Source organism: Helianthus annuus, chromosome 2 (assembly GCF_002127325.2).
Source record: "Helianthus annuus cultivar XRQ/B chromosome 2, HanXRQr2.0-SUNRISE, whole genome shotgun sequence".
Classification (NCBI taxonomy): domain Eukaryota; kingdom Viridiplantae; phylum Streptophyta; class Magnoliopsida; order Asterales; family Asteraceae; genus Helianthus; species Helianthus annuus.
This window is the reverse complement of record NC_035434.2, coordinates 34,806,957-34,879,045: the sequence shown is the minus strand read 5'-3', so window position 1 is coordinate 34,879,045 and position 72,089 is coordinate 34,806,957. Positions and strand designations below refer to the sequence as shown.

General features: G+C 38.3%; 1 long non-coding RNA gene across 5 annotated transcripts; it reads left to right on the top strand.

The window, feature by feature from the left end:
• The first annotated feature begins 29,132 nt into the window (after positions 1 to 29,132).
• Positions 29,133 to 31,931, top strand: LOC110939919. Of its 5 annotated transcripts, XR_004885361.1 has the most exons (5): positions 29,135 to 29,462; positions 29,569 to 29,751; positions 30,254 to 30,345; positions 30,527 to 30,753; positions 31,399 to 31,931. It is a non-coding gene; the product is annotated as an uncharacterized LOC110939919 (long non-coding RNA). The 5 variants fall into 5 exon arrangements; XR_002592612.2 differs by having other exon boundaries at positions 29,135 to 29,751; XR_002592611.2 differs by having other exon boundaries at positions 29,135 to 29,755.
• Positions 31,932 to 72,089: the final 40,158 nt, after the last annotated feature.

The window sequence follows — 72,089 nt, the reverse complement described above, 5'->3', positions numbered from 1 at the left end:
AATCAGTGGCGAAGCTTTGACACAAGTGACGGTTAACCCAACGCTATCCACACCCCCCTTCAGTGCTTAGAATGTTGGTTCAGGCCCCACTCAACACTCTCACGATACACATAAACTTACTTATGTGTAAGTGAAGAAGAAACAAACATGTAGAAGAAAGAATGAAAGGGGTGTTGTAGCTATATTATCGAAAGGAAGTGGTACATTACTAAATAAACTGTCACTATTTATAATAAAACAATAACATCACATGCAAATAACTTCGTCCACATCTCAATAAAATCTCCATGAAATCAGCAACAAATTGGAAACACTCACATCCATGATCTCCAACGTAAACATACATGAAACTCGGTCAAAGTCCTGACCAAATCTTTTCACGTGCAAATTATTGATGAAACGTGACCCATTAAACTTCGACCCGTAATCCGTTAAAACGCGACCCGATAACGCACCGACCCGTGACCCGTAAACAAACCCGAATAATCCAACACAGAAGTCAGAACTCATAGTTGGACATAGAATATTTGTAACTATTTATGTAAGAGTAAACTGTTGTTTTAGTCCGTGTTGGTCCCGTTTGCAGTTTTGATCAAAGTTAGTAACAGTTGTCAAAAACACAATGTAGTTTAAAATTTCTTGCCATTTCAATCCATCTGACAAACTTGTTTGTTTACTCCTTTAACTCAAATGACAATTTAGTCCTTTTCACGTAGGTATAAGATGTTGATTTACCTTTAACTCAAATGACAATCCATCTCGTGAACTAGAGATGACTTACCTTGTATTACAATCAGCATGCTCACAAACATTACTAATAATTTAAAAAGGAATGTCAAATCAAATTATCCTTCAAAGTTCAAAAGGTATTACACTACTAGAAAACTGTTGTTATTCCCGCGTCAATTTCCGTGGGTAATCTGTGGGTAACTGCAATGGTAAAAGGCGACCCCATAAGCCTGTTACCCCAGATAGCGTTGGATAGCGCAAGCCCACCATCGTCCATTTTAAGAAAAACCCGGTGCCCAAAGGCTCACTACAGTAAAACCTTGTTGGAATTAGATTTGAACTTGAGATATATTGTCACACCCCAACCGATGGCGAAATCATCAGGGCATGGCACTGAGCGAAACAGATTGTCCAGAAGTTTCCATAAAAACTATTTATATAATCCAGTTAAAGGTACGTCCCATACCGTATCCCGAATAAATAAATACATTATTAAAGATAGCATCCAAACAAGAAATTCTGTTCCGACAACTCAGATTTAAACATAACAAAACTAAATATTTTTTATTTGCTTCTAAGACCCAGCCTGACAAGATCTACAGACAACTATGCCCTAGTTGCTCGTTTCTGACACACAACTATTTATTGGGGGTCTCTAAAGCTTTATTCTAGCTTCGCTTCCCTAGCAAGCAAATATCTTAAACACCTGTCACACACGTTAAAATAAAGTCAATACATATAATGTAAAGGTGAGCATACAAGTTTGATAATAGCATATAGAGTTCAAATAGTTTACGCATAAGCAGCACGTACACAGAAGAAAACGAAGCATGTTAATTATCAACATGGATCTATCGATACCAATGACTGCGGGTTGACTGTCCGAGACAGTTCGCAATACATGATTACCACCGTAATCCATGCAAGTAATTGTCCTTAACAACCCCCGTGTGAACGGGTGATGAGTCCAAACTATAGTACTACGTCGTTAAGGCAGGTAGACAGCATCCCACGTGTAAACATAACAACAAGCATTTTTTTAGTCACGTAATACATGCAGGACGGTTAGCGCATAAAATATTGAGTAGTGTGTTCGATTGTGATTTGATATATAACGTATGTAACACCCAAAAGTGCTAAAGCAAAAAGGGTTCGAGTATACTCACAGTGATTGATTGAATGGATTGAAGGGAGCGCTTGAAAGTAGGATTAGCCTGAATAGTTCGATAGCATAACGATGAGCGAAACGTAAAATGGAAACAAGTGTAACTGATCCGAACAGCCTGGTCGATCGAACAACAGTTTCGATCGAACGGGTTGTTCGTTCGGTTTGGAAGTCCGTTTGGACAGTCTGTTCGATCGGCCGGCTGGCTCGATCGATTGGACTGTTCGAGTGGAGTGTTTCTTCCTCTAAGTAGGATGTGTTTGTGTATGATGGTTTGAACTTTTGAAGATTTCGTTGTAGTATTTGAGAACACTGAAGTGTTATTACCTTTCAGGTCGATCGATCGAACGGTCTGTTCGATCGACCGGCTTAACCGATCGGTTATATACTTCATTAGTGGGTCCTCAGCTGGATGTCACTCGATCGAGTAGCATGTTCGATCGGGTGGCACCTCTTACTACGAACGAGTTGTAAAATCGATTCACTGTTGAAGCATAGTATCTCATGATCCGATGAGTAATGTTGATAAACAGTTGTTCGATCGAACAATACCTCGTTCAATACCATGCTTCATGAAATTGTCAATGTGGGACCACATGCTAGCCGATCGGCTGGCCTGGTCGATCGGCTGGTATGTCCGATCGGTTGGGCTGTTCCTTCGAACGGCCTAACCGTTCGGCCAGCATCCTGACCTGGTCGGCCTGTTCGTCTAACACTTGGTTGTTTTGGGTTATTGACGTTATCTCGAGATTCCTTGACAACGAGTTTGAACAATGGAACCTTCGTCCTTACCCGTTCATCCCGTTCGGACAGGAATCACCCAAGTCCGGCCGGTGGACGGTTCGGAATGGTGGTTTAATGCTTAACCCGTAATCGGTGAACCTCGTAGATAGAATCCGAATCTTGAACCACGCAACCATTACGATCACTAGTGAGTTGGCTCAAGCTCCGTTTCTACCGGTTTGATGACATTGAGTGTAAAAGAGTTGAAAGAAAGTTGAAATCATTCTTTCAATCATTTACATCGTGTAATTGTTTAGATCTTTGATAGATCTTTACTTATTTATGTGGAAATCGGTTAGATCCGAGCTATTCACGGTGGATTGAGGCCAAGACATGATGTTCTTGAAGAACACCCTGATGACATCATCCTTGAATGCCTAGATCTTGGTGATTTCACGGTTAGAAATCATGATTTGAAAGATAGAAAGGTGAAGGGACATGCATTGATAAAAAACGTACAAGATTTAGAGTGAAAACTTACCGGATTTGAGAGAAATCTGAGAAAAGATGAAGAACGCAAGTCTGGTCGGTCAGAGCTTTCCAAAAGTGGAATGGATGACAATGACATGGCTATTTATAGGCTCCAAAAGAGGAAAGGGCTGGCCGATCGGCCAGGCTTCCCGATCGGACAGCCTGTTCGATCGAACAACATGTTCGATCGGCTGGGCCGTTCGATCGGCTGGTAGCCTGATCGATCTGCAGCCTAGTTCGAGTGTTCGGCGCGACGATTTTTGATATTTCGATCTCGATTGAGGACGATACGGTTACGATAGAGTTTCCTATTCAAATTACTTTTAATCCCAACCACTATATCTAGCATATAATCATCTACATTCAATATTCGACTTCGGTTTCGATTGAGTTTCGAGCTTCGATTCGAGTTTCGATTGATTCGATTGAATACCACACAAAACATAAGGTAAACATGCACAAGTAACACATAAGGCACACGCACACGTGATATAATACCAAATTCGCATAATTCGACTCTCGAGTTCGATTGATGAGTCGATTAGCTTGATTATTGATTGATTAACTTTATCGCATTGTTACTTCCTACTATTCGCAGTCGTAAATCGGTCGCATTGATTAAACATTCGATCATTTATTTAGACAACACTTACTCCACATAATACAAAAATAAGAAAAGACTATTTACAGTCAAAGAAGTCAAAGTTGACTTGGACTTTGACTTTGACATTCGAAAACACGGGGTGTTACAGCCTCCCCTTGTTTAGGAAATTTCGTCCCGAAATTAGGCTCAAAGCTGCACATAACCGTGAGTCATTTTACCAATTTGACGCTTCAGATCTTTATTTAAACAGCTGCGGGTACTTGGCCTTCAAGTCGCTTTCGAGTTCCCAAGTGAACTCCGCGCCTCGTTTGCCTTCCCATCGGACTTTCACGATAGGGATGCGTGAGCGTCTGAGTTGCTTGGTTTGGCGATCCATGATTTCGACAGGCAGGGTTTCGTTGACCTGAAGGTCGTCGAGAGGTACGATTAGATCATGATCAGCTAGGCATTTTCGGAGGTTAGACACATGGAAAGTTGGGTGGACGTTACTGAGTTCCTGCGGTAGTTCGAGTCTGTAGGCGACTTTTCCGATCCTTTCCAGAATCTTAAAAGGTCCAACATATCGTGGCGCTAGTTTCCCTTTCTTGCCGAATCTGACCACACCCTTCCAAGGTGATACCTTTAGGAGTACGTAGTCGCCAACGTCAAATTCAAGGGGCTTGCGTCTTCTATCGGCGTAACTTTTCTGTCTATCCATGGCTTTCGACAAATTGTCTCGAACTTGATGGATTTTGTCAGTCGTTTCTTGTAGTAACTCGGGACCGGTTAATTGTGAGTGACCGATCTCGTGCCATACAATAGGCGATCGACATCTTCTTCCATACAAAGCCTCGAATGGTGCCATTTGAATGCTGGCATGATAGCTGTTATTGTACGAGAATTCGACTAGTTGCAGGTGCTTGCTCCAACTATCACCGAAATCTATGACACACGCACGGAGCATGTCCTCAAGAGTACGGATCGTTCTCTCAGTCTGTCCGTCGGTTTGAGGATGGAATGCGGTACTTAGGTTAAGCGTTGTACCAAGAGCTGCTTGAAACGTTTCCCACAATCTCGAAGTAAACCGAGCGTCGCGGTCTGAAATAATATCACGAGGCGTACCATGATTACAAATGATCTCGTCGGTGTAGATTCGGGCTAGTCGTTCTACCATGTAGTCTTCCCGTATTGGCAGAAAGTGGGCTAATTTGGTCAGACGATCAACTATAACCCAAATACTGTCGTGACCTGATGGCGTGGGCGGAAGTTTGGTTATGAAATCCATAGCTATACTCTCCCACTTCCATATAGGGATTGGAGGTTGTTCGAGTAAGCCAGAGGGTCGCTGATGTTCCGCCTTAACTTTTGCACAAGTCAGGCAACTTCCAACATAAAGAGCGATATCCCGTTTCATACCCGGCCACCAGTACTTATAACGGAGGTCCTGGTACATTTTATTGGCATCGGGTTGAATAGAGTATCGGGATTTGTGGGCTTCGGTCATTATAATCTTTTGCAAATCGGTTCGCTTAGGAATCCAAATTCGATCCAGATAATAGAAAATCCCATTCGCTTTGCTTACAAGCTGAGCTCCATCGTGATAGATTCTCTCCTTCTTCAAGGTGCGTTCATTAAAACAAGCATGTTGGGCTTCGCAGATGAGGGCTTCAAGATTATGCTGGGCTTGGGTATTACGAATACTGAGCATGTAACTCTGTCTGCTGAGTGCGTCGGCAACAACATTTGCTTTGCCTGGGTGGTAACGAATCTCACAGTCGTAATCGTTAAGAAGTTCTACCCATCGGCGTTGACGCATATTAAGTTCCCTCTGATTAAAGATGTGTTGTAAACTCCTGTGATCGGTGAAGATCGTACACTTGGTACCATACAGGTAGTGTCGCTAAATCTTCAATGCAAAGACAACGGCACCTTGCTCGAGGTCATGGGTTGTATAGTTCTTCTCGTGGATCTTGAGCTGACGAGATGCGTAAGCTATAACCTTGTCTCGCTGCATGAGAACACAACCAAGACCAAGGTTGGAAGTATCACAGTAGACAATGAAATCATTGCTTCCGTCGGGCGGCGTGAGAACAGGAGCATTGCAAAGCATACGCTTGAGGGTTTGAAAGGCAGTCTCTTGTGCAGTTCCCCATACAAAAGACTTGTCTTTATGAGTAAGAGCGGTAAGCGGCACAGCGATTTTAGAGAATCCTTCGATGAATCGTCGATAGTAGCCCGCTAGTCCGAGAAAAGAACGAACTTCGGACGGGTTCTTGGGTGTAATCCAGCTCTTAACTGCTTCAATCTTAGCGGGGTCGACATGAATTCCTTGACTATTGACAATGTGTCCCAGAAATTGAACCTCCTCCAGCTAAAATTCACACTTGGAGAACTTAGCATAGAGTTGGTTTCCCTGGAGTAGTTCGAGAACCAAACGTAGATGTTGCGCATGTTCGGCTTTCGATTTGGAATAAATCAAGACATCGTCGATGAACACGATGACGAAGCGGTCTAGAAATGGCTTACACACGCGATTCATCAGATCCATGAAAACCGCGGGTGCGTTGGTTAAACCAAAAGGCATAACAACGAACTCATAGTGGTCGTATCGAGTACGAAATGCAGTTTTAGGGATGCCTTCTTCTTGAATGCGCAACTGATGTGTGACAACCCTCACTAAACCAGGTATCCGTACGATTTAATGAATGATTAATTACTGCTTAATTACTGTGCTTACTTGAAATTTCTGATGAACTGCTACTTGACTGTTGATACTTGTACATATCTGCATCATACTTTACATATCGTCACTACATTATTCACATACTGAACTCTAGTGACAAACATGATGCACAAAAGCACAGTAGCACTATGAACGGATAACCTATTGAACATGCTGATAAAGCCAGCATCAGGCAGATAATGCCTCTAAGGCCTGTATGAGCCAGAAATATTTTACTACACCCATAGTGAGTGTATACAAGGGTTGTAGAACTGCGTCCCTAGGTGATAATTATAGTGACCGGATGTGCCTAAAACGTACTTCGAGTACAAAATTCAGCACTTTAAATAAAAATTCAGCATTAAGCTAACTAGTAAAGTGCCAAAACATGAGAAAATATTACTAGACACTTTCCAAAGTGTCGGGAATGAATTGTGTCACTAAAAGAAATAATAACGACACTTTATATACTTATTTAGCGCTTTAACGGAGTAATATCCAACCGTACAACCGGACTTAACCCGGGACATAAAAATATTGACATCAACATTATTTTTTCTTTTTCTGAGCCAGTTAGGGTCCCTGAATACCCTAACACCCGTTATATATTACAACACACATAACACACTTATTATTATTTTTGTTTTCCTAACTAAACTAACTTATAACCCTAACTAACTAGTTAAACCCAAACCAAATACCCCCCCTTATATAAACGATCGTTCCCCAAGAGGGGGACACACCCTTGACCTTGGTTGATTAATTTATCCTAATGTCTAATATCTTCCATACATAGCAACCATTGGGTTTTAGAATATAATAGTTTATATAATGGCTAAACGAATAAACCTCACATTCACAAATCCCACTTCAAGAATTGCCTTTATTTCTTTTCCCTCTCTTTGATCGGCCGAGACCTCACCACCATCCATCACCACTTTCAATTTTCAAACTTATTATTTTACATACACTCAAGGGTGAAGGACTACATATAAGGAGGCTCGGTGCTTGCGGAATCAAAGGGACCTCTCTTCAACGCTATTAACCACCCATTTTTCGTCTAGTTTCTTCCCTAGCCACGAGCTAGTAGTAAGTGACTCTAAGCGCCTTCTTAAGCTTATCTAAAGTGGTTAATACGATGTATAACTGTTAAAACTCGAAATCTTACAAAAAGGAGCATTAAAGTCTACTAAAAATATGAAAAATGATGGTTAAAAGCTCACTAGTTGTGTAAATGTTGTAGTAATTGAAATTAGTGGTTATTTAGACCCGATCTATGTTGTGGTAGCTCGGATCATCGTTTAACCCGGTTTGGTCATGATCACGAATCATGACATAAGGTTGTTTTGAATAGAATAAGGGTTAAAAGGTGAAACTCTACCACACGCGAATCATGAACTTGTGTAAAAATGTTTTACTTGCAAAATAGTATTTAAAACTAGCAGATCTACGTATCTGCAGGTGGTATTTTCAAAGAACCACATATCACAGAAATCATGTTTTCTAAAAACGGATCTTACACTAACAAGCATGATTTTTATAAACCACAAGTGTGTAAACACTTGTGAAATGAAAAGTTTCGACAAAATAACGATCTTTGTAAAAGAAGACGGGAAGTTGTAATGACGGATTTACTCTAAAAACGAGGTTTTTAAGAAATCAAATTACTTTATATAAAGATCCACAAAATGTAATGGGATTTACACTATAGTTTCGGAAAAACTACAAGTTCACGTGATTATGCGATTTACATACTTGTCGACTAGTTGGTTGTGTCGGATATTGTTTGATTGAATAAAGAAGTTGTTGAGTTAATTTATAAAAGAAAATGATACGCTTGAAAGCGTGGCCACCTCCAGTTACAGAGGAAACTCTGGCGAATTTTTTTTCTAAAAACCTAACACTTAGAATTATTTTTACTACAAGTGTTAGAACTACTTTTTGACATATTTTCAAAATATAAATTTCGCCACGACTTTATTTACAAACATCGGAGGTGGGATTTTTACAAAATTAAACGTGATAAATATATAGTTAGTAAATATATTTTACACAACGTCACTTGTCAAATATTTTGTGAAATGTTTAAATATTATTTTTAGGGTAAAAATAATATTATCGAACGTTAACGAATCCAAAATAATACGAACGCTTTCACGACAAACATATAAGTTACATCGGTAATTATTATTACCACTCGAATGATAAAACGTAACTTACGCATTATACGGAAATATTCATGAACGCGTATTTTGTCAACGTATTATTTTGGGAAAATTTTGTGAAGTGAAAATATAATATTTTTTTAGAAAAATATTTATATTTTGGAGTTAGAAATAAAATATAATTTAAGTGGGACTTAATAATATAATTCGAACGCACATGTATTAAATCCCCCATCCTTGGGAAGGAGATTAACTACCAAGTATATACGGGAAGTAAACACGAAATAGTTGTCTAACTATTTCCCAAAAACTTAAACTATAAAGCTAAGGCACGGCCGTCCGTCTAATAGAATTAGCACATGTAGGTCGTTGCACAGCTGCTTGATTTGGAGTACTTGGTAGAGACGCACCGACTGTGAGTTCATGTCCCCCCCCCCCCCTCTTTTCTCTTAACTGTTTTCAGTTTTCTAAACTGCGGGGGTGAAATACATGTTACTATGATTACGAATATTTCTTACATGGTATGGTCAGCTAAGGAAGGAACTGTTAGGTTATGTGATTTGGGTAGGTGAAACCTTAAGAACATTAGTCCTCGTAGTACGATCGAGGGATACAAGTGATAGGCCCATTTGAGCATAACAAACCCCACCCATGCGCCCTAAGGTTGGACCATGTGGTGACTTTGTCTTAACACCACCCATGCGCCCGCAGGTTGGACCATGTGGTGACCTTGTCGTAACACCACCCATGCGCCCGCAGGTTGGACCATGTGGTGACCTTGTCGTAACACCACCCATGCGCCCGCAGGTTGGACCATGTGGTGACCTTGTCCTATCCCCTCCCATGCGCCCGCAGGTTGGACCGTGTGATTACACATTAACTGATCTGTTTCCTTATTTGCTTTCATACCAGAGTTTACAAAATATTCACACTTGCAATGATTATAAGGGTTTATTCGCGCGCACATACTAAACACATGAACTCGCTCAACATTATTGTTGATTTTTCAACTTACATGTATTTCAGGGAATTAAAGGATCTGGCACGGTATGGCACGTTTTCCCGCTGCACTAGTTTCCGAGGTCATCCGGGGTTTAGGGAATGTGACTCTTTCCTGGACAAGTCACAGTCCTTAAACTGTGTTTATGTTTTGTTTGTTTGTTGAACAAGATTATGGTTGTTAGGGTGTATTCCCGTTAAAACAATGGTATTGTATTTGGTTTTCAAAACTTAATGGATGATCTTGCATGTTTTTAATTCATATAGCTTTGTTATGACTAAGCTATGGTATTAAGAAGTCACACAAAATTAATCACGCTTCCGCAAAGCCAGGGTGTGACAGCTTGGTATCAGAGCTCTGATCATAGCAAACTAGGATTCCTTCTCGAGTCTAGACTATGATCACTAGGGCTCTCACGAAAATATTTTTACTGCATACCACTTAAGTCCAGATCCAAAACGTTTTTACAAACCAATGTTGAGCACATTTTATTTATTATTTATAGGCTCAGTCTTGGAGGCTGAGGCTCGGTCTTGGAGGCCGAGGCTCGGTCTGGGAGATCGAGGTAGTTGGCTAGTGGGACTAGGAGAATTGGCTAGTGGGACTAGGAGAATTGGCTAGTGGGACTAGGAAGAGCAGTCTGAAAGGCTGGGAGGCTAGTAGGACTAGGAGAATTATTTGATTGCTTACTTGGTGACTAATATGTTTATATGATAATATGATTGATTATTATACGTTTGTGTTACAAACTCCATGCTTTCATCCTGTACTAGAAAGATGGACACTACGAATCCCATGGCCATAGCATTAGACGACATAGTATATCGAAGCACGAGATGCACATTTCCGATACTACCGGCACAGACAATGACGACATTCAGCCCTTTGCGCTGCCTAAAGTCATAACAGAGCCTACTGATAGCCATCTTGTTGGGAATTTGCCACTCGCGGTGATCCCTGCTCCTGTGCCCCCTTGCCGCATATCCCATTGTTGATATGCCCCCCGACATGGCCTCTGTCAACGATAACGATCTACTAGAGGAGGACCCATTCGAGGGCGAGGCCCTATTGCTGCTGGTATTAGCCTACTGCTTGCGGACGCTCCTGCAGGGGAAACTCATGCCCATTCCCCTGTCCCAGACTCATTTGAGTTCCTGACATCCGCATTTTCACGTATACAGGGAGTGCAGCACCATTCACACGACGCCGACCCTGATACGGCATCATCAGCTGCACCGGTTCCCGCACACGGCTTTGAGTTTGATCACAGTATTGAGGGTGATCTTGTTCTTCCACCGGGTTTTGATCCAGACCATGACCTTGAGTTCATACACTCAGACCAGCCCTGGGAGGATCCTGCAACCCTCTGTGATGGTTGATCCAGCTGATTTTGAGATGGAGTTTGTTGATCCGGGGCAGCCGTGGCCCCTAAGCCAGGCGTTGCTCCTAACACCGCATTGGAGCATGACCCTGTTCATGTCGATGCACCTGCTGTTGCTCCTTGATTGATCATCTGCTTGGACGAGAGAAAATTTGGGGTAACTGTGCAAGACAATTTATTATTACGGGGGCCCATATAATAACGACTTGTAGTGCACAGAAATCCTGTTGGACTCTGCGGGTCAAGCTAATGAAAACCAATGTAGCAGGAAATGACTCGAACACGAATGACCAAGGCGATGAAGCCTCGAGTTCATCCTATTTCAAGCAACAAGCCAAATTGGCAAGCCTATGTGAAGGCTCAGTAATTTATTTCCCCACCCATACATTGAGTATATTTACGTATAAAATTAGGTGAGTACATGATGGCTTATGGTGCTATGTATCTCATAGACAATTGGGAAGTTGTCTAACCCACTTCATGCCATTTCGGCAGAAGAGAATGCCACCCAGGCATGACACAAACACCAGTATGTTGCCAAGGATAAAAGCCGAGCTGCAAAAACGCATCTCACAGGCAAATGCGTGACATGAAGCAGTCCGCACTAAGCGCAGCGATGGCACTACGGGGAATAACCCCCCCCCCCCCCCCCCAAAACTGACCGCACCTATAAGCAGTTCCTGAACTGCAAGCCTTTGAACTTCGTCGAAACAGGAAGCGCCATTGCATTTGTCGTTGGTCCGGAAAGATTGACTCCATTCTAAGAATGACTAACTGTTCACCCCAACAGAGTGTTACCTTTACCTCGGGGTCATTTCTAGATGGCACACTTTCATGATAGGATCTTCAGAATCAGACCCTTGGTACAGATGCTGCTTATGCACTGAGCTGGGACGAGCTCAAGGAAAGGATTAAGGAGATGTTATGTGATTGATTTGTTTATAACATGGGATGTTATGTGTTGATATTGTTGTATACTCACGTACACTTTACTTACTATGACCTGACCCATACGATCATCATTTAGAAGATGCCTCCAAGACGGGATGTACGCATACCCACCAATGAGGCGGAACTTCAGGGAATCATTGCTGCAGTCATCGCACAATACGAGGCCCATCACTCCGAGCTCAACGGAGGTACCTCAGGAAATAACCCACCCAACGGCTACACCTACAAGCAGTTCTTAGGCTGCCAGCCCTTACATTTCGACGGCACTGGGGGTGCCGTAGCCTTCGTACGCTGGATTGAGAAGACGGACACTGTTTTGCGTGCGAGCAAATGCGCCCCAAGAGATCAGGTCACGTACATTTCCGGGCTGTTCCGAGATGGGGCTCTGTCATGGTGGAAACTTCAGGTTCAGACAATGGGCGAGGCTGCTGCGTATACTCTATCATGGGACGAGCTGAAAGAGCTAATACATAAAAAGTACTGTTCGAGAACAGAAAGCCAGAAGGTAGAAACTGAGTTCTGGAATTTGAAGATGGAAGGTCCAAAATAGCTGAGTATGTGGAGAAGTTCCAAGTTCTATCGCGTATCGTTCTTACATGGTAGATCCAGAGTTTAAAAGGATTGAGCGTTTCATTTGGGGATTGGCACCCCAAATCATGAGCATGGTAACGGCATCAAAGCCTGCCACAATCTCTGAGGCCATCAATCTAAGTGTAGCCCTGACGGAAGAGGCAATCAGGATGAACAAATTTTCAGCCTCTGAGGAGAAGAAGGAGACTCATGTAGAGTCATCTGGGGACAACAAGAGGAAGTTGGCGAATTTCAAACAGGGTACCCAGTCGAGTAGCGACGACAAGGCCAAAAAGAGAAAAGAGTACACGGGTATCCTACCAAAGTGCGACAACTGTCGACGTCACCATAACGGGCGGTGTAGATATGGAAAATGTGGCAACTGTGGCAAGGTGGGACATGTCAAGGAAACATGTCGGCAAGGTACTGAACATGGAAATAGAGGTCAAGATGGTAACGGAAATCGCGGAGGAAATAACAACGACAACAACTATCAAGGCAGGGATGGTGACGATCAAGGCTGTGGCCAAGCATGTTTTAATTGTGGTGATGTGGGGCATTTCAGGAAGTATTGCCCTAAGAACACTCAGGCACGTGGATGAAAGCTCAACAGCGGGAATAGAATCCAAGTGTGGATATCGGTACGTCTCATAATAGTCAATGTTACGCTCTATTTGACAGTATTGTCAAATTTTAGCTTCAGAAAATATAGTTGTTTTAGTAGTAAGTAACCTAGATACCCAGTTCTCGATAGAACAAGCCTAACGGAAGCTTCGATGTGATAATTGGGATGGACTGGTTGTCGAACAACCCAGCGGAGATTGTCGTCCGCACCCCGACGACGAACGGAGAAATGATGGTGATTCATGGAGCAGGATACGCTCCTACGGATCATCAGGCAAAGTAGACACAAAAATATTCGCACAAAGGATGTGTTGCATTCTTGGCTCATGTCGTGGAAAAAGAAGCCGAAGAACCAAAACCCGAAGATATCCCTGTGATTGGAGAATACCCCGAAGTCTTCCTCGAAGACTTGCCGGAATCGTCTCCTCAACGATTAGTCGAATCCCGCGTCAATTTAATTCCAGGCACTGCACCCGTAGTCAATGCATCGTAGCGACTTACATTTTCGGAGATGCAAGGATTGACAGAGAAGTTTTAGCAATGGATAGAGAAGGAAGATAACAGACCAAAATTCCCTTTTGGGGTAACCCCATTACCACTCATCAAAAAGAAGGATGATGATTTTCAAATAAACATCATCTACCGGAAGCTGAACAAGTTGACGATCAAGAATAGATACCCCCTGCCAAGAATTGATGATCTGTTTGATCAACTGCAAGGTTCAAGCTTCTATTCGAAGATCGATTTGCGATCTGGTTACCACCAGTTAAGGATACAGGAGGAGAGTATCCCAAAGACAGCCTTCAGAACTCGTTATGGACACTACGAGTTTTTGGTTATGCCGTTTGGTTTGACAAACGCACCTGCAGTGTTCATAGATTTGATGAATCGAGTTTGTAAGCCGTACTTGGACAAGTTCGTGATTGTGTTATCAACGACATCTTGATTTATTCAAGAACAAAGGCTGAGCACGAACAGCATCTAAGAGCTATTTTGGAACTGCTAAAGAAAGAACAGCTGTATGCCAAATTCTCTAAGTGTGAGTTTTGGCTACGAGAAGTGCAATTCCTTGGGCACGTGGTAAATGGAGATGGAATCCACGTGGATCCAACCAAGATCGAGGCGATCAAGGATTGGGAAACGCCAAAGACGCCAACTGAGATTCGGCAATTCTTGGGTTTGGCTGGCTATTACCGAAGATTCATTAAGGATTCTTCTAAGATCGCTCAACCATTGACGCTCCTCACGTAGAAAGATAAGAAGTTTGATTGGGGAATCAAACATGAAGAAGCGTTCCGGAGATTGAAAGAGAAGCTTTGTAACGCGCCAATCTTAGCACTACCCGAGGGTACCGATGATTTTGTGGTATACTGCGACGCTTCGTGTCAAGGATTGGGTTGTGTGTTGATGCAACGCCAAAAGGTTATTGCTTACGCATCACGCCAAATGAAAGTGCACAAAAAGAACTATACCACATATGATTTGGTGCTAGGCGCAGTGATATTTGCATTGAAGATCTGGAGACTTTACCTTTATGGTACGAAGTGTACAATTTTTACAGATCACAAGAGCCTACAACACATATTCAACCAGAAGGAGTTGAATATGAGATAAAAACGATGAGTTGAGTTGCTGAACGATTACGACTGCGAGATAAAGTATCATCCAGGGAAGGCGAATGTGATCGCCGATGCCCTAAGTCGAAAAGAGAGGATCAAGCCCATAAGGGTTAGGGCTTTAGAGATGATTATCCAAACCGATCTTTCCTTGCGCATTCGTGCCGCGCAAAAAGAAGCTCTCAAGGAAAGAAACCTTGAAGAGGAATATCTCCGTGGGATGGAGAAGTTATTGGTACCAAACAAGGAAGGAACGTTGTGTTTTGAGAAAAGGATTTGGGTTCCTTTGTTTGGAGGTTTAAGGAAGGTTATTTTCGATGAAGCTCACAAGTCGCGGTACTCTATCCACCCTGGAGCGGATAAGATGTACCAGGATCTTAAAGATTATTATTGGTGGCCTAGGATGAAAGGCGACGTGGCTGTTTATGTGAGCAAATGTTTAACTTGCGCTAAGGTAAAAGCGGAATACTAGAAGCCTTCAGGACTTCTGCAACAACCAGAGATTCCCAAGTGGAAGTGGGAACAAATCTCCATGGATTTTATTACAAAATTGCCAAGAACGCCTAGAGGCCATGACACTATCTGGGTGATAGTGGACCGATTAACGAAGTCAGCACACTTCTTGCCTATCCGAGAAAAGGATAATACAAGCAAATTGGCTGAAATTTACATGAGAGAGATTGTTACACGCCATGGAGTACCTCTCTCGATTATCTCCGATAGAGACGGAAGGTTCGTATCAAGGATATGGCAATCCTTCCAGGAAGTTTTTGGCTCAAAGTTGAATCTGAGCACTGCTTTTCACCCGCAGACCGACGGTCAAAGAGAGCGGACGATTCAGACGTTGGAGGACATGCTGAGAGCATGTGTTATGGCTTTGGGCGGTAGCTGGGATAAGCATTTGCCTCTGGTTGAGTTTTCATACAACAACAACTACCACATCAGTATTGGTGCCGCGCCTTTCGAAACTTTATATGAGCGCAGATGCAGATCACCGCTCTGTTGGTCTGACGCCGGTGATAGACAGTTGGTTGGTCATGATGTAGTCCAGGAAACCACAGATAAGATTGCACAGATACGAGATCGCATCGGTGCGGCTCGTGACCGGCAGAAAGCCTACGCGGATCGAAGCAGGAAACCTCTAGAGTTTGAGGTTGGGGATACGGTTTTGTTGAAGGTATCACCCTGGAAGGGTGTGGCACGCTTTGGGAAGCGTGGAAAGTTGAAATCCGAGGTATATTGGACCGTTCAAGATCTTGGAAAGAATCGGGTTAGTAGCATACAAGTTGGATCTACCTGCTGAACTGAATGGAGTTCACGATACATTCCATGTATCCAATCTGAAGAGGAGTCCAACTCAAGTTACCGTTGCCATTCCCAGCGACGAAATTCATGTTGACGACACGCTCCATTTCGTTGAAGAACCTGTTGAGGTCACGGATTGGAAAGTAAACAAGACCCGCCGGAGCAGTGTCAAGCTCGTCAAGGTTCGTTAGAATGCTAGACATGGTCCTGAATTCACCTGGGAGCGTGAGGACCGAATGAAAAAGAAATACCCCCACTTATTTCCTAAGAACCCTTCTTCTACAAGCAGAACTTAAAATTTCGGGATGAAATTTCTTTAACGGGGGGAGAATGTGACAACCCTCACTAAACCAGGTATCCGTACGATTTAATGAATGATTAATTACTGCTTAATTACTGTGCTTACTTGAAATTACTGATGAACTGCTACTTGACTGTTGATACTTGTACATATCTGCATCATACTTTACATATCGTCACTACATTATTCACATACTGAACTCTAGTGACAAACATGATGCACAAAAGCACAGTAGCACTATGAACGGATAACCTATTGAACATGCTGATAAAGCCAGCATCAGGCAGATAATGCCTCTAAGGCCTGTATGAGCCAGAAATATTTTACTACACCCATAGTGAGTGTAGGGATACAAGGGTTGTAGAACTGCGTCCCTAGGTGATAATTATAGTGACCGGATGTGCTTAAAACGTACTTCGAGTACAAAATTCAGCACTTTAAATAAAAATTCAGCATTAAGCTAACTAGTAAAGTGCCAAAACATGAGAAAATATTACTAGACACTTTCCAAAGTGTCGGGAATGAATTGTGTCACTAAAAGAAATAATAACGACACTTTATATACTTATTTAGCGCTTTAACGGAGTAATATCCAACCGTACAACCGGACTTAACCCGGGACATAAAAATATTGACATCAACATTATTTTTTCTTTTTCTGAGCCAGTTAGGGTCCCTGAATACCCTAACACCCGTTATATATTACAACACACATAACACACTTATTATTATTATTTTTTTCCTAACTAAACTAACTTATAACCCTAACTAACTAGTTAAACCCAAACCAAATACCCCCCTTATATAAACGATCGTTCCCCAAGAGGGGGACACACCCTTGACCTTGGTTGATTAATTTATCCTAATGTCTAATATCTTCCATACATAGCAACCATAGGGTTTTAGAATATAATAGTTTATATAATGGCTAAACGAATAAACCTCACATTCACAAATCCCACTTCAAGAATTGCCTTTATTTCTTTTCCCTCTCTTTGATCGGCCGAGATCTCACCACCATCCATCACCACTTTCAATTTTCAAACTTGTTATTTTACATACACTCAAGGGTGAAGGACTACATATAAGGAGGCTCGGTGCTTGCGAAATCAAAGGGACCTCTCTTCAACGCTATTAACCACCCATTTTTCGTCTAGTTTCTTCCCTAGCCACGAGCTAGTAGTAAGTGACTCTAAACGCCTTCTTAAGCTTATCTAAAGTGGTTAATACGATGTATAACTGTTAAAACTCGAAATCTTACAAAAAGGAGCATTAAAGTCTACTAAAAATATGAAAAATGATGGTTAAAAGCTCACTAGTTGTGTAAATGTTGTAGTAATTGAAATTAGTGGTTATTTAGACCCGATCTATGTTGTGGTAGCTCGGATCATCGTTTAACCCAGTTTGGTCATGATCACGAATCATGACATAAGGTTGTTTTGAATAGAATAAGGGTTAAAAGGTGAAACTCTACCACACGCGAATCATGAACTTGTGTAAAAATGTTTTACTTGCGAAATAGTATTTAAAACTAGCAGATCTACGTATCTACAGGTGGTATTTTCAAAGAACCACATATCATAGAAATCATGTTTTCTAAAAACGGATCTTACACTAACAAGCATGATTTTTATAAACCACAAGTGTGTAAACACTTGTGAAATAAAAAGTTTCGACAAAATAACGATCTTTGTAAAAGAAGACGGGAAGTTGTAATGACGGATTTACTCTAAAAACGAGGTTTTTAAGAAATCAAATTACTTTATATAAAGATCCACAAAATGTAATGGGATTTACACTATAGTTTCGGAAAAACTACAAGTTCACGTGATTATGCGATTTACATACTTGTCGACTAGTTGGTTGTGTCGGATATTGTTTGATTGAATAAAGAAGTTGTTGAGTTAATTTATAAAAGAAAATCATACGCTTGAAAGCGTGGCCACCTCCAGTTACAGAGGAAACTCTGGCGAATTTTTTTTCTAAAAACCTAACACTTAGAATTATTTTTACTACAAGTGTTAGAACTACTTTTTGACATATTTTCAAAATATAAATTTCGCCACGACTTTATTTACAAACATCGGAGGTGGGATTTTTACAAAATTAAACGTGATAAATATATAGTTAGTAAATATATTTTTCACAACGTCACTTGTCAATTATTTTGTGAAATGTTTAAATATTATTTTTAGGGTAAAAATAATATTATCGAACGTTAACGAATCCAAAATAATACGAACGCTTTCACGACAAACATATAAGTTACATCGGTAATTATTATTACCACTCGAATGATAAAACGTAACTTACGCATTATACGGAAATATTCATGAACGCGTATTTTGTCAACGTATTATTTTGGGAAAATTTTGTGAAGTGAAAATATAATATTTTTTTAGAAAAATATTTATATTTTGGAGTTAGAAATAAAATATAATTTAAGTGGGACTTAATAATATAATTCGAACGCACATGTATTAAATCCCTCATCCTTGGGAAGGAGATTAACTACCAAGTATATACGGGAAGTAAACACGAAATAGTTGTCTAACTATTTCCCAAAAACTTAAACTATAAAGCTAAGGCACGGCCGTCCGTCTAATAGAATTAGCACATGTAGGTCGTTGCACAGCTGCTTGATTTGGAGTACTTGGTAGAGACGCACCGACTGTGAGTTCATGTCCCCCCCCCCCTCTTTTCTCTTAACTGTTTTCAGTTTTCTAAACTGCGGGGGTGAAATACATGTTACTATGATTACGAATATTTCTTACATGGTATGGTCAGCTAAGGAAGGAACTGTTAGGTTATGTGATTTGGGTAGGTGAAACCTTAAGAACATTAGTCCTCGTAGTACGATCGAGGGATACAAGTGATAGGCCCATTTGAGCATAACAAACCCCACCCATGCGCCCTAAGGTTGGACCATGTGGTGACTTTGTCTTAACACCACCCATGCGCCCGCAGGTTGGACCATGTGGTGATCTTGTCGTAACACCACCCATGCGCCCGCAGGTTGGACCATGTGGTGACCTTGTCGTAACACCACCCATGCGCCCGCAGGTTGGACCATGTGGTGACCTTGTCCTATCCCCTCCCATGCGCCCGCAGGTTGGACCGTGTGATTACACATTAACTGATCTGTTTCCTTATTTGCTTTCATACCAGAGTTTACAAAATATTCACACTTGCAATGATTATAAGGGTTTATTCGCGCGCACATACTAAACACATGAACTCGCTCAACATTATTGTTGATTTTTCAACTTACATGTATTTCAGGGAATTAAAGGATCTGGCACGGTATGGCACGTTTTCCCGCTGCACTAGTTTCCGAGGTCATCCGGGGTTTAGGGAATGTGACTCTTTCCTGGACAAGTCACAGTCCTTAAACTGTGTTTATGTTTTGTTTGTTTGTTGAACAAGATTATGGTTGTTAGGGTGTATTCCCGTTAAAACAATGGTATTGTATTTGGTTTTCAAAACTTAATGGATGATCTTGCATGTTTTTAATTCATATAGCTTTGTTATGACTAAGCTATGGTATTAAGAAGTCACACAAAATTAACCACGCTTCCGCAAAGCCAGGGTGTGACATGATGATAGCCTGAATGTAGATCGATCTTCGAGAAACACTTAGCACCTTGCAGCTGATTGAATAAGTCGTCGATTCGAGGCAAAGGGTATCGGTTCTTGATGGTTAACTTATTCAACTCCCGATAGTCGATGCACATCCTGAACGATCCATCCTTCTTTTTGACGAAAAGGACTGGCGCGTCCCAAGGAGAGGTGCTCGAGCGAATATAACCTTTTTCAAGTAATTCCTGGAGTTGGTTAGAGAGTTCCCGCATTTCGGATGGAGCGAGTCGATATGGGGCTTTGGCAACAGGATTAGCTCTCGGAATAAGGTCGATATGAAAGTTGATATCACGACTTGGCGGTAGCCCAGGAAGATCATTAGGGAACACCTGAGGAAATTCACGAACCACTGGAACGTCCTTGACTTCAGCTTTCTTTTTCTTTCCCTTTTCTGCTACTACAATGTTGGCCAAAAAAGCTCTGTATTCCTTGCGGAGATACCTACTGGCTTAGATACATGACATTAGCTTGAGACCCTTCGAAGCTGTTTCACCATACACACATAACAAATCACCATTCGCGAGTGAGAATCGAATAATCTTTTCAAAGCACACAACTTCAGCATGGTTTTTACGAAGAAAATCCATGCCTACTATTATGTCAAAACTTCTGAGTTGCATTTGAATAAGGTCGATAGGGAAGATGTGATTGTTGTGCTCGAGAGTACAATCACGAAGAACAGAGTTAACGGTGACAGTTCTTCCAGTAGCGACTTCAACTTCGAATGACGAGGGGAGATAAGAGCGCTTACGATTAAGGAGTTTCTCGAGTTTAAATGATACAAAGCAGTTATCGGCTCCAGTATCAAACAAACATGATGCATAAATACCATTCACAAGGAACGTACCATTGACCACGTTGTTGTCAGCCTGAGCCTGACGGGCATTGATGTTGAAGGTTCGGGCACGGGCTGCTTGCTGTTGTTGCTGGGGTTCTTGTTTTACTACCCTGTTCAGGCACATGTTTGCGAAGTGGTTAGGGTCACCTCACGCAAAACAGACCCGGGCATTGACTGCCGGTGCTTGAGCTGCTGGCTGGCCTTGAGGGGCTGGATGTAGAGCTTGATGAGCGGCGGCTTGAACTGGGGCTTAACGGGGACCATAGCGGCAGTTCGTAGTGAAATGGCCGTAGAGGTTGCAGTGGGCGCAGAAACGACAGGCGAGTCCCACCAGATGATGATACGAGCATGTCGGACAGAGCGGGTGGGGACCTGTGTAAGCGCGCTTCGCTGGCGGCGCATTAACCACTGGAGCTTGTCGGTGGTGAGACTGCTGCTGAGCCGATACAGCTTGCAGAGGAGCAGCAGTTGTTGTCACAGCACAGTTGTTGTTGCTGTTGTGCTTCTTTCTTCTTCTTGATGACTTGGAGGGTTGAGCAGATGAGTCGGTGGTTGCTGCTGTGGTGGCTTGGTGCAGAGACTTGGTATGCTTATCCCAAAAACCAGACTTTACCCGCTTGTCATTGATCTCAGCGGCAAGTAGGTAGGTCTCTTCGATCGATGAGGTCTTGGCAGCATGAACGAAATCGGCTACACAATCTGGCAGGGTTCGAATATACTTCTTGATGGCCATGTCCGGAGTCTTGACTTGATCAGGGCAAATGATGCTAAGCTATTTGAAGCGAGCAGTCAAAGCAGCGTTGTCTCCATCATTCTGCTTGATGTTCTAAAACTCGTCCTCCAGCTTTTGGCGTTCATGGGGTGGGCAGAATTCGTCCATCATAATGGCCTTTAGCTCTTCCCAAGTCAGCTCATAAGCTGCATCATTCCCGCGTTTGTTTCGTTCGGCCGTCCACCAGTCTAGAGCTCGGGACTGGAAGACGCCTTTGGCATTGAGGGTGCGGAGATTTTCAGGACAGCCGCTTTGGCGCAGAGTGACTTCAACAGAATCAAACCATTGAAACATGGCATTAGGGCCATCTTCTCCGGTGAATTCTTTAGGTCCGCATGCCTTAAACTGTTTGAAGCTGAACCCAGCCTTGTTAGCATCTTTGGGGGCGTTGGTTCGCGACTCTTTAGACGACTTGCTAGCGTTCTCATACACATCGCTTACAGCTTTTGCCACACTCTTGGCGATGAGAGTAGCGAGACGCTTGTCTCTCTTCTCTTGGCGAGTCAGATGGTGTCGGGATCCAGACGACGACATGGTCTGCAATAGACATCGTCACAGGACTCAACACAGCGAAATCAAATCTCACCTCACACGTCTAGACTACTAAAGCTCAGGAACACGAGTAAGGCACGAATCACATAACCACATAGGCACAGAAGCACAAAATCCACATACCCACAGAAGCACATAAGCATGTAGGGCACAGATCCATAGAAGCACATAGACACATAAGCACAGAAGCACATACACATTTAATCACAGATGCAGTTAGTATCATGTAATCCTTTTACCTGCACACAGTAGCACATACTGTATCCTGACTGCATCTAAGTTTTTGCGAGTATTCGAATATAGCGGTCACGTGTAGCATATCAAGTAGCATAGTATAGTATGACCTAACTTAGTCGTATAGTGCAGCATAGCATAATATCGTCTAGGCTGCAACAACTGGATATCAGATTAAGATAGGATCGCAATGCGAGTCGTGTGTGTTGGTCGAAATGATAGCAAAAATTCGAATAACTTTCTGAAAATGTAAACACGTAAACGGACAAAGCACACATAACACCTAAAATCAACGAGTCATCAAAGTACACGGTTGCGGTTCTCGGAATCGAAACACATAAAATCGAGAGATAGATTGTCTGCGGCTACTAGATATCGACTATCCAAAGCAATTCGACTATTCACAGTAGACTTGTCGTCACTTTCGACTTTCGGGTCCGCGCTTTCTGCCTCGATTCTTGGGCAGTCCACACATTTCCCTAGGTCATACTTGTGAGTTCAGGTCGTTGGAGTCCGTCGATGCTTTGGTGAGATGAAAATAAAATATGAAACAAGTCGTTAAGGTTAGGGTTTCACCCCTAGCTTAGCAACTTCTTCCTTGCTTTAGCAAAAATTGGGGAGATTACGCATCAAAATATGGATTTCACTCCTGATTTGGTATAATTCTCCTTGTTTATTTCAAAAGTAATAAGATACGCATGAATAGATGGATGAAATCAGCATTAACCAGGCAATTTAGTCAAGAGTTTATGGTTTTCACACCTAATGCTGACTAAATCGTCTGACTTTTAATTTTGAAAATTCGAGTGCAGTGATAGCGAAGAATTGTAGATTAGAGCACATAAACTTGGTCTGTTGGTCCCTAACTATAGTCTAGGTCTCTATGACAGCGACCTGGACTAGGTCGTGTCTTGCCTAATTCCCTATAGTCATGGCTCTGATACCAATCTGTCACACCCCAACTGATGGCGGAATCATCCGGGCCTGGCACTGAGCAAAACAGATTGTCCAGAAGTTTCCATAACAACTATTTATATAATCCAGTTAAAGATACGTCCCATACCGTATCCCGAATAAACAAATACATTATTACAGATAGCATCCAAACAAGAAATTCTGTTCCTACAACTCAGATTTAAACATAACATAACAAAACTAAATATTGTTTATTTGCTTCTAAGACCCAGCCTGACAAGATCTACAGACAACTATGCCCTAGTTGCTCATTCTTGATAAACAACTATTTGTTGGGGGCCTCTAAAGCTTTATTCTAGCTTCGCTTCCCTAGCAAGCAAATATCTTAAACACCTATCACACACGTTAAAATAAAGTCAATACATATAATGTAAAGGTGAGCATACAAGTTTGATAATAGCATATAGAGTTCAAATAGTTTACGCATAACCAGCACGTACACAGAAGAAAACGAAGCATGTTAATTATCGACATGGATCTATCGATACCAATGACTGCGGGTTGACTGTCCGAGACAGTTCGCAATACATGATTACCACCGTAAGGAATTGTCCTTAACAATCCCCGTGTGAACGGGTGCTGAGTCCAAACTATAGTACTACATCGTTAAGGCAGGTAGACAGCATCCCACGTGTAAACATAACAACAAGCATTCAATTAGTCACGTAATACACGCAGGACGGTTAGCGCATAAAATATTGAGTAGTGTGTTCGATTGTGATTTGATATGTAACGTATGTAACACCCAAAAGTGCTAAAGCAAAAAGGGTTCGAGTATACTCACAGTGATTGATTGAATGGATTGAAGGGAGCGCTTGAAAGTAGGATTAGCCTGAATAGTTCGATACATAACGATGAGCGAAACGTAAAATGGAAACAAGCGTAACTGATCCAAACAGCCTGGTCGATCGAACAGCAGGTTCGATCGAACGGTTGTTCGTTCAGTTTGAAAGTCCGTTTAGACAGTCTGTTCGATCGGCCGGCTGGCTCGATCGATTGGACTGTTCGAGTGGAGTGTTTCTGCCTCTAAGTAGGATGTGTTTGTGTATGATGGTTTGAACTTTTGAAGTTTTCATTGTAGTATTTGAGAACACTGAAGTGTTATTACCTTTCAGGTCGATCGATCGAACGGTCTGTTCGATCGGCCGGCTTAACCGATCGGTTATACACTTCATTAGTGGGTCCTCAGCTGGATGTCACTCGATCGAGTAGCATGTTCGATCGGGTGGCACCTCTTACTACGAACGAGTTGTAAAATCGATTCAATGTTGAAGCATAGTATCTCATGATCCGATGAGTAATGTTGATAAACAGTTGTTTGATCGAACAGTACCTCGTTCAATACCATGCTTCATGAAATTGTCAATGCGGGACTACATGCTAGCCGATCGGCTGGCCTGGCCGATCGGCTGGTATGTCCGATCGGTTGGGCTGTTCGTTCGAACAGCCTAACCGTTCGGCCAGCATCCTGACCTGGTCGGCCTGTTCGTCTAACACTTGGCTGTTTTGGGTTATTGACGTTATCTCGAGATTCCTTGACAACGAGTTTGAACAATGGAACCTTCGTCCTTACCCGTTCATCCCGTTCGGACAGGAATCACCCAAGTCCGGCCGGTGGACGGTTCGGAACTGTGGTTTAACGCTTAACCCGTAATCGGTGAACCTCGTAGATAGAATCTGAATCTTGAACCACGCAACCATTACGATCACTAGTGAGTTGGCTCAAGCTCTGTTTCTACCGGTTTGATGACATTGAGTGTAAAAGAGTTGAAAGAAAGTTGAAATCATTCTTTCAATCCTTTACATCGTGTAATTGTTTAGGTCTTTGATAGATCTTTACTTATTTATGTGGAAATTGGTTAGATCCGAGCTATTCACGGTGGATTGAGGCCAGTACATGATGTTCTTGAAGAACACCATGATGACATCATCATCCTTGAATGCCTAGATCTTGGTGATTTCACGGTTAGAAATCAAGATTTGAAAGATAGAAAGGTGAAGGGACATGCATTGATAAAAAACGTACAAGATTTAGAGTGAAAACTTACCGGATTTGAGAGAAATCTGAGAAAAGATGAAGAATGCAAGTCTGGTCTGTCAGAGCTTTCCAAAAGTGGAAAGGATGACAATGACAGGGCTATTTATAGGCTCCAAAAGAGGAAAGGGCTGGCCGATCGGCCAGGCTTCCCGATCGGACAGCCTGTTCGATCGAACAACATGTTCGATCGGCTGGTAGCCTGATCGATCTGCAGGCTAGTTCGAGTGTTCGGCGCGACGATTTTTGATATTTCGATCTCGATTGAGGACGATACGGTTACGATAGAGTTTCCTATTCAAATTACTTTTAATCCCAACCACTATATCTAACATACAATCATCTACATTCAATATTTGACTTCGGTTTCGATTAAGTTTCGAGCTTCGATTCGAGTTTCGATTGATTCGATTGAATACCACACAAAACATAAGGTAAACATGCACAAGTAACACATAAGGCACACACACACGTAATATAATACCAAATTCGCATAATTCGAGTCTCGAGTTTGATTGATGAGTCGATTAGCTTGGTTATTGATTGATTAACTTTATCGCATTGTTACTTCCTATTATTCACAGTCGTAAATCGGTCGCATTGATTAAACATTCGATCATTTATTTAGACAACACTTACTCCACATAATACAAAAATAAGAAAAGACTATTTACAGTCAAAGAAGTCAAAGTTGACTTGGACTTTGACTTTGACTTTGACATTCGAAAACACGGGGTGTTACATATATGGCCTCAAATCCAAATCTTTATTTCCTCTCCAATACCAATTGAATTATACCTCATGGCAAAAACCATGTCTGTCAAAACCACGAAAGTATATTTTTAACTTTTAAGCCGTACTCAATCCAAATGAATTTGAAATGACTACAAATGCCATTTAAACAAATATATTACATCCTATTTAACCTTGAAGTTAATTATATATATAGAAGCCAGTTAACATACAGTATGGCTTAACGTATGGCTTAACGTACATTACGTACGTGATTGTATTTTCAACGTGCGATTTAATTCTTCTAACATGCGATTTGTAAAACTAAATACACCATGCGAAAAATACACATGCAATTTTAATAAAGTACACACACATGCGATTTATTAAAAGTATAGCCAACTTCATACATATACAATACACACATGCGATTTATTAAAAGCACAACCAACTTCCTACATGCGATTTATTAAAAGCACAAGCAACTTCATACATATACAATACACACATGCGATTTATCAATAAAGTACACACATGCGATTTAATTCTCCATGAACAATGCACCCACTTTTATGCACATGCGATTTTATTTTTTAACATTTAGTACATGCGATTTGCCATCACGTGCGTAATGTACGATAAGCCCTATTATGCATTACACTTTATATATATATATATATATATATATATATATATATATATATATATATATATAGGGTGGGAGTTATTTTTCCTACAAAGTGTAAAAAAGTTAAAAAAACACCAGAATGTTAACTATAAAACACACTGAAAACCCACAAATAACATAGTGGAGGTTATTAAAACACAATATTCGTGGTTTTTGTTTTGTGTTTTGGAAGATAAGGTGTTGATTATCGAATGATTAACATTAGTGTGTTTTATGTTGATTAACATGTTGTGTTTTATATTCAATATTGTATTCTTCTTCCAACGAGATGTGCCACAAGTTGGACACTGAGAAGCATCCTTGTGTTCTTTCCAGAATAGAACACAATCATTTTCACATGCATGAATCTTTTCGTATTTTAGACCTACTCCTTTTAGCAACTTCTTAGCCTCATATATACAGTTAGGAATTGTATTGTTTGATGGTAAGATATCTTTTAAGACACCCAACAAAGCATTAAACCTAGCATCAGACCATCCAAATTGACATTTCAGATGTTGAAATTTCAATAATCCACTAAGTGCATTATACTTTGACCCTTCGTAATGTGGCTTAGCACATTCTTCAAGAAGTAATTTCAATGAATCAGGATCATTCTCTACATATGTGAAGGCATCACGTAGCATTTCCGTTGTATAATCGAAGTCGGGATGTCTAGATTTATTAGGGATACTAGAATCAAGGTTGGGAAGTGTTTCTCCATGGAAAGACCAAACCTTATAATTTTCATGGAAACCGCGGGCAACCAGATGATAACGCACATTGTCAATTGAGTGATAGCAAAAACTGGTACAATCTACACAAGGACACAGAATAACATCTGATTTTGGATTATTAGATTGGGCAAACTCTAAAAAGGCTTCCACGCCTTCTCATTATGCATTTGATAATCTATCAGAGAAAATCCATGATTTATCCATGACCTTTGTTACTAGAAGCAATATGAACAAAAAACACAATCAAAATTTAAACTTAAATGAATAATCCAAAAATATAATAGAAGCAACATGAACAAATACAAAATCACAAGAGGAGAAAACGAGAGAGGAAATAACATGACACAATATTATTGAGTGGGTAAAAAGTTGCATCCACCCCTTACACCCTAAGCCCTAATAATTACCAAATTACTCTTATGAATCAATTACCATAGATTTTCTACAACACAACAATCAGACATTTATAATAACAAACATCATATCTATAATCTATAATACTATATAAAGAAAAAATGATGTATACACATGTAATTTTACATGGCGTTCAATACTTTAAATAGTATGTACAAGTAATGATTGCTTGTTTTGTAAGGATAAAATTGTAAAAAGGTGAAGTTTTTAAGACACTAGAAGGGTATGATAGTAAATTACACATTCACCCATACTCACACACTTAAAATTAGGGCTGCAAACGAACCGAACGAACACGAACACGGCCTTGTTCGTGTTCGTTTGTTAAGGATTTCATGTGTTCACGAACAGTTCACGAACACTTACCGAACGGGATTTTTTGTTCGTGTTCGTTTGTTAAGGAAATGAACTTGTTCGTGTTCGTTTGTGTTCGTTTGTTAATTTACGTACCGAACACAAACGAACGTTCATGAACGCACATAGACGCAAACGAACACAAACAAACGTTAATGAACATAAACAAACACAAACGAACATATATTTACTTTCGAAGATGATCATAACAAAAAAAACACTAAGTAGATCCACCCAAAATATACCAAGCTAATTATCTAAACTTGAGTAGCTTAATATATAATTTTTATAAACATAACTAACACAAAGTAGTGTCTCAATACTTCATCTTAAACTTCAAGTCTCCATTTAATCCACCAAAATAACCTTGAGATCGTCTATAACCAAAATAAACTTGAATTCGTCCAACCATCATCAAGTACGCTCAACACATATGACATAAACAAACGATAAAATATAAGTTGGGCCAAACAATATAATATAATATAAGTTGGGTAATAATATATATATATATATATATATATATATATATATGTATGTATATATTCCTATACACAAACGGACACGAACATAAACAAACGAACACAAACGAACGTAAACGAACACGTTACCGAACGTTCACGAACACAATTGAACGAACATGGCCTTTGTTCATGTTCGTTCATTTAACTAAACGAACGAAATTTTTTGTTCGTGTTTGTTCATCTATTAAACGAACGAACACAAACGAACTTCCCGCCGAACGGTTCATGAACTGTTCGCTGAAAGTTCAGTTCGTTTGCAGCCCTACTTAAAATCTTTTCCAACCCTACCCTCAAGAAACCTAATCGACCTCTGTAGTCGATTTGCATTTAATCTGATCGTTACTTCACTTCATCTTCCTTTTCTGTATTCAATTCTCATTATAAACCCCAAACAAAATTCTTAATAGGAGAGAAGCTAGAATGAGAAGGCAGGGAATGTGACTTACTCCGAAAGTGAACCAGCTACGTTACTCCGGCCACCCTATCGGTCAACCTCGGTGATAGAGACCGATGCTTTGTTTTGGGGATTAACTGGTGGGGTTGAACCTATACAGCAACGACGATGTACCGATTAGGCGACAAATCAGGTTCCGGTCAAGGCTAGGGTTCCAGCGAGTACGTCGGTAAGCTTTCCAAAATTCACAATATGTATTTGCTTAGTAGATATGTGATTCATAGTAATAGCGAGTACCGATCATTCTCTTCCTACAAAAACCCTCACGAGTGCAGGGGAGGTGGTTGTTGACGGTGTGTAATCTCAATTGTCGATTCCGATGAACAGAGCCATGTCTGCTTCTTCTAAATCAAGCCTTTGTTCTCTGTTTAGAAGTGATGCACTTCACAAAGACCCTAGGGGGTTTATTGTGAGACGATTTTCACTTCTGTTCAGAGTCTGGTCATGAATCAGGGGATGTAGGTGAACTTTTCTTTACCTTTTAATATTTTTAATTTACTTTGAAATTGTTCAAATTGATCTTGATATAATCTGTATGTATTATAGTTTTTGATTGTCTTTTTAGTGAATCGAAATTGTTATGCATTTTGTTAGCATCTTGATTTTAATCACGAGATTTGAGAATATGGTTCATTTTCAATGGTTCTTTTGTTCATGCATATAATATAAAGTATAAATTCAATAAACTACACAATAGTTGAAGATCACAAATATCAAGCATTCTAAAAACTATATATAATTGAAGTCAAGATCCAGTGGATACAAGATTACTTGGTATGAACGGATGACTGATATTCTGAGCAAACTTTAATGTTTAACTATGTTGTTTCAGGTCTTAGTGCCTAAAAATGGAGAGTTGTTTAGCTTCTTTTTTTATAAAAGCAAAGCCTACTGAGTTCGAACTTCGCATTAGCAGAGTTCTTTGGTTTAAATGCCTAAATGAAAATTTTTATTATGTAGGGTTGGATAGATGTGTGAAATTGTGGTCATATCTAATGATTTAGAGGTCATCAAAGCTGGTTGGGCTAAGTCATTTGCACCATTTCCTAAAGGTACATATTTGATAATGACAGTCCCTTAGCAGAGTTCTTTGGTTTAAATTTATTATTGACTGGCTAAAGGGGGCCATACTACTGAATCTTAGGTTTCCTATACCCGAACAACTTTGATGATTAAAAACATTCCTAACAATTAAGACAAAGATATCATTTTCATTATTATTGGCATTTACAGATTGATAGTGATGTTCACGTTCTGGTGTTAGACAAAAAAATCTGTGGAGATGTTCAAAGTAAACTGCTAACGGTTCTTGAAAGTGGCAAACCAAACTAGCTGGGTTGATTGGACTGGACTGGTCAAATTGGTTCAGTTTGGCGGTTTGAACCAAGGCCTCAACCAAAACTTTCTATAATTTTCAGTTTTGTTTTATGTGCAGTGGGAGTTTAGGTTCGCTTAACCAGGTGATTCTTAATGTTTTTTTTTATTTATCTAATTAGTTAAAAGTTTTTCGCTTTTTAATCTTTTACATTCTTATTTATAGGTATCAATTACTTACTATTGTTGTTCAAACTTTTTATCTTCTATAGCTCCATTTTTTTTAATTTTTTACTTGGTTATTGCTGGAGATGATTACGATGATGTTACTGCTAAAAAAGTACGGTATACGAAGCATTACGTGTTGAAAATTTTTGAATGCTTTAGGTAGCTTTACGAAACCGAAAATGTAGCAAGGATCAAGCAGGTTTGATTTGTAGGATTGTGAATTTGTTTTTTCTACAAAGATTTGAGTATTGAGGATATACTGTAATTCTGTTAATCCAATAATACGTAGGTTTGTGCCTGTTTTTAAGGTTAGTCTTTGTTGTTCTTACTTATTTGTTTGCATTTTCATTGTTGTGAAAAGGGGATTTGACTTCATTTTAGAACCATAAAAGTTTCATCAAAGTTACCTTTGTTGGTTGTAACAAGATGCATGTTAATGCCTCCAAGAATTCTAGGGAGTGGCTGGACCCACATTGTCATGAGTCTGAGTTTTAAAAAGAGACAACCTCTTTAAAAGCTTTTGACTGTTGTGAGTTTTTGAACTAGTTACTTTTTTTTTGAAGGGTAACTTTCATTAATGAAGAAGCCGACCCAAAGCAGGCCGTCCAACAGAAACAACTACAAGATTACATATTTACAAAAGAGCTCCACTTTCCCCAAACCGATTGAGGTAAGATAAGTCTTGCTGGATTGCTATTTTTCTTTTAAGTTTTCACATAGTTTCAACATAGTCACAGAAATCGCTCATCCTCCCGCGAATTCCGTATTGGATCGTTTTGTACCAAATCGGTACTGGTACGTGACTGGAATTGAATGATACGCTGTACCAATTTGATTTTTCAATCACTCAGATGTTGTTGGGTTCTGTTAATTGGATCGTTAATTTAGGCTAGCCGCTGCAAGAGAAAACGCGTCTGGTACGTATGGTAATATCAAATCAGAAATCACGTGTGAAAATAGAGATAGGGCCACTATTATCAGAAAGTTTGTTGAACATGGAACGAATCGTTGTCCGATTGGGCTAAGGGTATATCAGAAAGTTTATGTTTATTTTTTCTATTTCGTAATATGAAGTTTGGATTTTTATTATTTGGTTTATGAATTTAGTAATTTCTGTTTTAATTTTTGTATATCGAACAGGACTCAATGGTACACCGTACCGGATCGTACCAAAATGAACCTACCTACCCCCCTCCGGGAAACACGATGTTGTGGTTCCAATCGGTACAACCGAATGGCCAGAAAATAGATAGAAAACTAGAAAGAATTTTAGAGAGATATTTAGACTAATTTTCATTCATAAAAAGAAATACACATACATACACTATTTAAATAGAAATCACACTATTAACCATCTAACCTACTACTCACACTAATAACCCACTACTCAACTAATAACTAAATATGGAGATAAAAAAGGAATCATGCAAATCATGTGGAAAAAAGAAAGTGAAAAAAGAAAGTGGCACGTAACATTCCCTCCTACTCAAAATAATCCTTGTCCACAAGGATGAAGTCGGATCATTAGCGATGCACCACGGTGGCCGCCATTCGGTTCTCCCTGCGGCATTTAGAGCATTTTTATTGAAAGGCCACGGTGGACGCCACTCACGTTGTTCAGTTAATCCCGCTCTAGTGGCAATTGGTTCCAACTCTAAAGTGAAGTATCCCAAATTTACAAAACAGAATTTGACCTTGTCAATGCAAGCAAAAGTGGGGAATCTGTTGTGCATGTAATTGATTTGAGAAACGATGAATGGAGGGGATTTTTTGAAGGAAGCCAAACATGAAGTTTTTTCCAAATTGGAAGCAATATGTTTTGACCCAAGACACTGGATACATTCTGTCGATTTTATCAAAGAAGCAAGCAATTGTGGTGTGGAAATTGTTTGATTTTTTTGAACCTCTGTGTTTCCGGAGTCGGCGGAGACAACAACAGAGTATGAATGTGAAACATTGGATGATAGCCGACAAAGCACGGGGTTTGTTTTCGGAACCGAAGGAGGCGGAGATGGTTTTGGTGTCGGTGTCGATGGGGTGGGTTTTGGTGGTGTGGCGGTAGAAGTGGGTGGTATGGGTGGTGCGGTGGCGGAAACAGGTGGTGGAAGTGTAGGAGATTGAGCTTCCCACGTGGTACGGAACGATCGGAACTCGTTGAAGACGGTTTTCAATTGAGACTCGAGCTTCGCAAGGGATTCATTCATCCATTGATAGAACTCGGCTTCAGATAAAGTGTGAGCAACCATGGTCCGGGGGGATCATGACAGCTCTGATACCAATTGATACGAACCACATCGTTAAGCAATTGATCCAAAGAAAATAGATAAGAACTTGAGAGAATTTAGAGATTTTTGGAAGTGACTAATTCATATTTTTCATTCATAATTTAGAGATTTTTGAAAGTGGCACGTAACACACGAAACCGCCAACATCAACCAGTTTTCATGGGTATATACGAAACACTTTCTACTAAAGTCTATAAAAAAATCATAAGTTTTTCTCAACTTATATATTTGCATTCTACCAACTTTCAGGCAGTTGCTAATCGTGGTTGCTCAATCCGTGTGGGGCGTGATACTGAGGCCGCTGGCGAAGGCATTGAATTCTATTTTCCTATTTCTAACATTCTTAGCAATTTGTTGTGTTATCACCTACAGGCCAAGGTGAGTAATACATTCTTAGTTGTGTTATGTAGAATCCTAATTGTAACGAAGAACAAAAACTGTGTCCGAATTGTACATGGTAATGCGAATTGAGGAAGTCAGTAGGAGCAAAAGGGCTGCACTTGTTTGATAGTTGACATGCACAGCTTCACCGGTGCCACAGATTGAGACGTGGGTTTGTTTGCGGTGGGGTTTCTTGGTGGTGGGAAGTGGAGAGGTCTGGCGGTTGTTAAAGTTCCTGGGCTGAGAGAGATGCGAGAGAGAAACAGCAGAGACGCAGTCGCAGAGATTAGAGAAGTTATTTCGATGTTGAAGAGAAATAAACCGCCTACGTATGTTTGGGATTGAAATTAGTGTTTTGACTTTTGATATCTTTTATCCATATATCGCTCTTCATATTTCAAATTTCAAATATTAATTATATCTCAAATATTAGTTATTATCTAATCTTTATTGATATTTCATTAAATTAGTTAACCCTTAAACTAGCTATGACTGACAAAAAATTCATTGAGTTACAACAATTTAACTAATTAACTTGATTACAATGGTGAGTAATAAAATAATGTGAGTTACATACGTAAAATCAACATAGTAAACGCGACACTAGAAGCATTATAATGTAGGGTTGTAAATAGATCTCTACATTTAGAGTTAAGTGTCATTTACGTTTATGTGGTTTGTCCACTTTTACTCTTTCAGGTCAAATTTTAAAATTGCATCATTTTCTTCCCTAACATTCTTAAAACGTGCCATTTTAGTCCAAAAAACCAACCCAGTTAAAAACTCAAACTTTGTTAGCTCAGGAATGTAAATAACACTTTAACCTTAGGGACGTAAATGGCACATAACTCCTATATTTTTTATTTTTCAAACTCATTATTATTATTATTATACACACACAGTTATATTATTATTATATACACACACAATTAACAATGAGCAATTGGTACCTATAGACAAAAAATATGTATTTATGTATATGTATATGTGCAAAAAAGTTAGTCGATCGAGTTTGACATTATTACTAATATAGCGTGTAAGAGGTTCATTAAGAGTCATCATAACTATTAGAGTGAAAAATTGGATATGGAAAGATGCGGGTGGGATGAGAAATCATGAGAGACTGATGTGTGTAAAATGCAACATATAAATTACATCAAATAAGGCATAAAACTAACCCTTTTTAAGTACTAATATTGGAAAAAGTGTATTTTTGTCTTCCTTTTGTATTTTCAGGATTAAATGAGCTCAAATTAACAAAAGAAGCAAAAAAACATCTAAAATTAACATAAATACAAGAAAGGGAACAAAAGTGGACTGCCCGACCCCTCGACAGCATCCTCCAAGCAAAACAGAGAAGGCAGAAGACTGAACACGCCCCGTGCTCAGCGAGCACGGGGCCGTGCCCAAGAAGCAGCAGAAAAGACAAACCTGTAGAAGCTTCTATTGCTCACCACGGGGTCGTGCCCAAAGTACTGCAGGCGTATTTATTGTAATTGCGAATTACAATTAATGAAGAGAGATAGTGTCAGACGGGCACGGGGCCATGCCCAGCAGACACGGGGCCGTGCCCAGGCTTCTGTTCAGCCTATAAATAGGAGTGCTTGGATCAATTGCAACTCATCCCTTGGCACACCACCTCTCTCACACTTCATCCACCATCCACCACCATCACAACACCATCATCCACCACACATCATCCATTGTCCATCATAGAGTGTGTGAGTCGTCTCGGGATCCAAGATTGATCGTAAGAGTTCTTGACAATCAAGGCCATGTTTGCCTAAGTCTCTTACATCACTTGGTGAAGACAAGTGTTTAGTATAATACTTTTTATTTTTAATCTTTTGCACTTCTTAATTGGTTTTGTATTAATGACTTTAATAACTAGTTTCTTATGTTGAAGGTGATTCTTCCTTATCGTTTGTCCGTGGTGTCTTGACATTATTTTACTGTCTATATAAAATAAAAGATTTTCCCCATTTATATCTCCACGGTCTATATGGAGGTATGTTGGCTACCTGGTCGGGGGTTAAGGGAACGGTTTGGTAAGGGTCTTGCCCCTGTTCATCGTTTAGAGGTCCTGCAAGGAACCTGGGTCAAATTTAGTAGGACCTCCTTCAATACCCAAAGGTATTGGATGGCGGGGGTCCAAACTCTTTGATCCCCTCATAAGTTAACTACTATTAATACTATAACCCGGCTATTTAGGACTGTATCCCTGCTGACTCAGACTACTTAGTCGAGGGTAACGTCACCTCCAAAAGAGGGGCCTACCATAATTTGCATTAATAACTTAATTCATTATCTTTCAATAATCCGACCCTTTAGGATTGTATCTGTTGGTGCACTTACGTCTGCTGACTACGTCTTCCATCGAGTCTTGAAGTTGAACAGATCGGATATGGCACGGAAACCTAGAAATAGTAGTTTGGTATAGGTTCGCTTATGTGTACACTTCTAGGTCCGCTTATGTGTCATTCTAGATCAGGTTCGCTTATTAGGTTAGGATGTTGGTTCGCTCTTGTGTCACGATGCAGGATCGCTCATACGTACATGTACGTATAAGCGAACCAGCTTGTCTATATATAGGTCCGTAGGAGCGATCCATAAACACATAGTTGAAGGTGTATGTTCCGGTATGCTGCCGAAGTGCTGTCAGATCTTGTAATTGAGTTCAATATTAATAATACAGCAGATTTAAAGTGAATACAGCTTCAATTGCACCGAATTACTAGTTTCCGCCTCTTAATTCGATTACGAACTTCTCTAAACGACTCAAAAAGGGCCGAGAACGATCCTACAATTGGTATCAGAGCTCAGGAGGAGGAGTTCTTGCCATTTTAGCTGCATTTCTTCTGTTTTTCTACACTTTCTTCACGTTTTTCAAAATTTTTACGGTAAAACCAGCTCAAAATCACACAGTGCACTCGGAATCATGAATTAACAAACCCTTGAAGTTTTCAGATCTAAAATCGATCTAGAAAGCTGATTTTTAGGGGGTTCGCTTTTACGTACTCGCACAAAAAGTGACGTCATCAATCAGGACCGCTCCAACTTACCTGTCTGGTTCGCTCCAAGGAACATTTTTGGGTTAGGTTCGCTCGAAAATTCTGCTTGGACCGCTTTTAGTGACAGTTTCTGGTTCGCTCATTGGTACAATCTGACTGGTCCGCTCATTTGACACATCATCCGGTCCGCTTGTTTGACGGTTCGCTCGAACGGTTTGTCTAGTTGGACCGCTTTTCTGGTCAAATCTATTGGTTCGCTTATCTGACCAATAGTTGGTTCGCTCTTTGGGAACATTTGTTGGTTTCGCTTTTGTGACAGTTCGCTTTTTTGAACAGTTTGTATAAGATTTGGAATTTTTGTGATCTTTGAACATTTGAACGATGGATACTGAATTTTATAACGCTTTTGCTACTCCAACCTCGATTACTCAAAGTGCTTTGATCGATAATGAAACCGGAACGTCTCAAAGACCACCTAAACTCATGGATATTGATGATTATAACGTGTGGTCGGAACGGTTCGGAAATTGGGTTGAAGCTTATCATCTAGATGCGTGGGAACACACTGAAGAGCCATATGTCAAACCCACAAAGAATGATGTTGTGAATGGTACTCCATTGACACTTAGAGAAATGAGTACAACAGATAAAAAGAAATATCGCGATGAAAAGCTTATGGTGAGTCTGCTTCAGCAAGCTATAAAGGAAGATATTTTGATACTGCTTCAACATGACGGAACTGCATATTCAATGTGGACAGAATTGGAAGCAAAGTTTACGGGAAGTGATGATATGTTAAAGAACAAAATGTCTCTCATGAAGAAAGAATTTGATTTGTTTCGGGGATTGAAAAATGAAAACACCAAGCAAATTATTTATAGATATTGTAACTTGGTGAGAAATATGACAAAGTTAGGTGTTAAGAAAGATACTGATGAATTAATTGAAAAACTTTTAGATGCGCTTCCATATGAAACATGGGGAACATTTTTGATGATGCTGAGGTCCAACAAAGCAGAATATAAAAAGATGACATTAGGAGACTTCATAAAGCATCTGGAAGCTCAAGAGATGGAGCAGAGAAAGATTGCTAGGATGAATAACTACGATGGAGAACAGGATATCAGTCTGTATTACAAGCATGGTGTTACTGATTCAACAAAGTTTTCTCCTAAGATTGAAACTGCTTACAGTGTTAAAGATTCTCCTGAGAAGAAGGCATCTCAAGGATCAAGCAACAGCACAAGATTTTCATCTCTCGATCCTAACATCTCTGCAACAAAGAATGGTAGAAAACTTCAGTGTAACATTGTGTTAAGCCTTGAAAATGATCAAGACTACACTGAAGAGATTGCTAAAAATCAAATGTCTTTGTTAGGGATGATTTTAGAGTCTTATAGTTGTTTTGTTGCAGGAAAGATCGGAAATCCAATGCTCACGAAAGAGGATTACGATCAAATTGATGCTGAGGAAATGGAATTGATGGACATTAAATGGTGTATGGCGAGTGTGATGAGACGTGCTGAAAAGTTTAAACAAATTACCGGCGGTGATGATTTTCGTGATGCAAACGTTTCAGCTTTAGGTTTTGATAAATCTAAAGTTACGTGTTTTCGTTGTAGAGAAAAAGGGCATTTCAAGCGGGAGTGAAAAAACCGTGAAGCTACCGGTGCCCAGAACCCTTTCGGAAACAACGACTATCACAAGAAGGCCATTTATCATCAAATCACACCACCAGCACAACAACAGCCACAAACAGTTCATGGAAGAGATGTGGTTGATAAAAGAGCATGTGTTGTTAGTCAGGGAAAATATGATGATTTTACCTGGGAAAAGTATCTTCCGAAAGACAGCAAAGTGTGTTTGGCTGAACAAGATGATGAAAAGTTGGCTGAAGGTTTTACATGGGATGATTTTTGTCCAGACCAAAATCTTATGGCCAAAGAGATGTCCAAAAACACTTCTCATGCTTTCTTTGCTAATGTTATGATTTGAAATGTGCAGAAAAGTCATGGAAGCTGCTGAAGAAAAACGAAGAAGGAACAGAGAAGAAGCAGAAGAGGAAGAGAGATTAAAGGAAGAAGCGAAAGCTGAGAAAAGAAGAAGAGCTGAGTTTTTACAACCGAGCTGAAATGTTAAAGAAGTTCCAGAATATGAAGTGAAGATTGATGCAGAACGAGTTGAAGTTTCTGAAAAGTGCTTAAACTGTGATTCGCTGATTAAGCAGAACAATGAGCTGCTGCACAATATTCACAAGTTGAAAGAATCGTATGATACTATGAACAGAGAAATCAACAAATATACAGATTCTGATGGTGAACAAGCTGAAGCTATGAATACTTTGAAGATAGCTTATCTGAGACAGCTTGATACGGCGAACTTTAACATAAAGAAATGTGCAGATCTCGAGCTAGAATTGGCAACACAAAAGATAGAAACTGAGAAAGTCAAGAAATTATTAGATAGTTACTCATGTTCTACTTTTGTGGTTGACAGGATTTATCCGGTGGTGAAGGATTTGAAGACATTCAAAGAAGAGCAGACATCGGATGAAGAAAAGTGTGTGACAAATGTTGAAGAAAAATTGAAAGCTTCTGGTAAGAAACCGAGTGTATCCTACAATAGATGTCCGCCCCCGGTCGAAAATGGATATTCACCTCGAAAACCAAATTCAGAAAGAGTCAATAAAGCGATCAATTTGAAATGGGAGTCTGGGTCGTCGGATAATTTACCAGAAAGTATTGATGTCACATATATGTCATCAGACACTGATCATGAGTCAAAGTTGATAAAAAGTATGGTTGATCAGGTGTTAGACACAGATGACAATGAGGAATCAAAACCGAAGTCAAAACCCGAGTCAAAGTCTGGGTCCAGTGTGTCAAAGCCAACAGTCAAAAAGGACAAATGGGTTTATGATAAAGAATTTTTACTTTCAAAGTCTAATTTGAATGATGAATCGGTCAAAGTGGCATATACTTTGAAAGGTTCTGACAAATTATATTCTGACGAGAGTTTTCCAATAAGAAGTGTCAGACTTGAAATGATTCAAAAGGTTTTCAAAATAACAGAAACTAATATTTCTAAAATAAAAGATTTTAATCTTAATGGAAAATCTAAACAATACACTTCAAGAGATCAACAGAGAATCAACAAGAAAATGGGTTACAATTGTGGTTATAGTTTCCAAAAGAAACCAAACCATAATCGTAATTACAAAAAGAAAGGTCTTGGTTTTGTCTCACCGAAAAACTATAAAAATGAAAAAATTTATAAACCAAAAACAATGTTTGTTGCAGGAAAAACAACAGAAGCTGAAAAAGAAAAAACATTCAGAAATCAGACGAATCAAGAATTCCTTGCTAAGAAGCAAGAGGACATGAAGAAGAAGGAAGATCCGAAGAAGGTTGAAAAGAGATCTTGTTTTCAGTGTAAAGCTGTGGGTCATGTTGCGAAAGATTGTCCAAAGACATTTCGACCAAAACAAGAAGTCTCAAGAAAAATGAAAGAAAAAATTGTTGAGAAGACTGAACTGTCAACCCGGAAGTTCACAGGCTTTGAAAATTCAACTTTTGAAAAAGGAGAATGTTAAAAGAGTGCTTCAAAAAGGAAAGAAAATGTGCCAAATCAGAAATGGGTTGTGAAAGGTTCAGGTAATTGTTCTGGTGATGAATCTGATTCCATAAAATCAGAGGAGCCACATGTTGAGAAAGAGATTGTAAGAAAAGTTCCGAAAGTGGACGATGAGAATTTTCCGCCACTGAATGCTAAAAATTACAAATCTAAAATCGGAAAAGTTGAAATTTCAAATCAATTTTATTTTGACAAGAAGAAAATTGATGTTGAAAAAACTTTCAACGGAAATGTAAAACGCATCTTTGGAAAAATGGTCAGTGGTAAGGCCCAAAGCATTAAAGATTTTTATGCTTCCAAAGGATGGGTTTACAAGTCGATTGAAAGGAGCAATGAAAATGATGAGGTTACACCCAAGGAAGGTCAGGCTTGGGTGGATATATTTTTTCAAGAATAAAATCCTGACTTGCCGGAGATCCCAAGATGGTATCGTGGATCATGAATCGGCATCCTTCTTAATTTGTGTTTGAGGTTTTGCAGGACTTGCCGGAACTCCCAGGTTTGTAAGCGAGGAGTATGAATCGGCACCTTGAGAATTCAATCAAAAGATGGTAATTGGTTGAAAAACAGGTTTGAAAGTTTTTAGTTGTGGAATGTTGTTGCTCTTACAAGTGGTTAAATCAGGGTCATTGAATTGAACTTGATTTAATTATCATTCAGGAAATTGTTAAAACAAAGTGATGATTTGAACCCCAATTTTACAAGTCGTAAAAGCAACTAAACTTATTTTCCAGAAAAACCATTCTGATTAAAACAAACTTAAGTGTTTTGAAATCATTATGGGAAAATAGTTTGTTGTGAGGGGGAGTTCTGATTGTTGAAGCCTAACGGATGGAGAATTGAAGTGTTTCGATATCAGTTGTCATGTTCTGTATAGTTTGTTTTTTAATTTTCATTAGATGTATTTGAATTTTAGGGGAAGTAAGAATTTTTAAGAATTTTTAGAAAATTCAAAAACATCAGAAAATTTGAAAAAGCCAAAAACATGATAAAAGAGAAAAATGAGTTTTTGTTGCATAAAAGAGGAAATGATAGTACATCAGTAAACTATCACAGCATGCTAAAGATTTGTAAAGTCAAAATGTGATAAACAATCTTACTGCGGATGTGTCAGTAGATTTTCGCACATTTAGTAAATTCAAACGAGATATAAACCTAAATCAAACTTACTTAATTCATGGGTAACTATTCTTGGATATATGGGTAACCCCCGAAATCTTGTTTGAAAGGTCCCGTATTCTGAGATACTAGGTCTTTATGCTCAGTGATATCTGGGGTATTATTCCGGGACTTCTGCTGTATGGAAATACTGACCCAGTCCCCGAATAATACTTTCTGCAAAAAGCTTTGTAATATAAGCTCGCCCTCAGCAATCTGATTAAACAATAAAATTGATAGTCATTGCTGTTGTAAAAAAGATCCTCTAAAGGGGACCCACCAAAAGTCGAGCCGTCATCTCTCTGCTGAACGGAAGTTCTGACCTGAGCTCTCACGGTTTCGCATCTACCCCTTTACAGATATCATCTGTGGTATACTCACCTGTAAGACTGAATATTTGGGATCTGGATACGGGAGTATATTCAAGTGGAGTGATACACAATTAAGTTTTAGTTTCTAAAACATTAATATCGAATCTCGAATCAATTGAAATCTGTGTGAAAATTTAGGTGGACAAACATACTGACAATCTAGGTAAATTGTTTAGAACTGAATATGTAATCAAGCTTAACGGTGTTAGTGATATGTTTCTTAACTGATATGATCCTCTTGCACAAACTCACAAAAAATATTGTCTGTAAATAGTTGTTTGTTGCATTTACTTTCTTTCAGAAAATCCAAAAAGTTTTTTGATGTGTTTTAGTATAAATTTTGAAAAATCAAAAAGATTTTCGACAACTAGTGTTGAGATGCTGATTTTCAAAATTCAAAGTGCTAAACTTAAAGAACTGGTTTGGGGAGTGTTTGTGTGTAGATGGTAAAGTTGTTTTGATAATAACCATTAATAAATTCTTGAATGAAAAATCATTATTGTGTTGGTTCGACATAGTTTCTGAATTGTTGAAAAGTTTTAATCTTTAAAGAAACTTATAGTTGGGTAGAGATTGTGCAGGATTTGAGCCAGATATTGATTCTGAGAGAGAATGGAGCCAGGTATCGATTTGGAACTTGATGGGAGCCTGTTAACGATCTTAGAACTAGTGAAAGTTTGAATTTCAGACTACGATCCCAGCTGTGTGAGAGGGGGAGTCTGAAGACACTGTGTCAACAGCTGAGAGAGAAGAGTTTGTTGATGATGAAAATAGAGAATGATGATTCTTGGAATGACAGATATTTCAGAGGCAGATTGTTGACTGATGAAGATTGTAGATTGACATGTGTGAAGACTCTATGAAGACTCCATCAACATCCGAGGGGGAGTCTGTTGGTGCACTTACGTCTGCTGACTACGTCTTCCATCGAGTCTTGAAGTTGAACAGATTGGATATGGCACGGAAACCTAGAAATAGTAGTTTTGTATAGGTTCGCTTATGTGTACACTTCTAGGTCCGCTTATGTGTCATTCTAGATCAGGTTCGCTTATTAGGTTAGGATGTTGGTTCGCTCTTGTGTCACGATGCAGGATCGCTCATACGTACATGTACGTATAAGCGAACCAGCTTGTCTATATATAGGTCCGTAGGAGCGATCCATAAACACATAGTTGAAGGTGTATGTTCCGGTATGCTGCCGAAGTGCTGTCAGATCTTGTAATCGAGTTCAATATTAATAATACAGCAGATTTAAAGTGAATACAGCTTCAATTGCACCGAATTACTAGTTTCCGCCTCTTAATTCGGATACGAACTTCTCTGAACGACTCAAACAGGGCCGAGAACGATCCTACAGTATCCTTGCTGACTCAAACTACTGGGTTGAGGGTAACGTCGCCTTCAAAAGAGAGGCCTACTACAATAACTAAGATAATCTCTTAAACAAGTGCAAAAGTGCGAAAATAATCAAAAGGTTATACTAACACACGAGTCGGATCCAAGTGATTCATCTTGTCTATCTATTTTTATTTTTTATTTTATTTTTCAGCATTTAGTTAGTTTTATTTTCTTAGTTTAAAAATCTTTTTCTAACATTTTGATTTGATTAGACGTTGAGAATAAATCAGTACTAAAAGCTCTTGTGTCCTTGGACGACCTCGGTATCTTACCAACACTATACTACGTCCACGATGGGTGCACTTGCCCATATGTGTGTTTAGTGTTAGTAAATATCGTGTTTTATAAATTTAAAACTTGGCTAAAGTGTAAAAAGGGCTTAAAATATATACCTTAAACATATTACACCAAACGCGCATCAAGTTTTTGGCGTCGTTGCCGGGAACACAAGGATTTTAAGAAAGCTTAAAATCGACGGCCTAATCCGTTTTTCAAAACCTTTTTAAAACGCGCGCACATTTTTCTGCATTTTAGTTTAGTTTGCATTTACAGTAGCCTGAACACGGGGCCGTGCTCACCGAACACGCCCCCGTGCTGCACATTTTCAGTTAGATACCCAGATACAGAGTCTGAACACGGGGCCGTGTCCACTGAACACGCCCCCGTGTCCAACGAGACCAGTAACTTAATTAAAACGCCCAGATACAGACCCTGAACACGGGGCCGTGTCCACTGAACACGGGGCCGTGTCCAGCTTCTGTTTCCGTCTTTGATTTTGTTTTCTGGCCCCGAGACTCAGTTGTGGTCTGTTGAGTGATTCTTATAGATCAATACTCAGGAGGCTACAACTACACCTATGAGGAGGATGATTATATGGGAGACTATTGCACTTATTGTGGTAACCCGTACTCGGTACAATATTGTAACTTATTTCAACCATCCAATTCATACAACTATTATGACGAGCCCAGGTACGAGCCATCGACTTCATACACATCCTATGAAGACCAAAGGTATGAACCTTCTCCCTCATACTCATATTTTGATGAACCAAGGTATGAACCTTCATACTCATACTTTGAGGACTCAAGATATGAGCCACCACCTTCATACACTTATTATGAGGAATCATGGCGTGAACAACCCACCTCATTTGAGTACTATGAAGAACAAAATTTCGACCCTTATCCATCATATACTTACCATGAAGAACAATGGTGTGAACCATCTACTTCATATGGGTATTATGAGGAACCAAGGATCGAACAACCGGATTCAAGCTTTGAGGATCCCGATTCTTACTCTATCACCGACATAGCCGATAGGATAATAGAAAACCTTAAATTTATCGAAAGATGCATAAAAGAATCTCGCGCAAGGGAAGAGGAGTCCCGCGTGAGAGAAGAATTAAAAAAAGAAGAAACGATAATTGAGGAATTAAAAATGGAAGAACAAATAAGTGAAAAACGGACACATGAGCTAAACAACGAAAAAGGTGAGGCCGATAACGTTAAAATTCAAGAAGTGTCTAATTTTGAAGAAATTAATCTCTTGTCACCTTCTTTTGAAAATCATTGTTTAGTAACCACTCATGCTTAGTTTTTAAAAGAGTTAAACACTAACACTAAAATTGAAGAAATGGTAAGTGTTAAGTTAACTAATGATCAAACTTCACTAATAAAAGAAGATCCTTTTGAAATTAACATTACACCGGTTCCATGTTTTTTTCAAAATTCATTTATTAGTAATGTCACCATTGATAAAGATCTTTGTGTTAACATAATGCCTAACTATATTTTTGAAAAAAAATTAAGTATTAGTGATTTTTCTCCACTTCAAATACCCATTTTTCTATCTAATCGGAAAGTAATAAAATCAATCGGTGTGGTTGAGGATGTTTTGGTTCAAACAAATCAAATGGTTATTCCAACCGATTTTATCATCCTCGATGACGCTCCTCTAGTCTTGGGAAAACCTTTTGTAAAAACTCATGAAGCTTTGAAAAACCGGAAATTTAACAATCTACCTCTTCAGTTAGGGGCATTCAAAAGGAACATAGATCTTGAGCGTTCAATGAAATATCCTTTTGGCAATAATGACCCCCTAATTGAAGATGAAGATAAACCACCCGATACAAGTGAAGAAGTTGACTACTTTGTTAAAGAAGAGGTCTCCATAGAACAAACCTTTAAAGTTCTTGATCTACATGAGCCACAAAATAAGGTGTCTCCTAAAGACCCACCCATTGAGCTTAAAGAACTTCCAAAAGGTTTGGAATATGCTTTTCTAGACAAAGATGGTAATTTACCTGTAATTATTTCGTCCAAATTAAGTAGCATAGAAAAAGAAGAATTAATCAATCTTCTTAGAAAACACAAAAATGCGATCGCTTGGAAGCTTGTAGATATTAAAGGAATAAGTCCTTCCATGTGCACGCACAAAATTTTAACGAACGATGACTATAAAACAGTAATACAACCACAACGTAGAGTAAATCCCAATGTGCAAGAAGTGGTTAAAAATGAGGTCATCAAACTACTTGACGCCGGACTAATCTATCCTATCTCCGATAGTCCATGGGTAAGTCCCGTCCAAGTAGTCCCGAAGAAAGGAGGTATGACGGTAATAACTAATGAAAAAAATGAATTAATACCAACAAGAACCGTCACAGGATGGAGAGTTTGTATAGACTATAGACGATTAAATGAAGCAACGAGGAAAGATCACTTTCCTTTGCCCTTCATTGATCAAATGTTAGAACGACTATCCGGTCATAAATTTTACTGTTTCTTGGATGGTTTTTCAGGTTACTTTCAAATTCCAATAGCACCTGAAGACCAAGAAAAGACGACTTTCACATGCCCCTATGGAACTTTCGCCTATCGACGCATGCCGTTCGGTCTATGTAATGCACCTGCAACATTCCAACGTTGTATGGTAGCCATTTTCCATGATATGATAGAAAAAACAATGGAAGTCTTCATGGACGACTTTTCTATCTTTGGAGATTCATATGACCAATGCCTAAATAACCTTGAACGAATGCTATCCCGATGTGAGGAAACTAACCTCGCCCTTAACTGGGAAAAATGCCATTTCATGGTAACAGAGGGAATAGTACTTGGTCACAAAATCTCGAGCGAAGGAATGGAAGTTGATCGAGCAAAAGTAGACACTATTTCTCGATTACCTCCACCCTCCTCCGTTAGAGCAATCAGAAGTTTCCTAGGGTATGCCGGATTTTATAGAAGTTTTGTCAAGGACTTTTAAAAAATTTCAAGACCTCTAACAAAATTACTTGAAAAAGATGCACCTTTCATCTTTGACAAGGATTGCAATCAAGCATTTCTAACCCTCAAGGAAATGCTAGTCAATGCACCTATCATGATAGCACCTGATTGGAAATTACCTTTCGAAATCATGTGTGATGCAAGTGACTTTGCTGTTGGAGCAGTCTTGGGACAAAGAAAAGAAAAGCATTTCCACCCAATTTATTATGCTAGTAAAACACTTAATGATGCACAAGAAAATTACACAACTACTGAAAAGAGTTACTAGTTGTGGTATTTGCTTTTGATAAATTCCGTTCTTACCTTGTTCTTTCTAAAACTGTAGTCTATACAGATCATGCAGCTATCCGATCCTAAATCACTGAATTCAAACTCTCTATCGGATGAAAGGGAGTCGTCGGCCTTGTCATTAGACCACTACCTCTTCAAGAAACAAGATGCAAAACCACGTTTGATCAGATGGATTCTACTCCTCCAAGAATTTGATATTGAAATCAAAGACAATAGAGGAGCAGAAAACACTGCTGCAGATCATCTTTCACGCCTAGAAGACCCAGCTTTGGAGGCAACCAGGGACAAACAGATCAACAAAAAATTTCCAACAGAATCCTTGGAAATGGTGGAAAGCAGACAAGAACCATGGTATGCTGACTACGCTAATTACTTAGCTAGCGGTGTAGTCACCAAAGGATGGCCACATCATCAAAGAAAGAAATTCTTTGCCGATGTAAAGCATTACTTTTGGGAAGACCCTTATCTTTTCAAAATGTGTGCTGACCAACTCATCCGAAGGTGTGTCCATGGTGGCGAAGCACGAAGAATTCTCCGCCATTGTCATGAAGGTCCATATGGAGGACATCATGGTGCCGCTAGTACCGCACGAAAGGTATTTGATTCAGGATTTTATTGGCCAACCATTTACAAAGATGTGATGCTTGCCAAAGATCAGGTAATATTTCTTCCAAAAACGAAATGCCTCAAAACGGCATTCTCGTTTGTGAAATTTTTGATGTGTGGGGACTCGATTTCATGGGACCCTTCCCACCGTCAAAAGGAAACAAATATATACTTGTGGCGGTTTATTACTTGTCTAAATGGGCCGAGGCCGAAGCTCTTCCAACAAACGATGGAAGAGTAGTGGTAGGATTTCTGAAAAAATTATTCTCTCGTTTTGGAACACCTAAAGCTTTGATAAGTGATAGAGGTACCCATTTTTGCAATCATCAACTCGAAAAAATCTTAACAAGATATGGGGTCTATCACCGGGTCTCAACGGCATATCACCCTCAAACAAATGGACATGCCGAAGTGACTAACAGAGGTTTAAAATGAATACTTGAAAAAACCGTAGGTTTAAATAAAAAGGAATGGGCTGATAAACTAGATGATGCTTTATGGGCCTTTCGAACTGCTTATAAAACCACTATAGGCACAACCCCGTATAGCTCATCTATGGGAAAAGTTGTCATTTGCCAGTAGAGATAGCTCATAAAGTCTACTGGGCAATAAAAAATGTAAACCTAGACTTAGAAACTGCAGGTAAAAATCGATTTTGTCAAATGAATGAATTAGACGAACTAAGGAATTATGCATACTCTAACTCTGAAATTTATAAGGAAAGAATGAAAAATTTGCATGACAAATATATTCAACCTAATGAATTTCGAGTAGGAGACCGAGTTCTGTTGTTTAATTCACGACTTCGATTATTTCCAGGTAAACTAAAATCTAGGTGGTCAGGACCTTTTTCCATCACCCATATTTTTCCTCACGGTGCAGTAGAAATTAAAGCTCGAAATGGGATTCCATTCAAAGTCAATGGCCAACGGCTAAAACTCTATCAAGGATCCATTGAGGATGAGGAAGAAGAGATCTCACTTCAAACGGTCAACGAATAAAAAGCATCCACATCATACCTGATATGTTACGAACAAGTGAGTATACATCGAAAGCGGTAAGTCTTTTAACCATGCTTATTGGGAAAAACGGGCACTCACACGAGCACACATAAAAAAAAATTCAAAACTTTACTCGGCACGGGGCCGTATCCGCTGGACACGGGGCCGTGTCCGCGCAACTGTCGGGATAAAACACCCTTTTCAAAACAGTTACATCATTCCACACGCCCCGTTTCCCCGAAAAAGCTCTGGTCTGAAGCGATTTTCTGCAGATTTTCGACGTTACCTCTAGATCTAACAACATCAAGGTATGATTCTATCATCATTAGTAGTTAGATTAGTTACTTGCATGTAGTTAAAACATCAAAAATTTGGGGAAAAATCTAGGGTTCTTGAAGTTCATCCGGATCGAACCTCAAATTTTTGAAATAATTTGTTAGCATTAGTTTAGATTAGTATAATGGGAAGTAAATACACTTGTATTGTTGATAGATTTGCCCGATATCTCACAAAAACCTCAAACCCTTGTTTTCGAACCGAAAAAGATAAAATTGAAGGGGTAAACGGGTTGTTTGGGAAAAACGGCACTTGGTGTTTCATTTTCGGGGGAAACCGCACCTACTTGGCCAAAATTTTTCAGATTTTCAGAACCGGGTCGAAAATTGAAGTTTTTGAGTAACAGACGCCTGGACACGGGGTCGTGGCCGCTAAGCACGGGGCCATGTCCAGCTCACTGTTTGTAGTTTCTTCCGAAAATCTCACTGTTTCGTGCTAACTTTTGGTGTATTCTTTCAGATGTCGAAGTTCACAAGATTTAACGCAAATGAGCTCGATGCTAGGGCAAGATACGAGATACTTCAAACTAGACCCGAAGAATACCCAAGGCAAGGCCATGCATGGAACCCACAGGAGGCACTAGTCCTTCACGCTCCACCTCCCCACTACCAGTATCAACCCCATGGTGATCCGGGCCAATCCTCCTCCCAAGGAGGCGGTTTTCCTAACCTTCAAAGTTTACATGATCTTTTGCAGGAAAACCTCATGTGCACCAGGAACACCTACAACCTTGCCAACAACACATACCACCGGGTCGGAGCTATCGAACGGAACATCACTGATATCCAAGACGACATCGGAAGCATCCGGGAGTATATGGCGGGTCATGGGGTAGGAGGCGATGACAGTGATGAAGATATGGACTAGGAGGGTGAAGAAGGAGCAGGAGAGGGTTGATGGTGAGCCCACAGGTTAAAGTCTCCTTTTATCTATCAAAACAATTGACGGCCTGCGTGCCGAGTGTTAGACAATTTACTTTCCTTAACTTCTTTTTACTTTCTGCTTTATTTTCCTTTTACTTTATGGTTTGGATGATTAACTAGGTAATTTAGGACGTTTGGTATTGCTTGGTATGGTATTTAGTGATAAAACAGGTACAATTGAGGCTTAGAGTGCTAATCATTAGCACTAATAAAGCCAGGATAGGAAAACCGGAGAAAGAACCCTGTTTTTCAGCCCAGCAGACAGTCCACACGGGGTCGTGTCCAGCCGACACGCCCCCGTGCCCACCTCCCAGTTCTGCTATTTGTTTGTTTTTCTGCAGATTTTTGCCAGACACGGGGTCGTGCCCAGCCAACACGCCCCCGTGTCCATCTTCTGTAAGTTTTCATTACTGGCAGTTGAACACGGGGTCGTGTCCAACGGACACGGGGCCGTGTCCAGACTGCCAGTAACATAAAATTTTGCTTTTAACACCATTTTACACATTCAATCAACCTAAAAATTTATTTTTGGGACACATTGAAGACAATGTGTAATTTAAGTGTGGGGGGGGGGATGCTAAAACCTTGAATTTTGCAAGTCCTAATAATAAGTCTTACACAAAACTCTATTGGAAACGCTAATCACCTCAAATTTTTTTTCAAAAAAAATTTTCATTTTTTTTTACTTGTCTAAGTTTAAGTTGGGAATTCTAAGTCTAACAAGGTTATATTTTTATAGGTTTACAACTGATAGCGTCGTGATGAAAAGAACCAACATAAGAAAATGAAACGGCATGACAAGTTTAGTTAAAATTTGATTATATATATACTTGATCACATAAAAACCCATTCCCACAAAAGTGAGTTTTGAGCCTTTATTGAGCATACAAATATACATCTTTACGCTAAATGCTCATTTTTCGTTTCTTGTGTGAATAGCCGCTTGGTTCTTACGACTCTAGAACTTGCCACGACAATTCATTCCCGGTCCTTACCAACTTAAACCCAAGTAAGTAAATGATGGAGGCATTAGGACTAACCCTTTTTCTTTCAACACCATTATTTTTATTTTTCTTTTCACCTACCCAAAATTTCCCCCTAGTTAACCCCTTTGAGCCTAAACCTTTTCATTTCTTAACCCAAAACTTTTTTTTTACCCACCAAAAACCCTTTTTATTTTTACCTTTTATTTTAGTAACAAGTTCGGTTTTCGTGTGACTTTGAAAAAAAAAAATTTACAATGAAGTTGGAAATAAACAAACAAAGCTCCTCAAACAAAAGCTTGTTTCAATAAATACTTCATTGAAAATAGAAAGTCACAAAAACAAAATGTTTTACGAAAACCGACGCTTTTTACGCCTTTCGCCCTTTTCTACTAACCACTAACCCAACTACCCACCTTGAGCCCAAGCCTAACCCTTCACCCAAAAAGTCCTCTTGATATTTACAAAGGTATAAAGTTAAAAAGGAGGAGGATTGATTGCTTGGCAAGCTTATGGTAGGAATAAGTTCCATGCCGCTCTCGAGTGATTCACTAAAAATACACCTTCGGCCGAGTGTGAGTGATTTCTCCCGTGAGGTATGTGAACCTGTATATAAATGGAATTTTAGAAAGGCATGTTATGCCTTAATAAATAATTTACCTTATGAAAAGTTTTTAATAAATCATGACGAATAGGATTGTAAATAAGTAAAAATAAAACCTAAACAATCTTGGAAAATCCCGACAATCTATGACAAGCCCAAAACCTTCTGTTCTACCCATTCCATTTGGGAGTGTAAGCCACATATTAAAGAGTTTTGCTTGAGGACAAACAAAGATTCAAGTATGGGGATATTTGATGTGTGTAAAATGCAACATATAAATTATATCAAATAAGGCATAAAACTAACCCTTTTTAAGTACTAATGTTGGAAAAAGTGTATTTTTGTCTTCCTTTTGTATTTTCAGGATTAAATGAGCTCAAATAAACAAAAGAAGCAAAAAGACAGCTAAATCTAACATAAATACAAGAAAGGGAACAAAAGTGGACTGCCCGACCCCTCGACAGCATCCTCCCAAGCAAAACAGAGAAGGCAGAAGACCGAACACGCCCCGTGCTCAGCGAGCACGGGGCCGTGCCCAAGAAGCAGCAAAAAAGACAAACCTGTAGAAGCTTCTATTGCTCACCACGGGGCCGTGCCCAGTGAACACGGGGGCGTGCCCAAAGTACTGCAGGCGCATTTATTGTAATTGCGAATTACAATTAATGAAGAGAGATAGTGTCAGACGGGCACGGGGCCGTGCCCAGGCTTCTGTTCAGCCTATAAATAGGAGTGCTTGGATCCATTGCAACTCATCCCTTGGCACACCACCTCTCTCACACTTCATCCACCATCCACCACCTTCACAACACCATCATCCACCACCATCATCCATTGTCCATCATAGAGTGTGTGAGTCTTCTCGGGATCCAAGATTGATCGTAAGAGTTCTTGACAATCAAGGCCATGTTTGCCTAAGTCTCTTACATCACTTGGTGAAGACAAGTGTTTAGTATAATACTTTTTATTTTTAATCTTTTGCACTTCTTAATTGGTTTTGTATTAATGACTTTAATAACTAGTTTCTTATGTTGAAGGTGATTCTTCCTTATCGTTTGTCCGTGGTGTCTTGACATTATTTTACTGTCTATATAAAATAAAAGATTTTCCCCATTTATATCTCCACGGTCTATATGGAGGTATGTTGGCTACCTGGTCGGGGGTTAAGGGAACGGTTTGTTAAGGGTCTTGCCCTTGTTCATCGTTTAGAGGTCCTGCAAGGGACCTGGGTCAAATTTAGTAGGACCTCCTTCAATACCTAAAGGTATTGGATGGCGGGGGTCCAAACTCTTTGATCCCCTCATAAGGTAACTACTATTAATACTATAACCCGGCTATTTAGGACTGTATCCCTGCTGACTCAGACTACTTAGTCGAGGGTAACTTCACCTCCAAAAGAGCGGCCTACCATAATTTGCATTAATAACTTAATTCATTATCTTTCAATAATCTGACCCTTTAGGATTGTATCCTTGCTGACTCAAACTACTGGGTTGAGGGTAACGTCGACTTCAAAAGAGGGGCCTACTACAATAACTAAGATAATCTCTTAAACAAGTGCAAAAGTGCGAAAATAATCAAAGGTTATACTAGCACACGAGTCGGATCCAAGTGATTCATCTTGTCTATCTGTTTTTATTTTTATTTTATTTTTCAGCATTTAGTTTGTTTTATTTTCTTAGTTTAAAAATCTTTTTCTAACATTTTGATTTGATTAGACGTTGAGGATAAACCGGTACTAAAAGCTCTTGTGTCCTTGGACGACCTCGGTATCTTACCAACACTATACTACGTCCACGATGGGTGCACTTGCCCATATGTGTGTTTAGTGTTAGTAAATATCGTGTTTTATAAATTTAAAACTTGGCTAAAGTGTAAAAAGGGCTTAAAATATATACCTAAAACATATTAAACCAAACGCGCATCAGAGACCGACGAGAATATCGCCTGGTCGACAAGTTACCTTCCAAAACCAACACCAAACGGCATGGCCATATCCCAAAACCACTATGACGAGCCTAACTATAACAAGCTTGAACCTAAAAACAAACTCGTTAAGTAAACTAGCCCGAGCTCAACCCAACTCATGAGCCTAAACAAGACATTGTTAATATAATTTTTTTATTAATATATTAGATATATATCTCTTTTCATAAGTCTGTACAATTTTTTCTCTTTAACCGTTTTCAAGTTTTTCCCATGATTTGCTATAGGAAATTAACCCTTATGTTTATATAATGTTTTTTTTATGACGCTAAAAAGACTACACACAAAAACTGTTTCATAAATTTTTTAAATTTTGTACAACCATGACATTTTTTTCTTGACACACATTTAAATGTCATTAAATAAGCGTGTGTCATTATTCATGTGTCAAGATATGTCTTATTTTTTTTATGACGCCAAAAGGATGACACACAAAAAAGTATGTCATAAATATATTGAATGTTGTAAAACCATGACATTTTTTTCTTGACAAACACTTTCGAATGTCAAAAAATGAGCGTGTGTCATTGTTTGCATGTCAAGATGAATCTTGTTTTTTTATGACGCTAAAAACATGACACACAAAAAAGAATGTCATAGATTTTTTAAATTTTGTAAATCATGACATTTTTTCTTGGCATACGCTTTTGAATGTCATAAAATATGCGTGTGTCATTGTTCGCGTGTTAAGAGAAGTGTATTTTCTAGTAGTGATTATCGAAAGGAAGTGGTACATTACAAAATAAACTATCACTATTTATAATAAAACAATAACATCACATGCAAATAACTTCGTCCATGTCTCAATAAAATCTCCATGAAATCAGCAACAAATTGGAAACATTCACATCCATGATCTCCAACGTAAACATGCATGAAACTCGGTCAAACTCCTGACCAAATCTTTTCACTTGCAAATTATTGATGAAACGTGACCCATTAAACTTCGACCCGTAATCCATTAAACCGCGACCCGATAACGCACCGACCCGTGACCCGTAAACAAACCCGAATAATCCAACAATCACCCCCTTAATCTGTGTTTGTATACGCCTTCATCGCAGCACCGAATCACCTCGGTTCCGAACCACTATGAGATCTAACGGACACCCGATCTTCACCTCGATCACGTCCAATGTCTCGATTCAACCCGAATAAAACTCTCTACACTTGAAACATCTCACATGGCATCCCGTTGGACAGACGTTCATTAACATCTTGACTCACCACGGATCGACGACCTCTTCCCCGGCCAAATCCAAAGTCACTCGATTGAACTCCAACGCCATAATGTTTACAAAGGTGTAGTTTTTCAATCTCTTCTTACTTTTTACAGGCCACACCTTTTCCGATCACACCTGTTCCAAGAGGCCTCTCCACCGACCAAGAAAACAAAGTCACCCGCTTATAACGTTTTCTTTCAATTGCTAAACGGACCAAATCCAAAGCCACCTGCTTTGACGGATCTTTTACGCCCGTTTATCACGCAACACACCGGTCTCCTCTTATCACGAACAAGCCAATCAAGGTACTTGCAAAATCTGTGATAAAAATAACATCACAACCCTTTTTTTACACCCTGTTCGATCACGACTAACAACCACAAAAAACACCGGTGTTCACCCATCACCTCGTCATTCTAACCGGTACATCACCCGCGAAAACGACTGACACGAACACCCTTCTGGACTTCGTCTTCTGCTGCATAACAATCCCGAACAACACTTCTTTCTCCTACTCTCCTGTTGCGTTTCCCCCACAGCGACAGGCTAAACCGTTTTCACGAGACCGACTCTCAAAACGGCTACACCGTATTCTTCACAAGCACTAGGCTCTGATACCAAATGTTGGTTCAGGCCCCACTCAACACTCTCACAACACACACAAACTTACGTATGTGTAAGTGAAGAAGAAACAAACATGTAGAAGAAAGAATGAAAAGGGTGTTGTAGCTATATTATCGAATGGAAGTGGTCCATTACTAAATAAATTGTCACTATTTATAATAAAACAATAACATCACATGCAAATAACTTCGTCCACGTCTCAATAAAATCTCCATGAAATCAACAACAAATTGGAAACATTCACATCCATGATCTCCAACGTAAACATGCATGAAACTCGGTCAAATTCCTGACCAAATCTTTTCATGTGCAAATTATTGATGAAACGTGACCCATTAACCTTCAACCCGTAATCCGTTATACCGCGACCCGATAACGCACCGACCCGTGACCCGTAAACAAACCCGAATAATCCAATACAGAAGTCAGAACTCATAATTGGACATAGAATATTTGTAACTATTTATGTAAGAGTAAACTGTTGTTTTAGTCTGTGTTGGTCCCGTTTGCAGTTTTGATCAAAGTTAGTAACAGTTGTCAAAAACACAATGTAGTTTAAAATTTCTTGCCATTTCAATCCATCTGACTAACTTGTTTGTTTACTTCTTTAACTCAAATGACAATCCATCTCGTGAACTAGAGATGACTTACCTTGTATTACAATCAGCATGCTCACAAACATTACTGGAAATTAAAAAAGGAATGTCAAATCAAATTATCCTTCAAAGTTCAAAAGGTATTACACTACTAGAAAACTGTTGTTATTCCCACGTCAATTTCCGTGGGTAATCCGTGGGTAACTGCAATGGTAAAAGGCGACCCCATACGTCTGTTACCCCAGATAGCGTTGGATAGCGCAAGCCCACCATCGTCCATTTTAGGAAAAACCCGACGCCCAAAGGCTCACTACAATAAAACCTTGTTGGAATTAGATTTGAATTTGAGATCTATGGCCTCAAATCCAAATCTTTATTTCCTCTCCAATACCAATTGAAATATACGTCATGGCAAAAACCATGTCTGTCAAAACCACGAAAGTATATTTTTAACTTTTAAGCCGTACTTAATCAAAATGAATTTGAAATGACTACAAATGCCATTTATACAAATATATTACATCCGATTTAACCTTGAAGTTAATTATATATATAGAAGCCAGTTAACGTACAATATGGCTTAACGTACATTACGCACGTGATTGTATTTTCAACGTGCGATTTAATTCTTCTAACATGCGATTTGTAAAACTAAATACACCATGCGAAAAATACACATGCAATTTCAATAAAGTTTACACACATGCGATTTATTAAAAGTATAGCCAACTTCATACATATACAATACACACATGCGATTTATTAAAAGCACAACCAACTTCCTACATGCGATTTATTAAAAGCACAACCAACTTCATACATATACAATACACACATGCGATTTATCAATAAAGTATCAATAAAGTACACACATGCGATTTAATTCTCCATGAACAATGCACCCACTTTTATACACAAGCGATTTTATATTTTAACATTTAGTACATGCGATTTGCCATCGCGTGCGTAATGTACGATAAGCCCTATCGTGCGTTAAACTTTTTCTATATATATCTATATATATAGTGTGGGAGTCAGCTACAAAGTCTATTTTTCCTACAAAGTGTAAAAAGTTATAAAACACGAGAATGTCATGTAACGTCCTAAGTCCATTATAATCAATTATCCAATAATTTTCGATTATAATAGTGTATTATGATTTAATATACACTTCAAAATACGAACTTGTTTAAACATTTTATTAAATAAAACATTCCAACATTTTGTAATTTAATTCACCGTTTTAAAATGTGACGACGAAACTATTCGCGGAAGCTTTGATCTTGATCGTGTTCGGTTCTTCATCGGGCTCAGTCGTCATCCGGTACTACTAGGCAACCTACATTCCATAAACATGAAATGATTTTAGTCATACGTGGTTTACAACGTGCTTAAACGGATTCGCGAAACAAAACTTAACAAAAGTAACTGGGCGCCACCGTAACTTACGGTAGCCACCGTAAGTTACAGTAGCCACTGGGCTTTCAGGGGCTGCCGTAAGGCAGTATAATACCACCGTGACAACTTTTGTTGCTACCGTAAGTTACAGTAGCTACCGTAACTTAGGGTAGCTACTGCATGTTCTTCACAATTAATTGTTTTGACCCGTTTATGTATAAATCAAACAAAAACAGGTTTGTATGCTCCCTAAACTCATGAAATTCATAATTTCAATATCTCCTATCATATTAGGTTCAAGTGCTTATTTTGACGCAATTAGAACTCGTTTACGCTCAAGTGCTTATTTTGACCCGTTAAGGGCATTCAAGCACTCTCTAGGTTAAAATCGTTTCGATTGCTTCTAGCATGGCATTACCATATTTCTTATCATAAAAATTTTCACCAGGACCGTATTTATGGTGGAATTAATGTGGTGATCTATATAACCTGAGTTTAACCCCTTGAATCATTAGTTTACGGCAAGGACTCAAATAGAGTCACTTGACTAAAGATTTATATCTTTCAATTTCTATACTCATTCTAAATATTTATCCAACCATCAAACTCGTTTCCAAACAACCTTTAAGGGTTGATTGTTCAATTTAGCCTACAAGGGCGTTTTGGTCAATTGTGGTCCTTCTTTTACAACGAATGACTTTTAGATACTTGTTTGACCCAAAATCCAATCTTTTAACTATAATTCTGATTAGAAACCATTACTTTTCTAAAACACCACGATTATAACTTAAATCATTCAGTTTACCTTTAAAATAACCGAATATCCAATTTTGACCTTGTTTAACTCTTAGAGAACCTCGAGTTCTAAGTGATGAGTTGAACCATTTTACATACCTGACTCGGATCAATGCATTAGCCCGTTTTTAATACCTTGCCTTAGTGGCCGTTAAGTAATAGCAATGTAAACATCCGTGTGCTATTTATTCCTAAAATCATACAACTCGACAAACCATTAGTCAATATTGTTAAAGGGTGATAATTTCACCTTTTGACCCGTTTGGTCTAAATGACCGTGAATCTTTATGAGATGATATTATTTACCATCTTAACTATATGACTCGTTCCGGTTTACACCATATAGTCGTTTTTCTTATAAATCATTTTGTTGGTGCAGTTGTCTGTCGACTACATCTTAGTTCGAGTCTTAGGCTAGGGCTGATTGTAGAGTGATCGGAAATCAAGAAATTATGTTTGAGATAGGTCCGCTTATAGGATATATAGAGAGGTCCGCTTATTAGTCACTTTATATATAGGTTCGCTCATATGTCACTTAGGTGGTTCGCTTTTGTGTCATGATGAGTGGTCCGCTTATATGGACATGTCCATATAAGCGAACCATGGTGCCTATATATATGTGTGTCATATGAGCGGTTCTAGTAACGGTGAGTGTGTGTTTTTGAAGGTGTAATGGCGAAGCCCTGCCCGTTTGTCTCTGAATCTTGTATATTTGTCAGATTATCAATAAAGGAGACGTTAAATAGTGAAATCAAGCTTTACGAAGACCGAATCAATGAATTCCGACTCTGATTCTGTCTAAGCGCTCTTCTGATCGACTCGTTCGGGTCGCCAAACGTTCCTACAAGTGGTATCAGAGCTCAGGAGGAAGAGTTCTTACCGTTTAGCTCGATTTTCGCTCAAAATTCTTACTTCTACACATTCTTTCTTCGTCAGACCGAGATTTTACGGTCGGAATTCGCTCAAAATTTCATAGATTGTGCGCAATACGTTAACAACAAACCCTGGAAAGTTTCATGCAAAAATACAGTCTAAAAGTGGGTCAAAATGATGTCCGATTGAGGTCCGCTTTTACGGTCCGTGATTAGGAGATCCGCTGTTGTGTCAAGTCTGGTCCGCTGATAAGTCACTTTTTGGTCCGCTTTTAAGTCCAAAATTGAACCTGGTCCGCTCGAAAGACAATCATCAGGTTCGCTTTTAAGGACAAATTCATTTCTGGTCCGCTCGAAGGTACATCAATCTGGTTCGCTTATAGAGACAATTTCTGGTCCGCCTTTAAGGCTATTGTCTGGTCCGCTCTTAGATTCAGTCTGGTTCGCTTTTGGGAAACATTCTGGTTTATTTTTGTGTCATCTTTGGTGGTTCGCGTTTGTGTTCAGCAAATACGTGTCGGGATTATTTTGAAAAATGACGATGGTATATGATGAACAAGAAAACAATAAGCTTGAAAGCTTTAATAATTGGTATATGAGAACTGTGGATACCAATTATAGGAATGTGAGTACGGACATTTGGGTTAAAAGTTTTGAACTTTTCATATGTCAAAAGGATGAAACGTTGAATGAGATGGAAGCACGATTTAAAGTTCTAACGGACAATTTGTGGAGAAAGGGTATTAAAATGTCAACTGATGAACATATATTGAAACTGACAACTGCATTACCTGCTAAATGGGATGAATTCATGGTTGAGCTAAAAAGAAAAGATTTTTTCCAAGAGCTTAATCCACATCAGTTCTTTAATGAGGTTCATGCAGAGTGTCGTAAGGAAGAAAAGAAAAGAAGGGAATTCTTGAATGAGATAGGAAAGAATTTACAAGAATTGGAACTGGATGTGATTACAGAAATCGATAAAAGAGTTCGGATATGTCTTGCAACAAAGAGGATTCTGAAATATGATATTAAAAGGAAATGTTATATTGATGAAAGTATGAATCCTTTTAATTTTGTTAAACTTTTTGGTGCAGGAACATACAAGATGGAAAAAGATCAAGATTCAAAGATTGAAGAATCTGTGAAAAATGACTCTTCAAGTTCTGCATCAGTGTGTTTCAAATGTGACAGCTTCCAGACTGAGAATGACAAACTCTTGAAAGATGCGGAAAGTTTGACATCGAAAGTCAAGAAGTTGGAAGACGAGAAGCAAGTTGATGTTAAACAGATTCTTATGTTGCAGGGAAATTGTGAGAAGTTGAAAGCCGAAAATGACAAACTGTTAAGTAATTTGAACAGTTTGACATTTGAAAACAAGAAGTTGAAAGAAAAAGAAAAAGTTTTTGAAGAGAAAGTTAAAGGTTTTGAAATTGAAAAAACAAGAAGTGAAAAAGAATTTCGAAACCAAATGAAAATTCTTGAAGATGAGAGAGATGTTTTTAGTAAAAACAACATTGAAAAACAAAAAAATGATAAATTCCCATCTTCAGAAAATTATAGAGTTGGAAAAAGAGCTTGAAAAGAAAAAGAAATCTTCAGAAGAGGAGGATTTCTGGATTAAGCTAGAAAATAAGAATCTGAAAGCGAATGAATCAAAATTTCAGGAATAGATAAAAGTTTTGATGAATGAAAAATCTGTTCTTGAAAATTTGAAGAATGAGAATGAGAATACAATCAAGTCTCATTTTGGGAGAATATCTCGGCTTGAAAGTGAAGCTGAGAATTCGAGGAGCAAAATTGAGGAACTTGAAAAGAAATTGAAAGGTTTTGTGACTTCATCTGAGTGTTTGAATATCCCCTGTCCAAAACCTATCAATTCTGTTCCAATAAGTGATGATGTCACAAACTTTGAAAATGTCAAAGTTGAAGATTGTGATGAAAAATCTGATGATGTAAATGAAAAATTAGAAAAAACAAAAATTGTTTTTAAATTTGAAAGAAAAATTCCAGAAAACTGTTCTACAATCGACTGAAAAAGGTGAATGTTCTAAACAAAGACCTTTGAAGAAGAAAGTGGAACAGAAACAAAAAGATAATAAAAGTTCATCAGATCGATCATCCAATCAAAATAAAAAATTACAAAAAGTAAAAAATGAAAATTCAAATAATGTTGGTAATAAGTGGTGCAGGTTGGACCACAGTGCTCAAGCGTTAAAACCAGCAAACTTGAGGAAGGAATATCACCAAGCCAGACAATGCTATGATCTGAGCGTTTGGTGTGGAGGAGGTATACGGTACGATAACAGAGTGTGTTACCGATGCGGTTATCAAGGACACATTGCTGTTAACTGCTGGAATTGGAGTTATGAGACCAGAAGATGCTACAATTGTCAGATCAAAGGCCACATTGCCAGAGATTGCCCAAAGAGATCGAATGAAAGATTGAGGGCTAAGTCTCAGAAATTGGCAAGAATTCCAGTCAAGGTCAAGCCCAAAGAACTGAAAGTTCAAGAACCAAAAGTTCAAAAACCAAAAGTTCAAGAACAGAAAGTTCAAGAGACGAAAGTGAAGCTTTCACAGGGGCAGAAAGACCGACTGAGGAAGAAGAGGAAGAAAGCTAGAGAGTATCTAGAGAAGATTTTGTCCTCGGGTTCATCCGTTGGAAAGAATAAGAGTTCTGATGAATCAGCTTCCTCGGCTGCAAAGTCAAGCAAGATGAGTTCATCAGATACAAATCTGAGGACAAAAGAGGAAAAGAGGAAGAAGAAAATGGTCGGCGATGAATCTGACTCATCTAAGTCAGACAAGCCACACTCAGGCAATGATTCTGGTTCGTCAAAGCCAGAGGAGCCATTGGTTGAGGTAAAAAAGGAGAGTTCTAGTTTAACAATGGATGATGCAAATTTTCCACCATTGTTGAACAAGAATTCGAAATCACCCAAGGCTGGTCAGGCTTGGGTGAATCTTTTCAAATGATAAACCCTGACTTGCCGGAGCTCCCAGGTTGGTAAGCGTGGAGCATGAATCGGCATCTTTCTTAAAATTTTATTCGTTAACGTCATTCATTCAAAAGGTAAAAGGTTTGTTTGTGATTGATTCAAGTGGTTCAGATTTTGAATCAGATCAATCCTACAAGTGGTTAATCAAGGTCTTTAAATTGAACTTGAGTTAACTACATGATTTGATCCCCAAACCTACAAATGTTTGTTAAACAAACTAATTTTTCCGGAAAAACCATTTTGATTAAAACAAACTTAAGTGTTTTGAAATCACAATGGGAAAACAGTTTGTTGTGAGGGGGAGTTCTGATTGTTTACGCCATGTGGATGGAGAATTGATGCGATTCTCATCAAGCTGTCAACTTTGTATAGTTTGTTTCAAATTTTCCCAGAAAATCAAAATTGAAACATATTTTGATTTTAGGGGGAGAAAAATTTAAAAAAAAATTAGAAAATTTGAAAATGTCAAAAACATTGAAAAATTAAAAATGAGTTTTGTTGCGAAATAAGAGGAAATGATAGTAAATCAGTGGACTATCACAGCACGCTAAAGAAATGTAATGTCAAATGTGATAAACGGTCTCACTGATGATGTGACGATAGGTTTTTGTACATTTAGTAGATTTATTCGGGATATAAACCTAAAATTTCAAACTTGTGAAATTCGTGGGGAACACTACTTGGATATATAGGTAACCCCTGAAATCTCGTTTGAAAGGTCTCGTATTCTGATATACTAGGTGTTTATACTCTATGATGTCTGGGGTATTATTCCGGGACTTCTGCTGAACGGTAGTTCTGACCTAGTCCTTGGCTAATACTTTATCCAAAATGCTTGAAATATAGCATAAAGCCCTCAGTTGATTAGACAATAAAATTGATAATCATCTGTTGTAGCTAAAAAGATCCTCTAAAGGGGACATATTGCTAAGTCGAAGCTGATATCTCTCTGCTGAACGGAAGTTCTGACCTGAGATCCCTCAGTTCTCGCATTTTTCCCCTAATTTATGTACAGATATTATTGTAGTATTCACACCTGTAAGACTGAATATTGGGATTCTGGATACGGGAGTATATTCAAGAGGTGGGACACATGAATTGAACTAAGTTCATAAAACACTTAAATAGTATCCTGAATAGATTGAAAATTGTATGAAAATTTAAGAGGACAACTATATCGTCAATCTACGTGAATCGTTTAGAACTTAAAACGATTAGAAGCTTAACGGTGCTTGTGATGTGTCTTAAAATCTGATATGATCCTCTTGCACAATCTCACAAAAATATGTTTGTATATATTTCATTTTTGAATTTTAATTGATGTTATTGCATTTGTGTTTCATATTTGAAAAATTCAAAAAGATTTTCGACAACTGATGTTGGAGAGCTGAAATTCAAAATCTCAAAGGCTAAACTTGATGAACAGACAGGTTGGTTAAGTGGTTTGAAATGTTTAAAATGATTCATTAGGTTGAATCAGTAATTGGAATGTGTCAAATGTTGAAAAAGTTTTAATTGTGAAAAGTCTCAAATGATTAGTTGACTCATTAAGTTGAATCACAATTATTTTGGTTTGTTATAGAGTGGTTGAGTTTTGCAGGTTTCTGACCCTGTTGCTACGGAAAGCCAGGAGGTACAGCAGAACCTGAGGAGAGCTTAAAATGATAAAGCCAGGATTTGATTTCAATGGTGATAACAAATTCCAGACAGCGATCCCAGAATGATGATAGGGGGAGTCTGACGAGAGTTAGAGCCAGAGAAAGATCCAGGCACATGATTCCAGGAAGAAGTTCCTGAACAGGATATGATTCCAGGAGAAATTCTTGAAGAAGACTGAACAAGAATGAAGAGCTGTAATGTTTGAAGACTCTCACTGAAGATTCCGTCAACATTCAAGGGGGAGTCTGTTGGTGCAGTTGTCTGTCGACTACATCTTAGTTCGAGTCTTAGGCCAGGGCTGATTGTAGAGTGATCGGAAATCAAAAAATTATGTTTGAGATAGGTCCGCTTATAGGATATATAGAGAGGTCCGCTTATTAGTCACTTTATATATAGGTTCGCTCATATGTCACTTAGGTGGTTCGCTTTTGTGTCATGATGAGTGGTCCGCTTATATGGACATGTCCATATAAGCGAACCATGGTGCCTATATATATGTGTGTCATATGATCGGTTCTAGTAACGGTGAGTGTGTGTTTTTGAAGGTGTAACGGCGAAGCCCTGCCCGTTTGTCTCTGAATCTTGTATATTTGTCAGATTATCAATAAAGGAGACGTTAAATAGTGAAATCAAGCTTTACGAAGACCGAATCAATGAATTCCGCCTCTGATTCTGTCTAAGCGCTCTTCTGATCGACTCGTTCGGGTCGCCAAACGTTCCTACACATTTATTAATTCTTTTGACCCATTATAGCTTACGCTATAAAGTGTCTTTCACAAACTAACGGTTATTGTCAACAAGTGACCAAAACACTGTTTTACCTTTATTATTTGCATTGATTTACCTTATAAGGTAATCATTAAAAACTCGTTATCTTTTAACCATTTCATGATTAAATAACCGTATTAGCTCTCTTTTAACCATTAAACATGGTTTATGGACATTGTCTTTTGTTCCGAACCGCACATGTCGTGTCGGAACATCATAATTCAAACAAGACTTTATTTTCGCCATGATCTATAAAACAAATAGGTATTACATAAAAAGGTGTAAGCTTTACTTACCTTGTATCCGGATTATGCTCTTTTCCGCGTATACGATCCGTTTGACCCGCTTCTTTCCCCAAGCCTCCATCTAGCTTGTCAAGAGTCAAACTAGCATCATAATTCGTAAGATGGTTAGATTAGTCATCATTATTATGACTAGTTCATCTTACGGACTTTATGTCGAAACTTCTATTCGACTTCATCATAGGTTAGTTCGACTTTCTAAAGTCAACTACCTTTAGTCATATAATATGCACGACTAAGGCAAATCAACATTATGATTAGAACCCATTTTATCCCATATCTCATGTAATTAGTCGAGCTTGCCAATTACGCGTTTCACTTGAATTTCAACACTTTACTTCTCATTTAGGCATTTTAACAAACACCTAATGGGCATAATTCTACATGTTTACTAACTAGTTCATAACTAGCTATTTTCACCAAGATTTACATCAAGAATCAAATCTCTATGTCTAGTGTTTATAACAACATCTAGGTCTTGCATCCTATCTTCAAATTTCACAATTTAACATTCAGATTCATGTGTTCATCATTTTATCATGAAAACCCACTTAGCACCTATAAGGGAAATCATTAAATCTCTAGTCTTATGGTACTAATTCTACATGTTTGCTTCTAGGACTTGTTCCTAGACTTGTATTCATGTCAATATCACCCATACATTCCACATGCACTCAAGAATTTCGATTGTGGGTGTTCATCATAAATTCAAGATATCACCGAATTACAAAAATCGACATACCTTGTGACCTCCTAGCTTAGGGGATAAAGGATTTAGTTAAAGACCCAATTTCTTTGCTTGATTCACCTTCGATTTTGCTGGATTTGTGAGCTTTAGGGTTTTGAGCTAGAGAGCTTCTTGGCTCCTGTGTTTGTGTCGACCAGAACACACACTCAAGGTGTGTGTTTTGGTGTTTAACTTTTGTTTTAATAAAACAAGTTTCCCACTTAGCGATATTAGTCCCTCATGTTTTATTTTGATCAAATGAAGCTATAACTCACTATTAGTCACTTAATCACATGCTACCAACTAGGTTAATTATTCCTAGTTACTTTAACGGGTTTGGGAAGTTATAACCCGTTATGTTTTAAGTCCCGTTAATTTGGGCTTTTTTATATACTTTGTTTTCTCAAAGTATTTATTTCCCTTTTTAATTAATATTAGGTTTATTTATTTAAGTCCTAATATTTACCGGGTTAAATTTTACCACTAACGGTATTTTACCCGTTCATCACTATTAATGAGGTTTGATTACTAAACCCGTTTTTGGGGTGTTACAAGTCTACCCCCTTAAAGAGGTTTCGTCCCCAAAACCTTATTTATGTTGTTTATTAACTTAAACGAATTTTAGTTTCGTTTTCAAGGCATTCATTCATTCCTTTCGATTAAACGTTTTCCTTTAAATTGATGCATACGTCTTTCACGTGTAAGGCCTTGCAGGCCGTTACTTTCAGCTTATAACCCCTTTATCTTTATTGACCGAGTTGTCACTTGACCACTTAGTCTCTCTTGTCTTTTAACAGGTTTATCCTGCGCTTGTGTTATATTAACAAGCGCTTGTATTTGTCATGACGCCTTCTTAACTTGAATCGTTTTACCGGCTAGACTAATTAGTCGCCGTCGTTTTACTCCCCGTCATTAGGGTATATCTTATCGCCAACCCGGCCTTTTACGTATTCTCTGAATTTTCATATCTCGTAACTCACGTTACGAGTTGATTGTATTCTATATCACTTTTTGTGACGTATCACAATTTTAAATAATTGTGAATTCTTTTGTCATTTTTGCCAGTTTGAATATTTTAGTGAAATTCTTCACTTTTGTCAACTAGACCTTTCACAATCTTTTCGCTTTTAACCCATTTAATTAATTTAGCGAAACCCATCGCTTTTATACGAACTTTATCTCCTGGTATTGTTTTACGCGGGAAGTTACAATCAGTTTCCTTGTTTTATTCAATTGACCCGTAGGTTCTTTCACCTTCGGGTCACAAATAGAAAGAAACGAATTATTGGGGTCTCACCTTAATAAGGAAGAAAAACACTTTCTTTTTTGTCCATTGCGTTTTCGAAAAAAAATATAATGTGGATAATGTGTTTTAGAAGAAACACTTTCTTTTGTGTTTTTAGTCCATTGCATTTTAGAAGAAAAAAAATAATTCTTTTGTATTTTTTGTGCATTGCGTGTTACTCATTCGGGTTATCGAATTTATATATATTTATATATATTTAGTTAGAATATAATAGAAAGTTTATTTGGATAGAAAGAATAGAAAGTAATCCTAACCATCAATTGAGTAATCAAGGGTTTGGATTAAATGGATAGAACTGAACGAAAACTAGGAGGCGCGTGAGATTCTCAAGGTTATTCTAGTCCATCCAAGTTAATAGTTTGTCTCTCCTCCAATTCACCATCGTTTTTAAAACGTTAACAACTTTTTCATACGACATTATTTTTTTTTTTTTATAAAAAATGCACCATAAAAACGAACGTTTTTTTATCTTTAAAACGAGCACACTATTGCTATACTTTAAAAAAATTCGATAACCCGAATGAGTAAAACGCAATGCACAAAAAATACAAAAGAATTATTTTTTCTTCTAAAATGCAATGGACTAAAAACACAAAAGAAAGTGTTTCTTCTAAAATGCAATGGAGTAAAAACACAAAACAAAGTGTGTTTTTTTTTTCTAAAACGTAATAGACTAAAACACATAAAAATGTGTTTTACCTAAAACGCAATGAACTAAAAACACTTCAAAAAGTGTTTTTCTAAAATGCAATGGACCAAAAAACACATAAAAACGTGTTTTTTCCTAAAACGCGATAGACAAAAAGACAAAAGAAAGTGTTTTTTTTCTAAAACGCAATGGACTAAAAATACCTCAAAATGTGTTTTTCTAAAACGCAATGGACCAAAAAACATATAAAAATTTGTTTTTTTTTCCTAAAACGCAATACACAATAAACAAAAAAGAAAGTGTTTTTTTTTCGAAAACGCAATGGACTAAAAACACATAAAAAAGTGCTTTTCTAAAACGCAATGGACCAAAAAAACACATAAAAATATGTTTTTCATAAAACGCAATAGATAAAAAAAACACAAAAGAAAGTGTTTTTTTTTTTATATAACGCAATGGACAAAAAGCTCACAGAAATGTATTTTTTCATTCTTTTGTAAAACGCAATGGACAAAAAACTGTGTTTTTTCATTATTTTGTAAAACGCATTGAACAAAAAAAACACACAAAAAATGTGCTTTTCATTATTTTGTAAAACACAATTCTAAATGAAAGTTTAAACTAAAAATTGTTTTGTAATTTTCTTTGAGACATTTTGTAAAACACTTGGTGTGCAACTTTTTACCTCTGATTTCTTAATAAAATTGGAACAAATAATGTTGCCCAAACGCAAGAATACATAAAGAGAAAGTTAGAATCATATACATTTGAGAAGAGAAGTACATGTTTCAATCGAGTTCTCAAGTTCCATTGCATTATGTTAAATTGAAAAAAAAATGAGAAATTGCATAAAAATAAACTGGGTTTCTTCAAATAAATTGAATAACACGTTGATTAAGTGTTTAAACCATTCATTGATGAAGAAAATCAAACTATGATGTAGTAATTCTAGAGAGAGAAAGTAAAGGAATTGTTGAAGATGATAGGTTTTGAAAATGGTGTGTTCTGAAGACGCAAAAAAAAGATAACTAGAATAGAAGAAAGGATATTGACTAAAATGTCCCTCCTTATTTTTTTTTATTGTTTGCCACGTGTTCTCTTATTATTGCTTCGTACACTTCCTACCCAAAGCAAACTTTCTATTTGATCTTTCCCTACATATATATATATATAGGGTGGGGTTCGGGTAGAAAGTCCAAGTTTCCTAGAAAGTGTAAAAAGTCATAAAACACAATAATTTCAGCCATAAAACACACCTAAAACTCATAAATAATAGAATGAAGATTATTAAAACACCATATTCAAACCCTAATAGCCTATAAAAACTTCAAACACACCATAGTAGAACTATGAATATAAAACACAAAAAGCTAAACAACATAAAATACAATAATATTTGTCATTCCATAATCAGAGCCTTAACACCTAAAACACAACACAAAACCCACATACATGATGTTTTAGTAATTTTCATTATGTTATTTGTGGGTTTTTTGTGTGTTTTATGGTTGACATTATGGTGTTTTGTGACTTTTTACACTTTTTAGGAAATTTGGACTTTCTAGCCAACTCCTAGCCTATATATATATATATATATATATATATATATATATATATATATATATATATATATATATATATATATATATATATATATATATATAGGGGAATGTTCAAATGTAAACCGTTAGTTAACGGGAAAACTTGAAAACTAACTAAAAAAAGCCTAAAAAACATATCAATTTTTTATACCAATTTTTGATATTCTAGGTATACAAAAAAAACTTTTTTTCAAAAAAAAAAAAAAAAATTGTAGCGCACATATGTAATAGTGCACATGTGTATGTGTACTACACATGTGAATGAAGGGGTTAGTTCCGGTACAAACCATATTTATCCTATAAACCGTAAGAACAAATCCTAGCACTTAAAAAAGTTTAAATTAGCACATACCAAAACAATGCATACATAAAAGTAGCACTTTTGAATTATATTAACACATGAAAAATAATTGATTTTAGCACATATTTGAATGATATCAATACTTTTCTTAATCAGCACATTAAAAACAAAATAAAAGATTCAATAAAAAATTAATTGCTTGTTAACATATATATAGGGAATTCAATATAATTGATATTATTTAAGATATCATTTTATCATTTCTCTATAATTGGTTGAATGTCACGTGACACTTTTTAAATGATTCTTACAGTTTGTAAGCGAAATGTGGTTTGTATTTGATCATACTCCTTTGAATTATTACACATGTACACTACAATTTTTTTTTTGAATTTTTTTTATATACAAAAACTTCCGATTTTTAATAAAAAAATTGCAAAATGAAAAAAAAATTGGTGTGTTTTTTTAGGCTTTTTTAGTTAGTTTTCAAGTTTTCGCGTTACAAGTCGTTTTCATTTGAACCATCCCCTTTATATATATATATATATATATATATATATATATATATATATATATATATATATATAGGGAGCTGCTAAAATGAAAACCACCCCCAGTTGTAAGAACCATGAGAACCAGTCTACACTAATCAGGTTTTCACAACAATAAGGGTATATTAGACATTTACACCAAATATCATATCATTCCTCTCTCTCCTCTGTCTTTCTTTTAATGTTCATCTCTCCCCTCTCTTTCCGTTACATTCAATAGTTGCAGACTGTCTCATTCATCTCTCTCTCTCTCTCTTGAAAATCCAAGCCCCACTCCCATCTCCATTAGCATCTCTCATTCTCTCTCTCTTGTCTCCTGTAAATCGAAGATGATGATGACGACGACTGAACCCACCTTGTTTTCCGATGGCAACCACCAAGCAAAACACCCCCCTTCGTGTCCAAAGAAATCGCCGGCCACCCCAACTGTGGTGGCGGCTCGTGACGCCGGTGGCCCCAAACAGAGGCGGAAGGCGATGGTGGGGCGGTGGTTTGGTGGGAGTTCGGCAGATGCGGAAGGCGGTGGTGGTTTGTGGGAGACCGATGGGGGGTTTTGGGCAGAGATCGGTGATGCAGTGGTTTATTAAGAATGTGTAAGTAAAGGTGTATATCGTTTAGTTTTTTGTAGATCTGAACTTCTGGACCTTTGTCACCACTTGTTGGTTTTATCTGCTTCAATCATTTTTTTGGTAACTGTTTTTTGTTTGCGGGTTTGATTCTGCTGAATCTGGGGTTGAATCTTTGTGGTTTTGACTTTCTTGATGGTTTGTTTTTATCTGCTTCAATCTTGGGTTTTGATTCTGTTTGATTCTTGTGCTTTTTGAATCTGTTGAATATTTTGAATCTGATTGAATATGTCTGAATGATGTTCATGGTGGTTTTGGATGTTTAAATTGGTTGTATATGGTGCCTTTTTGAATGTTTTGAATATGGTGCTTTTTGATAGGTTTCAAACAGTGATATGGTTGTTGGTGCTTTTTGATCTTAATCTGGATATTTGTTTTGATTCTGAGCTTAGTTTGTTGGGGATTTTGATCTGTGGGTTTTGATTTGTCATATTTAAATCTGTGGGTTTTGATACGATCGATGGGGTGGCGATGATGTAAAAAAAAAAGAAAAAAAACAACGTAGATTTTGATGACGATGGCGCAGCAAGGACGACGGAGGGTAGGGTTTTTGATCCTGCAACCCCACTTTTGCAGCCTCTTGATTATCAGTAATCTGAGCCAAGCCCCCTTTTTTTTCGAGATACCCTTTGTTTTTGATGTTTGTTGGGTTTTTATATTTTTTTTGAGGCGTCGATGATGATAGCAATCTATCTGAGACACCTACCGAGTAGCGATTTTCTGGGTGCGTTCGTTTTTACGTAGAACGTAAAACGTTTTACGTAGAACGTGAAACGTAAAAAGTTTAACGTGAAACGTAAAAAGTTTTACGTGAAACGTAAACCGTAAACTTTTTATCGTAAAACGTAAAAAAGTAAAACGTTTTACGTAAAACGTTAAGCGTAAAAAAGTTTTTGTAAAAAAAAAGTTAAACCTTAAACTTTTAAACGTAAACCGTAAACTTTTTATCGTAAAACGTAAAAACGTAAAACGTTTTACGTAAAACGTAGAACGTTAAGCGTAAAAATCGGCGCGTTTAAAAAAACGACGCTCGAAACGTAAAAAACCGGCGCGTAAAACGTAAAAAACGTAAAAAACGTTAACGTAAAAACTTTTTATGTTCCGTAAAAAAACGCTCGTAAAAAAACGGGGCGTAAAAAAACAGGGCGTAAAACGTTCCGTAAAAAAACGCTCGTAAAAAAACGGGGCGTAAAAAACATAATATAAAAATCTGTTTTTTAATCATTAAAAAAAATTATCATTAAAATCTGAATTTAAAATATTGTTTTAATATAAAAATATGTTTTTTAATAAAAAGTATTAAATGAATGGGACAAAATAGACATTTAAAAATAATATATATAAAAAGACAAAAAAAGCAATTTTACCTAAATACCCTTTAACCAATAAAATATTAAAAACATAATAAGACAAAAAGCTTTTAATATTTATATTAACTACTTTTAATCTCATCCATCCATCTAGTTGATCAAAGGGCTAGAAAGTGGTTCCTATGGTTCTTACAACTAGAGGTGGTTTTCATTTTAGCGGTCCCCTATATATATATATATATATATATATATATATATATGTGTGTGTGTGTGTGTGTGTGTGTGTGTGTGTGTTCATGTGGAACAATCCCTTTGATAGCGAACTATGTGAACTACTCCTAGCCCTTTATTATTAATAGACAAGTGTAAATCAATGACCATGATTTGATCAGGATTTGATGATGAAATAGTGTATTTTACGATTTAATGATGTAAATCAATGGCCACGATTTTTTCACTCAGTTCACAAATACACTAATGTCCACTCTAGAACCCTATCATATATATATATATATATATATATATATATATATATCTTGTAACACCCTTGTTATTATTTTACGGTTTTCGTATAGTTTACGAAAACAAACATGTAATTTAGATAAATAAGGTTAGTTAAAACTTTTACAATTTAAAAGAATATACAACTTAATGTAATTGAATTCGTCGTTTAAAAGATACGACGAAATGCCG